We start from the raw sequence: 72,089 nt of genomic DNA, 5'->3' as shown, positions 1-72,089 counted from the left end.
AAGTGGATCTTCCCATAACTATTGGACCTCAGACGTTCAAAATCACTTTCCAAGTCATGGATATTCCAGCACAATATAGTTGTTTGCTAGGTCGCCCGTGGATTCATGAGGCTGGGGCAATTACTTCAACACTTCATCAGAAACTGAAGTTCATAAGAAATGACAAATTGGTAACCATATGTGGAGAACGACTCTGATCGTCAGCAGCCTGTCATCATTCTCCGACATAGAACCAAAAGAAGTTGTTGGAACTAAATTCCAAACACTTTCCTTGGACAAAGGAAAGGAGAAAGCAGCGTCTATTTCTTCCTACAGAGATGCAATCCAAGTTGTAAAGGATGACACTACCAGTGGTTGGGGGCACATTAATATTCCTACCAACAACAAGAACAGAACAGGAATTGGATTCTTTCCGACATCATCAAAGACTATTCCAGGAATTGAGGTAGTTCTTCCAATTCATGAAACTTTCCGCAGCGGAGGTTTTCTTCAACCTGTTCAACAAACAGTCAATACCATCGGTACGGAAAACACCGATGAAGAGGAATGGCTATACTATCTTAACAAAGCTGGATACATAGCCCTATCAGAGTCTGAATCACCTTGCTGTTATCCGACTAAAGGATCTGAAAGTAAGACTCAACCAAGCAGTGATGAAGTTACTAACAGCTTCGCCACCAGAAGTCATGGTTCATCAAAAGAAGTTCCTCCTATCCCCGAAGAGACTTGGGATACATTAGGAGAACCAAGCGGAAAATTCGACTACATGGTGAAATACTCCGCTCCTGAAAGCTCAAAAACCTCTTTGGAAGATATTGTTCCAACTGGATGGAACAGTGATTTCGAGTACCTTACTCAGCCAAAAGAGATATATAACCCCTGCTATTCATCATCATCGACTGGTGAAATCATCATTGAGGATTATATCCCCAAGTCACCTTCCGAGGCTACGGATCTAGAGTTCACATATCTAGTCAATGCCATCTTGGGAGAAGAGAAAGACCAAAATACAGAAGAGGATGATCTCGAAAGTGTCTCCGACAACGAGTCTCTCCATTCAGAAGATTGGAAGTTTCCTCAAAAGAAAGTTCGACATACTCCACTTGGAAATGGGTATGCTCACACCGCTCAGTCTGCTGAAGTAGAAGAAGATCGTCTGAGTGTTGCAAAGACAGTGGTTGGTAAATCAAGACCTACCATAGGCCAGCTTAAGCCTAAGGTTCCAGATTACCTAGTGCACAATGGGGTTCGCCACTATTGGACAGCTGTTGAAGTTACAACTGTTGTTCGCACTCCTAAGTAGGAACTTTCACCGTTACTTTGTCCTCTCACCATAGCCCAGGGTAAAGAGATGTTTCATAGGGCTTTGCATTTTACTATTTCTTAGGAAAATGTCCCTCTTTGCTTCGCCTAAAGCAATAGAGTTTTGTTTAATAGGGTCTTTGTTTCAAGAAATGACTGTCAATAAATAAAAATGTCATTTTGTTCCGTCGTTAGTTTTTCCTTTTCTTTTTTCGGAAATTGGTAATCCTAAAAAACACCCTTAAAAAACATCAAATATTCCATTAACTGCATACACCGAGTCTTCCCTCGTTGTCTAAATAAAATTTATCACACATATGCAGATTAATCATAAAATACCCCGTTGAAACGTGCGACCGTATGACTTCTCCAAGCTTTGAGTTTCCTGTATTCGAGGCAGAGGAAGAAGAAGACGAAGAAATATCAAAGGAAATTTCACGATTACTTCAACAAAAGGAAGAGGCCATTCAGCCATACAATGAGCCTCTAGAGATCATTAACCTTGGTTCCGATGGAAACAGAAAAGAGGTTAAGATTGGAGCTTCGCTCAATTCAGAGATCAGAGAGAGTTTGATACAGCTGCTCAGAGATTTCTCAGATGTCTTCGCTTGGTCTTATCAAGATATGCCAGGGTTGGATACCAGTATAGTGGAGCATCACTTGCCATTAAAAGCAGAATGCCCTCCGGTCAAGCAAAAATTGAGAAGAACTCATCCGGAGATGGCCATGAAAATCAAAGAGGAAGTTCAAAAGCAGATCAATGCAGGTTTCCTCGTCACTTCAGAATACCCTCAGTGGTTAGCTAACATTGTTCCCGTTCCTAAGAAAGACGGAAAAGTCCGCATGTGCGTCGACTACAGAGATTTGAACAAAGCTAGCCCTAAGGACGATTTTCCTTTACCACATATTGATATGTTGGTAGACAGTACAGCAAAATCCAAAGTTTTCTCATTCATGGACGGATTTTCAGGATACAACCAAATCAAAATGGCACCTGAAGACATGGAGAAAACAACTTTCATCACCCCCTGGGGCACGTTCTGCTATCGTGTTATGCCTTTTGGACCAAAGAACGCAGGGGCAACTTATCAAAGAGCCATGACTACGCTTTTCCACGACATGATGCATAAAGAAGTGGAAGTCTATGTGGACGACATGATTGCTAAATCAGAAAATGAAGAAGATCACATACAAAATCTGACAAAGTTATTTCAACGCTTACGGAAGTTTCAGCTTCGCCTGAACCCCAACAAGTGTACCTTTGGTGTCTACTCAGGAAAACTACTTGGTTTCATCGTCAGCAAACGAGGAATTGAAGTAGATCCAGACAAAGTCAGGGCAATTCAAGAAATGCCTTCACCCAGAACCGAGAAACAAGTTAGAGGATTTCTTGGACGTCTGAATTACATCTCGAGATTCATATATCTCATGACTGCAACTTGTGCTCCTATTTTCAAACTTCTACAGAAAAATCAAAGTTGCGTCTGGACAGACGATTGTCAGAAAGCGTTCGACAACATTAAAGAATATCTGCTCGAACCACCCATTTTGTCTCCTCCAGTGGAAGGAAGACCTTTGATAATGTACTTAACCGTCTTAGAAGATTCCATGGGTTGTGTCCTTGGACAGCAAGACGAGACGAGAAGAAAAGAGCATGCCATTTACTACCTAAGCAAGAAATTCACTGACTGTGAATCCCGCTACTCCATGCTCGAGAAGACGTGTTGTGCTTTGGCCTGGGCTGCCAAGCGTCTCCGCCAGTACATGATTCGACATACTACTTGTTTGATCTCTCATATGGATCCAATCAAGTACATCTTTGAGAAGCCTGCCTTAACTGGGAGAATTGCCCGTTGGCAGATGTTGCTATCAGAATATGACATTGAGTATCACGCACAGAAAGCCGTGAAAGGAAGCATTCTAGCTGAGCACCTGGCTCACCATCCACTTAATGGTCATGAATCAACCAGTTTCGACTTTCCGGACGAGGACGTCATGTACCTCAAGATGAAAGATTGCGACGAGCCACTACCAGACGAAGGACCTGAGATAGGATCCCAGTGGGGCTTAATCTTTGACGGAGCTGTCAATGCTTATGGACGAGGAATTGGGGCAATCATTGTTACACCTCAGGGTACCCATATTCCATTTACTGCCAGATTAACTTTCAAGTGCACAAACAATGAGGCCGAATATGAAGCTTGCATCATGGGTCTCGAAGAAGCCGTGGATCTAAGAATTAAACATTTGGATGTATACGGGGATTCTGCTTTGGTCATCAATCAAATCAAAGGAGAATGGGAAACACGCCATCCAGGGCTAATTCCTTACAAAGACTACGCGAGGAGATTGTTACCATTCTTCGACAGGGTAGATTTTCATCACATTCCTCGTGAAGAAAATAACTTGGCTGATGCATTAGCCACACTCTTTTCCATGATTAGGATAAATCATTGGAATGACATTCCTTAGATCGATGTTATGCGCCTGGATAGGCCCGCTCATGTTTTCACAGTAGAAGCAATCATCAACGACAAACCGTGGTATCACGACATCAAGAACTTTCTTCAAAAGCAAGAGTACCCTCTTGGGGCGTCAAAGAAAGATAGAAAGACTTTGAGAAGGTTAGCTTGTAGATTCTTCCTGAATGAAGATGTTCTGTACAAAACTTCGACATGGTTCTGCTCAGATGCGTTGACAGAAAAGAAGCAGAAGTACTCATGAGAGAAATACATGAAGGTTCCTTTGGTACTCACACCAATGGACATACCATGACAAGGAAAATACAGAGAGCAGGATATTATTGACTGACGATGGAGTCAGATTGCTACCAATACGCAAAGAGGTGTCACAAATGTCTGATCTACGCCGATAGAATTCATGTGCCACCATCTCTTCTCAACATACTCTCTTCCCCTTGGCCTTTCTCCATGTGGGGAATCGACATGATTGGAATGATCGAGCCAAAAGCGTCCAACGGACATCGCTTCATCTTGGTAGCTATAGACTATTTCACCAAATGGGTTGAAGCAGCTTCATATGCAAACATTACAAGACAAGTTGTCGTCAGGTTTATCAAGAATCACATCATCTGTCGCTACGGCATTCCTAGCAAGATAATCACTGACAATGGGTCAAATTTGAATAACAAAATGATGAAGGAGCTTTGTGAAGAATTCAAGATTGAACATCACAACTCATATCCTTGCAGACCAAAGATGAATGGAGCTGTAGAAGCAGCTAACAAAAACATCAAGAAAATCGTTCAGAAGATGGTCATCACTTACAAAGATTGGCATGAAATGCTCCCGTATGCTCTTCATGGTTACCGTACATCAGTACGTACTTCCACTGGAGCAACTCCTTTCTCCCTTGTATATGGCATGGAGGCAGTCCTACCTATAGAGGTTGAGATTCCATCAATGAGAATCTTGATGGAGGCAAAATTAACAGAAGCCGAGTGGTGTCAAAGCAGATTCGATGAATTGAACTTGATCGAAGAAAAGCGCATGACAGCTTTATGCCACGATCAGCTATATCAACAAAGAATGAAGAAAGCTTTCGACAAAAAGGTTCGACCTCGCACAATCAAAGAAGGCGACCTTGTACTAAAAAAGATTCAATCTTTTCTCACAGATTCAAGAGGGAAATGGACTCCCAATTATGACGGTCCCTACGTGGTCAAGAGAGCTTTCTCAGGAGGAGCCTTAATACTCACAACTATGGATGGAGAAGAATTCACCCGTCCTGTGAACGTCGACGCAGTCAAGAAATACTTCGCCTAAATAAAAACAAAAGAACAGCTCGCTAAGTTGAAAACTCGCAAAGAGCATCTTAGGCAAAAAAGGGCGTCTCGGTGAATCGAAAACCCGAAAGGGCGATTCAGGCAAAAGTTAGAGACATAAAAAATAAATAATCAATCCCGGTAGACTTAAAACCCGAAAGGGGTAGTTTACGCAAAAGTTAAGGATATATGGCAAGTAACTGTGTTCAGGACAAACTTGATCATTCAAAAATCCATAGCGGAGTATTCATCAGCAGTAGGTCATCTTCTACGAAGCACGAATACAGCGCAACTCGGAGTGGAAGGGAAAGATAACGGTCGTCACGTTTCATCGTAGCCCTTTTCCCGAAAAATTACCAATTTCCAACTTTGTAAATACTCCATGGAATCAAGCATTTGGCTGATTACCATTCCATATATAATAATTTGAGCCTTGTGCCTTTCTTTGCAAATCGAGTCTTATTCAGTTTCTTGAAATGCATTTTAAGTTTAAACAGTCATTTTCTTGAAACAAATGTTTTCATAAAATAAAATGAATTTACTTGCAAAATATAGAGGTGAAATTTTCTTTCTAAGGTTTACAAACAATAGGAAGAATGCAAACAGCTACTCCGAGAACGGTTGAGACTCCGGGGACCAAGATTTCCCCATGAGGTCGCTTTGCGAACATCTCCCGATAACGGATCTTTACTTCAATTCATATTACTCACTTCGGACAGCGGACAACTGATAACCAGGCATTCCCAACAGAGTTCGAACTACAAGAAGAGGACATCTTCTGATCAACCAGATTCGAGTCATAGGATTTTACATCCACGACAATTCTATTCACATTCACTTTGCATTTCATAATCATCGTAATATTCATGCATTTCGTCTCACACCATATTTGCATAATGAGAGAGTCGAGCCAGGTTTTGATCATGTTAATACCCAAATTACTTGGGCATATACTCGAGATTCCCCTGCAAAGTTGCAAAAGGGTTTTCTTCTTCATGAAGAAGGTTCGTACACCCAAATTCCCCAAGCAAGTCAACAAATGGTAGTCTCCCTCAAAGAGATAGTTTGTTCACTTTTGGAGTTTCCTCAGCCGAGATCCTCCCGCAGAGCGACACTCGACAGTCTTCTTCAGATGAGATAGTCTATTTCGCATTTTGGAATTCCCCACAGGGTCGATGAGAGGTTCTCTTCTCCAAGAAGTATGGATTCCCCGACATAATTAACAAGTGGTAGTTTTTCCTCCTGGAAAACAGTTTGGTATTTCCCCAGCAGGGTCAAGAGATGCCACTCTTCGTCAAAGAAAACAATTTGGTATTTCCCCAGCAAGGTCAAGAGATGCCACTTTTCGTCAAAGAAAATAATTTGGAATCTCCCCCAGTAGATCGACAAATGATCCCCAGCGGAGTCAGTGAATGGCAGTCTCTTTCGGCAAAAGACAGTTCACTCACTTTTTCGGACAAAAAATAACGAATGGCAGCCTTCTTCATGAAGACAGTTCGTTTCGCTTAAAGATTCCTCAACAAAGTCAGCAAATGGCAGTCTCTTTCGACAGAAGACAGTTTGCTCACTTTCTTTCACGGCAGGGTCAACAAATGGCAGTCTCTCCCAGTAGAAGACAGTTTGTTCCCCTAGCAATTGGCAAATGGCAGTCTTTCCCCAAGGAAAGACAGTTTGTCTGTTAAACATTCAAGAGATCGTGAAATGGCAGTTTCTTTAAACAGTTTGTCTGTTTCTGGGATGTTTCATTCCCTTCAGAGTCGACAAATGGCGGTTCTCCTCTTAGGAAAACAGTTTGTTGGTTCCCTGGCACAAGTCGATGAATGTTGGTTTTCACCCAGAAAACAGTTCGTCTGCTTTCAAGCAAAGTCATTAGCCCCTCAAAAGATCATGAGGCCATATGACATTCTTTCAAGACGTCAAGTCAAAAGGGAAGATGGTAAAGTTTCTTTATTACCATCAAATGGCGTCTCATCTCCAAGTGCTGATGAGAAGTTTGATGAGGAAACAAACCTTTGAAGTTTCTTTATTACCATCAAATGGCGTCTCACCTCCAAGTGCTGGTAAGAAGTTTGATGAGGAAACAAACCTTTGAAGTTTCTTTATTACCATCAAATGGCGTCTCATCTCCAAGTGCTGATGAGAAGTTTGATGAGGAAACAAACCTTTGAAGTTTCTTTATTACCATCAAATGGTATCTTACCTCCAAGTGCTGGTAAGAAGTTTGATGAGGAAACAAACCTTTGAAGTTTCTTTATTACCATCAAATGGCGTCTCATCTCCAAGTGCTGATGAGAAGTTTGATGAGGAAACAAACCTTTGAAGTTTCTTTATTACCATCAAATGGCGTCTCATCTCCAAGTGCTGATGAGAAGTTTGATGAGGAAACAAACCTTTGAAGTTTCTTTATTACCATCAAATGGCGTCTCATCTCCAAGTGCTGATAAGAAGTTTGATGAGGAAACAAACCTTTGAAGTTTCTTTATTTACCGTCAAATGGTATCTTACCTCCAAGTGCTGATAAGAAGTTTGATGAGGAAACAAACCTTTGAAGTTTCTTTATTACCATCAAATGGTATCTCATCTCCAAGTGCCGATGAGAAGTTTGATGAGGAAACAAATCTTTGGAGAATTTCTCTTTATCTGAGATATTGTCCAAAATCACAACTTAGACCAGTTTCGAGATGCAGACATCCGAAACAAGGGGAGGTTGCTTGCCTTTTTCTAAGTGTCAACACTTAGTTAAAGAAGATAGATTGCGCATCCTACATTGCCATCCATCCACCAGAATCCACATGAAGTATTTCTACAGGAGTTTGTCTCCTCATCCCCCGCCAAGTGCAACAACAAGATCAGTTCATGTAAAGATTTTATCAATTACAACATCTCAGGAGCGCCCAAATTCGGGCATTCTTTGATATTTAAGTCTCTTTCACGCAGGAGAGATCGAGATATCAATCTCTCCCCCTCCGAATAAAAGAAACTTAAATAGGGGCATCTGTCATACTCTAATTTTTGACCCCCCTGAGATGACATATCTTCAGGATTTTCATCAGGTCAAAACAAGTACCCAGAGCAGTCATTTCTTCATCTGGCATTCAATCAAGGATGTTCAAAGACAAGAAGACTCAGGCAAAGGATCAATCAATAGAAGGATTAGTCTCTAACACAATCATAGGACTCAAAAGCTTCATTTTTATATTCACCTATGATTGATTAGACACCCAGTCATCTGAGTACAGGTTTACTCAGGTCACCAGACTAGGGTTTTTGAGCCTATCAAGGACTGAAATCAGGGATCACCTTTGGGAAACCCTAAAAAGCCCCAGGGGATCATTCAAAGACATCAATCATATTCAAATAGCTCATATGACAAGATCCACTGGACATCACACCTCAATTCAAGATCCACAGTCACCAATTTCATCTGGTCGACAATTAGGGTTTTTAACCTAATTCACCAGGATAGTTGACTTTTAATCAGGGCATGGATCCAAAACTCAAGACATGATTCAAGAACCTCTACTACCTCAATATAACCCATTTACATCACTCATTTGAGGAGAAGATCTTAATTCCATACAAAAGTCCAAAATCTCACTTTATCTAGAAAAAGTCAACTGTATGGGATCACCTTTGACTTTTAAGATTTTTGGTCAAACCATGACTTTCAAAGATCAATATCATCAATATATGGATATTAAAGTCATTTGACCAAAGAAATTCAAGAAGAATCATCAAGGAGCAAAAAGTCGGGAATTAGGGTTTTTGAGGGCATTGTGGAAACTCAAAATTTCACCTACACAACTCAAAAAACTTCCAACATGAAAGTTGTAGATCTTGCAAAATAAAACAACATCTTACATAGGAACTTTTTTCAAAAGATCAACCATTTAAGAGATTTGGAATTTTGAAGCTTTAGGTTATAAAAACTTAGAAATTTTTCTAAGTGTTTTAACCTAGTTTTCATCCAACTTTGAGCTCATTTTTCACAATTTTCCCAAATGATTCTGAAGAAACCCCAAACTAATGATTTGAAGTAAATGTTTAGGGCTTTCCAAATTGTGCTCAACCTTCTCCAAATTCATTTTGAGCTAGGAGTTATGCTTGTTCAAAGTTGGCCTCATGAAGTGAAATTATAGGTCATGCCTCATTTTTGAACTTTGAAATTTTGTGCACATGACCTCACTTATGGATGCTACACGACCCATAACACATCTGAAAACATGCCATACATTCATTTCCACCATGACATGAGAATTGTGGAAGATTCCCAAAACAAGAACATGTGATTATGTAATGATTACATTTGGGAATTTATGGCAAATTGATGAATCACCCAAGGAATCTTCTCACCAACCAATTAGAGCTCACTCTGCAACAGAAATGTTCCCTAAGATCATATAGGATCAATGGATGGGGGGCTGGCTCAAAATTGCAATGATCACTCTTGGATATTCCTTGAAATTTCTTCATGGCTAAGAAACCAAACTCACTTCACTAAGCAAGCTCACTCTCTCAATCAGTACTGAACCATTTGCCTATAAATAGAGAGCTCTTTCTAATTCAGAAACACACCAAAGCAACCATATTCCTTGCTTTCTCTTTCTCTCCTCTTGCTTATTGGTTTTTCAAAGTTCTTTGGCAAGAAGAATCGTTTTCTTCAAACCAGAGCTTATCTTTGGAAAGTAAGCATTCTAACATCTCAAAGGGGTTCATTTGAGGTGATCCAAGCACCTGGATCACTTCTGTAAGTGGAGGAACACCATTGTTGCTTTCACTTTGGAGCACTTGCAGTTGGAGGACCATAGAGCAATTCAAGAGGTTCCAAGCAAGGTCAAGCATCCAGGCACATTCCTTAGGGTGTAGTGAAGCTATTCAGATGGTCGCAGCTCATCTGTAACTGCAGATTCATCATCCTCCATGTTCACTTGAAGCTCAAATCGAGGGAGGTCCATAGAACAATTCAGGAGAATTGAAGTTACAATAAGCATTCAGTTAGCATCACTGAGTTCCAAGGAAGCTTTTGGGATCATTCATACGAGCCCAGGTGCTCTTTATCATCCTCACGACCTCCATTTTCAGAGGTAAGTATCTGAACTCTATCTCTTTAATTTAAGTACTCTTTGTGATAAAGCTCGATTCTATCTTGTTCAGCATCATCAGAGGATTGAAAACCCTCTATCATCAATCATTTATTCATCCAAAGTTTAAAAGAATAAAACCCCTGGGAAGGGTTAGCTTCCAAAAATCATTCTTTTTAAAAGATAAACTCACCAGCTGAGTCAAAATCCCTGGAAAGGGTTAGCTTCCAAAAAAACATCAGTCTTTTAGTAAATAAATTCTCCAGTAGAGTCAAAACCCAACAAAAACAGTTAGCCTCAACCTTGAGCTTCATAAAAGGCACCAAAACAATAAAACTCCCCTGTTAATAGTCATCCTCAACCTTGGGCATTGTGCAAGGCAGATAATAGAGTCTCCCCAGTGAGTCCTTCATTGTTCAGTAGCCACAACCTTGGGCTTTGTACAAGGCAGATAAACCATATGTTGTGTGTCAAAGATTCCTAACATCTAGGATCTTTTCGCATAGAGTCATCCATACTCAGTTTATTTAAGAGTCCGCCACAACCTTGGGCTTCATACAAGGCAGAAAATAATATTTCCCCTAGTTAGAGTCAGCCTCAATTATGGGCTTTGTACAGAACACAAATAAAACCCATCAAAATAGATTTTCCCTAAGTAGAGTCAGCCTCAATTCTGGGCTTTGTACAGAACATCAAAAATCCCTTGTAAATTAATCCCCAGTGGAGTTTTCTCCCAGAGTCATAATAATAATCAATCAATCAAAAAGCCTCAAGCTTGGGCCTCATACAAGCCAGCTAAAAATCAAATCTTTTATACAGTAGATAGACATAGCTTATCTCTATAGAGAGATCTTTCTTCTATCTCACCACATTCAAACAAACAAACATTACATCATTTCATCATTTTAATCAAGTCTCCCATTTAGGATTTTGAAAGGCATGAGCTGGCAGTAAAACCCAGACATGTGGTAACTTTCCCTAATTTGGATGAGCATTTTTCTTTCATTTAAGAGGCATTTGACTGGTATACTTGCACATACACAAGTAAGGTCCCCCTCTTGAATGAAATGAATTCAGTTATTCTGTCACTCTTTTAATGTTTGTGGTGGAATAGTAGAAATACCTCTCTGTAAAGATAAATTCATGTCTCTTTACCATAAACAGAGATTTAATTCAAGCTTCAACCTTGAGCTTCAAGCAAGGCACCAAAAATAATTAATAATTAATTAGTTCCCCGAACTACATTAAGCTCTGACTTCCATTAGGGATATGTAGGCATGAGGTTCACAAGGAATCTCAGCGAGCTAATAAAATACCAAAAATAGTCAGTCTGTCTGTCTTTCTTTTATTCCATTCAATTCCTTCTCCTAATACAAAGGAGAAACTTTCCCAATAATCATTAGCAGCACAAACACATTTAGACACAGAGAAGGTTCCTGTAGAGTACTACAGATATGTAGGGTGTTTAAACACTTCCCTATGTATAACCGACCCCCCGGACTCCAGAATTTCTAGTCTAGGTGAAATCCCCACACTTAGCAAACTCCTAGGGTTTAGTTGAGATCTTTTTTTCCCTTTCCTACACGTAGGACAATAAGAAAGTTCGTGTGATATCGTAGGAAGAACTGAAATAAAATTCCTCCCACCACGGGCGCATTCTCCTTCCAAATTTCGCGTGAAGGGTCTAGCGTGCCGTCCTCCCAAGTGAAACGAGGAGGTAAAAAAACGACAACCACACCCATCTATCCCAACACTGTGAATTTTTTTTGGCTTTACGCATCTGTTAGAAGTGGTGGTAGTCACATCACTTCGAATATCTATGGCATTCCTTTTATGATCACTCAATCCTCTACTGCTAAAGCTATGGAGTGTCCATCTGAACCTGACTTGATGATCATAGGAGTTTTTATCACATGGTTGTCACTATTGTTCTAAACTACTTCAGTACCTTTAGGCGAGCTCTAAACAATCCAGAGAATCTAAAACCTCTTGCTATAATATGGTTTCAGTCCATTCTTACAAACCTTCACCCTAGAGGAGATTGTCTCAATGTTTTATCCTCAAGGGATAAGTTTCTTATCCTCTGCCTTAAAAAAGGATTTCCAATCAATCTTCCAGTCATTATATTCAATCATCTGAAAGAATCCATTTTGGCCTCCAGACACTCTCAACAGTCCTTCATCCCTTATGGACGTGTCATATCTGCTTTATTTGAAGAAGCTGAAGTCATCCGAATTCTTCAACTAGCTAAACTCACAAATGGAAATGTGTTGTTTGATAAAAGTTGTGATGTCTTTGAAGTCTAGTTTATGTTTGCGTATTTTTATTTGCTTGCTATGTTAGTTTGTACTCCTTTTCAATCAATGAAGTTTTTCTTTTGTTATTGTTCTTGTTCTTACTTTATATGCTTTATGCTTTCACATATAATTAACTTTTTGATCATGAGAAAAAGGGGGAGAAGATATGATTTTGATTATATACCTAATAAATCATTTTGATATACCTAATAAATAAATCATTGCTTATAAAAGGCTAAGAATATGTTTGTTGAGAACGACTGTAGGTACCCTTTGACAAAGCAACTATGATAAGTATATTACAGATGTTTTGTTCAGCTTCTACGGATACTATTCTCCTTCGAAGGACATCATAAGTCTTAGACTCAGGGGTACTTTTCATCATAGGGGGAGTATTGTTTCTAACATATATATTACTTTAGATATTACACTTTGAAATTGTTTCATCAAAATACATGGTTTTGTCATCATCAAAAAGGGGGAGATTGTGAGCACAAAATTTAGTTCTATAATAAGTCTCTAAGTTTTGACGATAACAACGCATATATTTTGTATGTAACAATTTAGTATCTAATAGTTTCTTGAGTGTGTATATATTATGTTCTAAGATATTCTTTATTGTTGTCAGTGAAAAATCATTAGAAACAAGCAAGGCGCCTCAGAAACATCATTTGCACTTGATTCTAAAGAAAAGTAGAAGCTCTGAAGAATACTGAATGTTCATCAGAAAGTGAAGTTACAATTTTCTTTTCAAATAAGTTGTTGCTTCAGAAGTCTCAAGTAATCCGCGAGCAAGTTTTCACATCAAGATCAGAAGTTAAGATTTGTTAATCAGAAAAGTTGTTGCTTCTAACTCTCAAGAAAAAGTCAAGATTCTGAATACATCAAGGGTCAAGCCTTAAAAGATCATAAGTGTTTTCAAACAATGAAAGGAAGTGCTCTCAGATGCTCACATATCTGATAATAGTTTTCTAACTCTTAAAGGATTCTGAATTAAAGTATGAAGAAACCATTCTAAAGACCAAGTGTTGAATACTATGAAGACATGGTTCTGAAGAATCTGAAAACTTAAAATTCCAAAGACTCAAGTTTCTGAAGACAAATGGTTCTGAAGACCAAGTGCTAAAGACTCTGAAGATGTGGTTTTGAAGACTTTAAAGACTTGGAGCTCTGAAAATCCAAAGCTTATTTTCTTTTCTTCCAACTCATGATGTGAGCCTTTTAAGTTCAAGAAGAATAGAAGATAACAATATGAAGTACAAAGTACAAGGTACATACGAATACTTTGCTCCACTACTAAGAAAGGACGGACGTTGCATACTATCTTGTCTCCCACTATGATCAAGTAGTTGGAAATCAAAAGGACCTTCTTTCCCTCAAACGTCTCTTTTGAGAAATTATAAAAAGAAGATCAGTTTATCCAACAATGTTGACGATAAAAAAAAAGGTTGTTGTTGCCATGATCACAACATTGATATTCATACTGCTATAACGACTGTTGTCATTGCAATTTTTATCTATTTCTTGGTTTAAATATAAATCAATCAACATTGATAAGAAGACTAAAAAAAGAATGCAAAAAAAGAACAAACATTCAGAAGCCGATGATTAAGAAATATTTGTCAAAAGAAAAGTTGAAGCTCATGCCAATTCAAAATTCTACTAGGCCAATTAGTTTATGTTAATGCCTAAGTTGATATGCAGAAGCCAATATGAATACAGAGAATGAAGAATGAAGATTCTACAAGATGTTATTCAACTCTAATCACATGCATCTTGATAGAGATCACAAGAAGCAAGAAGTTGTTACTTGTAACTTGCTCAACAAAGAAAATGAAGAATGAAGAACACTACAAGATGTTATCCAATACATAATCATATATATCTTTGTAGAATAATGTAATGAACACAAGATTTATTGCTCAGGTTGTATTTTAAGTTCTAGGATTCTTCATGCAAATTGTTTTACCATAAGAATTGTTGCTCATAATTATGTTAAACAATATGTACTTAAATTAAATGTGTAATTTTCTTAAGAGAAGAAATAATATTAACACAAATCTTATCAACTGTATGTTGATGGTACCTTAAGAGATCGAGTGAAGATCAGAAGCTCAAGAAGATAATGGCAGTGAGTCATTGTAGAAATCCTCTTAGAAGATCGAGTGAAGGTCAGGACTCTAATGGGGTAAATGAACGTTATATCAGTCAATATCACTGAACGGTTTATTTCATTATAGTTAGTCACTTGCGGTTATCTTGTGCAGAGTTAGTCACTTGCGGGTAACTTGTGCAGGGTTAGTCACTTGCGGGTTGCTTGTGTAGGGTTATTCACTTACGGGTAGCTTGTGCATTGTATTGTGAGTCACCGGCAATTGCTTGTGCAAAATTAGTCATCGGCGGTTGCCCATGCAATTGTGATCAGTTTGGTTATATTGAATTAAGACCTTTAACTCGAGGTGAAATCACCTTGGAAGGGTGGACTGGACTAGCTTGAGAATTTCTCAAGTGAACCAGGATATATCGTGTGTTGTTTACTTCTTTTTATATAATTCAGATAGTCACTTAGTCAGAAGCTATAACAAGACTTTGGTTTTTTGAAGAAATTTTAACCCCTCTGAAGAACATTAAGCTTTTAATAAATCATAACTCAAAGCTTCTGATAAATATTAGTTACCCATGCTTCCGCGCAAGAGTTTTAAGGAATGGAAAATTATTAAAAACTCAACTCAACCCCCCCCCCCCTTTCTTGTGTTTTTCTCTACCTTCAGATACACGTGGGCATGTCTTTGCTACTGCCTCATTGGATTTGTTTTGATCCTTAGAGGTCACCCTTTGCTTTGTTAAGTTCTTGATACATGATTCCTTAATGATTTGATATCATAACTTGTATGACAAGTCTTCTTGTTTTCATGTTTTTTGTTTATGGTCCACAACTTCTCATATGATTGAGCTTTTTTTGTGAGATAACTTATTATATAAGTTACTTCTCCCTCTTTAAGTCTTGACCTAAATTTGGTTCTTAAACCTTTTCCTTCTCTACTTGTTTAAGTACTGAGTTTGTTTTCTCTTTAAGATGTTTATCTTTAAGAAGTGTTCACTTCCTTGTCTTTTCTACTTGTTCAAGTAGAATATCTTTCCTTTTGAGATGGTTATCCCACGTTCTTGAAGTAATTACTTCTTGTTTGTGTTTATTTTCTTTTGAGATGGCTATCTCATGTTCTTGAAGTGGTTACTTCTTTAATTTGCTTATTTCATGCCCCCTTAGGGTATGATTCTACCTTGATTAAGGTAAATCATATAAACATTAGGATTGATATCCAGGCATGATAACTTTAGGTAGACTTCCTTTTCATCCCAATCTTAGGTACACCATTGCATGACAACTTTAGGACTATGTAGTCTCCCCTTTTGATTAGTCTTCCCCTTTTACATCCTTTTCGTTTCAACATTCCAAACATCTCATAAAGGATGATATGAATCATACTACCACGAGCCTTAAGCAATGGAAAAGAATGAGTGGGTGCATTCCCTAAACTTGTTCTTCTTTCATTCATAGTCTTTTGTGTGGTTCATATATCAAACTTTTCCCCATAAAAATCACACAACAAGACACATAAAACACTTAATAAATATTAATGAGAATCATGCTAACACGGGCCTTAAGAAAATGGAAAAGAATGAGCGGGTGCATTCCCTAAACTTGTTCTTCTTTCATTCATAGTCTTTTTTGTGGTTCGAATCTCAAATCCTGAAAAAGTAGAGAAAGGTGAGCATTCTTGCATTGGGATTAGTTCACTATTATCTACACCAAAAAAACACCAACCAAATATCTTTTGTTTTTTAGCTTTGTCTGGTTAGGTAAGAACATGTTAAATTCTTTCTATGATAACTGCGTAAGTCATCAAAGATCGAGCGGAAGTAAAATGTGAAGTTAACATTGTTCAATTAAAAAACACAAAAAGAAACTTTTGAGCCGACCTATAGCGCTCTAATCACTTGAAATGGATACGTAGGCATTTGGTCACGGGGACTAACCGAGCATAACTTTGTAAATACTTTCTTCTTTTCCCCGTATTTTCTTTTGCGTGCATTCCCCTTTAGCATTAAGCTTTATACTGTTAGTTTTACACCCTTAGATTAGAACGAATAAGAGTGGATCCCGTCGAGTACGACGGGCGTGAGGGTTGCTAATTCCTTCCCCTTGCGTAACTGACTCCCTTACCCTTTCTTTTGGTCGTAAGACCTTGTTATGTTTTATAAGTTTTCTTAAGTGTTTTCCTTTGCCTTCTCATGGAATAAATAAATACTCGATGGCGACTTCATTATTTTGATGTTTTACGAGTTGCTTCAGCTCTACCATCCAAAAACTAATAGAAATTGATCAAATGCGTAACACGTACAGGTTGTAATATCTTTGTTTACCTTGGTATTCCTTGCAGTCATCAAGCGGATTTGGCATACTTTAGTGGATCTCTTTTGATGTCTTCTTTGGGCCTCGTTCTTAGGACAATCTCTTATCATGTGATCTAGTTTGCTATAATGATTGCATATAACTTGTCCATCCATGCACTCTATAGTGAAATTACTTACAATTGCTGCATTTGGTAGTCAGACTAGGTCTAACATCCTGATTCAACTTCGTCTTTGCTGAAGAACACTTCAAATTTAGTTTATGGTTGGATATCTCACGGTCCCTCCATTAAATTCCTATAATTTCCCCCTTTTAACTACATTTGTTGCACCATCTGCCTCATGATATATTTCTTTTGATACTGCATTTGTCGGTGTAGTTATTGTTGTTGCAATTACAACTGGTATTGTTGTTGTTGAATTTGCAACTAATGCAGGATATGGTGGTACATCATTAGTGTCCAACGGTCCTCATCATTTCCTTCTATTTGATCGGCTTCAACATTATGAGCACAAGCTCCTCTCGTCCTTTCGGGTCCTTGTGGTAGCTCAGCCAAAATCTTGCCTATAACATATAAAAATATTAAGTTGACCAAGATCAATAAATAAATACTATGACAGTATAAATCAGACAGGCAACACACACATATAAGAAAAAATATTTAACTATTGATGTTTCATGACTGGGTTGAGGATCAACCTACTCAGATACCAATTGTATCCCCTGAATGAGGTAATGCTAGAATTACCATATTCAAAATGTTAAACATTTGGTACTGATATATTCAATAATGTCTAGATGACATAAATATATAGAAAGTACATTGTTTTTCACATAGTTCATACATTTATATAACATGTCTCATAAAACACTAAGAACAAAATAAACATCGAAAATCAACATAAGTAACAAGGTCTTTAGTGTTCCTCAACCTTTTCTGCATTTTCCTTTTCCCGAGACCTACTTTACTGAAAAGATACCAATAACATGGGGTGAGATATTGCTATCTCAGTGGAGCCCTACTAATCCATTAGACCATCTCCAATGGTAGTTCCTTCTAATAAGTTCTCCACCTAGACATGCCACATCATAGTACCATTGCATTGCAATGCAACTATGAAAAAAGTGTGGTACCCAATCAAATTAGTTTATGAGGTAAAGTTGTGGGCCCAATAATAACTTTTTAGAATTATACAATTAAAATAAAAATTATAAAAATTATTTTAAGATGATGTGGCTAGTGGGACCCATAAAGAACCCAAAAATGGATTGCACCATTGGAGATGCTCTTAGTACTCTCGGTCGGTCAAGGGTTCTAATACTATTATAATTCTATTAGTATAACACTAGTTTGTCAGCTAAATAAAAAGGAATGAGGCTATCTAGCCTCATACAATATGTGAATGTCAATACACTCGTTATGTATACCGTGTTGAACTGAACATACGCTTAGCTTCGAGGAACGTCCACTGCCTACTTTTACTCCTTTCCACTAAGGCTGGATTTACAATGCGACTTACCAACTTTGCTTGGATTACCTTAAAATACATCTATGTAAGCGATTTCTCCCTTCCTAGAATGCATCTATGTATTAGAGGTTTCACCACTATGTTCCTCCTAAGTTACCCTAAAATTTCTAACATTCCTTACTCCAATTTTATTTAATCATCACATAACATCACAACAACCAAGGAGTCTTTAGTTTTATTTTTCATATTGTACGCCCTAATTTTCCCTACAAAGTTTACTCTACCTTACCATTATTCATTACTCGCGTACAACAAGCATACCTACAATTATTATAGAACATCACCATAAGATAGAACTTTGAATTAACTTTCCAAAGCAAGTGATCGCTTCAAAATCAGAGTTTTGAAACTTAATTTATGGTGGTTTCAAAGTTTGTAATCGGTTACCAAAATGAGGTAATCGCTTAGGAGAAGCTACTAGCTCATTTCCAGAAAATTTTCTGTAGCTAAAACTTAATGTAATCACATTCTATCACTAAAAAATGTCAGAAAGTGAAATAAAACATAGCATGCAACCAACTACTTAGACCTTCATGATCAAACAAGTGAACATGTCATGAAATCAAAAAGACAATCATTTTCAACATGAGTTTTAACCTAAACCCCAGCATGCAAGAATCCTTAATGGATATCCTCAATTTAAAATCCTAAGAACCTCACCTCTATTTGAAATCTAAAATGGAAGGAGATGAGATGAGGATGATGATGATTCACTCAATTCATTTTAGATTCTTCTTCAAGGATTCAAGAACTTCACTGATGCAAGCATCCCTTTGTCAATTGATCAATTCTTCCTGTTCCTATCACCATACTTTCGCCCTCTCCCTCTATGCTCTCTTTCTCTCTAAAAATTCATATTGCTTACTTAGTTACACATCTCATTAATCATCATTAATTCTATTAGCCATACTTAAGGTAAAATGAGGGATATTACAAATTTGTTAGTTTTTTTTTTTGGGGGTAAGCAACAAATGTAGAGACTAAAATATCCGACATATTTAATTTTGATGACCAATTTAATTATTTACCAATAGTTGTGACAAAAAAAAATCATTATCAACAGAGATGCTAATAATTATTTATAATTGCTATATAAAATTGATAATAGTTAAGGGTGCAAAATATCCGATTTTGATGTCCAAATCTATAACTAAATCTAAACTACTTTTAAATATTCAGATATAATTGAATGGTTATTAACCGGTTTAGTTATTAATGGTTTGGTTATCCATTCATATAATCCCCGGATATAATTAAATGATTATTAACCGGTTAAATTATTTTGGATTCGGTTATAATTCGGTTATTATCCAAATCCAAATATTTTAATGTCAAAATATTAATTTTTTTTTGAAAAAAAATATTTTCGGAAAAAATAATTTTCAAAACTGGATTTTTTTAAAAAACCGGTTATATAATCATAACTAAATTTATAACCGATTTTATAACCAAATTTGATTAAAATGTGATTATGGTTATAAATCTAAACTATTTAAATGCTTTTAAAATGGTTATGATTTGATTTTTGAAAATAACCAACCATGTACACCCCTAATAATAGTGATGCTAATAATTATATATATTGATAGAAATAAACCGTAGATTTGAAGCATAAGAATTTACTCCTGTGATCTAGTTATATACATAATTATGACTTAATGGATGGGAATCAAAAGCATGCATTTTTACTGATAATCATTTAACAAGTTCTTCCTCTTTCTTTGCTGCTTCTTCAAGTTCTCTCAACCCTCCAACTTTTTGTTCTATTTCCTCAATCAACTCCTCTCGCCATAGAGCTTCTCTTGCCTCTGCTTCCATAATCTCTTGCTGCATAATTCAACATCAAATGTTTTTCTGTCATAACTCACTGGATATTTTTGTTGCCAATAAGTTCAACATTTTTTTTTTTAATTTGCATAACCACTATAAACTTATACATACAAAATTGTGAGAGTCAGAGTTTGAATCCTAATATTATATGGGTGATAGGAAGTTAATCCTATCAAAACTATAATCTAGGGTTTGTAGTAGAAAAGGGGAAGAACACTAAAATTAAAGGACTTAAAATAAAAGATAAAGATAAACTTGTTTTCTTTGATTGATTCTCAATGTCTCTATGAGACTACATTATATAACATTCTAAATGGATACTAATAATATAAAAGCCCAAACACTACTAAATGCCCAATAACCATACTAATAATATAAGTTCTATTATTACCCTTCTAACAATAACAATACTACTAATAATTCATAAATTACCCTTCTATCATTGCCGCGGGGTTCACTTGAACCTTGTCCTCAAGGTTCCAAAATTACTCCCGGATCCCATTGCTTAAACTGAAAAACCGTAACTATCCAAGCTTCCATGGCTGGTTGTAATAAGGTCTTCCATGGTAATCTTCCATGTTTCACCCATGATGCATGAAGGTCGGCCAACTCACCAGAAACTTCGACTGACAAGGCACCAAAGACCTTTGCCTCGGGATTGCTCTGATACATACTCTGTGCAGCAACAATAGGAGCAATTTCTCTCATATCAAAAGCTTCTGCATTAGAGCTAGAAGATGATTTCACAACCATGAAAGAACCACCTCCTATGTCACTTGAAGCCTGAAAAATAACACCAGCGCGTAACGTAGCAGCCACTTCAGCATGGACAACATGCCCACCAAGCCTAAGCATTGAAACACCAACAGCCGAACACTGAGTATCATCAGCTGCAACAACTCCAATTTCCGATTCAACGTGTCCCTTATTTTCTGTTCGTCCCTCATCATATCTTTCAGCTCCTTTCAACATTCCGAAGTTTACGTCGCCACTAACTGTTATTCCAATAACTGTATTGTAAACGCTCGGAAGTGGTGAATCAGGTGGTTTACGTGGAATCGCAAGATCAGCAACATCATGAAACACGCCATGGTTGAATCGAACAGTAGTAGCTTTTCCATGCAATTTTTCATCAATGTGATTCTTGTAGCTTTGAAAATCATTTAGACCATCTTCAGCTTGAACTAGAGAAGCACTAAGCAGAGCCAAAATAACAAAATGTATCTTTCTCAGTGCGTTTGTGTTCATCATAAAATTTGGCCATGCTGATATCAGTGATTCTATAACTATTTCTATTGCCGCAGAATCAAAATTCATAATTTCGGTTTTGTTGTTAGTCGTAGAACCGGTAGGGTCGTGCAACTCCAAAGAGATTGCGTGTGGATGATCATTTGTTTCCACGCCACAATTCTGAACCTCAAGATATTCCTCGCCTTCTTCTATTTCTGTTTGTGAATTGATCTGACTCGGGGGTTCAAAACTTGATTCTACTGCTGGTGAAGGTGTGAATTCTTGAGAAGTCAAAGGGACTTTTGGTGATAATGTTGCAGAAAAATCACAACATATCGATTCTGTCTCGGCGCTAATATATGAGCCTACTGAGGCATTCAACTCAACTAGAGGTTCAGGAGGTCGTGGAGGTTTCGCTATGATTTTCAAAGTGAAACCTTGCTGCAACTCCAAATCTGACTCCCCTTGGAACGGTGGTTGTTGGGAACGGTGCTGCCTCACGCTGTCACTAAAACCCTCATAATCAATTGAACTAGCAGTAGAGTATCCATCACAATCTACTCTAATTTGAAGACCTTGTCCATCCACAATCTTTTCCTCGTCATTCTCAGCTTCAATAGAAACAATGGAACCACTATCTTCCAACGCAAGCTCATCAGAAACATGGAGAGGTATTTTATCAAACACCTTATATGCAAATTCTTCCAGAAGTGCACCATTTAGTCTACCCAGTGCTGATTCTGAAGCTAAAAGAGGATTAGCCAAGGCACCAGAAAAACCAGCAGAATGAATTGCTTCCAATAGCAAGTCATGAGGGTTTTTGGAAGCTTCACCAATCTCAACCTTCACTTTCAGAAGCTGCTCATTGACCTCCCAATCAAGAAACGCAGGGTTCCTCACAATATCAACAAGCAACTCCACCATTTCAGGAACATAAGTCTTCAAAGCATCAAAAGTGTAACCCATTTGCTCTCTAGAAGCCGAAGCCTGCACATTGCCACCAATCGCCTCTACTTCACGAACCACTCGAAAGTGACTCCTGTTTACAGTACTCTTGAAAGCCATCCGTTCAAGCAGGTGTGTAGCCCCAAAAGTTAACGGGGTCTCATAGATTGAACCAGAATCCACATATAACCCTATCGAAGCAACAGGAGACGGTGATGTTTCAGACGCGACTTTAGCTCCATTCGGGAGTGTAGTAATAATCGTTTTCCCAGGCGCAACATGATCGGGCAAAGGAGACGGAAGTACAACACCAGGAAGCCGGAAATCGAGCGGCACAAAAGAAGATTGTTTTGCCGCAACAGAACTCGAACTCGCAAATCTAGGACTAGAAGGCACCTTATTGCACGAACTAGCCCTAATGGTTCTGAGGCGCGAAGAAACGTTCCTGTACATGGAGAATGAATCTGAAGGCGGAACGGAAAAGAGAAGAGAGTAAGCGAAGTTTTTGTTTACTTGATTCCTATTCCCAACATCATGTTCCAAATAGTTGCCGAACTGGACTTTTTGAGAGGTTTTTTTTTTTCTTTTCTTAAAACAAGGATGAGACACTTGTAAATGCTTCTCAAAATCTTTTTTAAATGTGTGATAAGTTTTTGTTGGTTGCAGTGGTTGATGATGATTATTGTAGTAGAATGGATAATGAGATGATGAATATGGGTTAGGTGGTGGTGGATATGAGGTAGGTGTATGAGGTGAATATCCATGATTTAGATAAAATTTTGGTGATGAAGATCCATGAGTGTAGTAAGGTGTGAAGAGTTCCCATGGGAATGATGGAAATGAAGGTGTTGGTGTGGGTGTGGAATAGGTTGGAGGAATGCTCCATTGATGAGATGAAGGTGTATGATAAGCATAATCCATAGGAGGATTTGAGTACATGGATGAAAGCACCAATTGATAGGAAGTTAATCCTATCAAAACTATAATCTAGGGTTTGTAGTAGAAAAGGGGAAGAACACTAAAATTAAAGGACTTAAAATAAAAGATAAAGATAAACTTGTTTTCTTTGATTGATTCTCAATGTCTCTATGAGACTACATTATATAACATTCTAAATGGATACTAATAATATAAAAGCCCAAACACTACTAAATGCCCAATAACCATACTAATAATATAAGTTCTATTATTACCCTTCTAACAATAACAATACTACTAATAATTCATAAATTACCCTTCTATCAATGGGCCGCATATCTGTTGGGGCATTACTATTGATAGGATTGGAAATGAGTCGAGTCCAACTCGACTCGACTCGTTAAGAATTAGTTCAGCTCAATTATCGGCTCAAGATCATCACAAATTTTTTTTCCAAATCAAACTCGACTTGTTAAAAGTTTATGAATTTCTCGGTTCAATTTGTTAGGTTCATCTCATTAGGTTCAACTCGCTTGGTTTATGGACTTGAGTCAATTTTTAAAGTCAATTTTTTTTATATATTTAACATTTTAAATTAATACTTTTTTAAATAAAATAAAATTTATAAGATTGAAATTTATACGATGTTAATTTTATTTATATAATTATTTATAGAAATATTTTGCTCACTTAAAAATATAAATTATCAATTAAAATTATCAAATTAAAAGAAAATATAGCATTTAGATTTGGAGTAAATCTTTAAATCTACTTTTAAAGATAATATAATTTATTTCATATATAACCGAGTTGACTTATAAACCTAACAAATCAAATTATGTATAGTTCAAATTCAGTTTATTTAATTAACAAACTTAATTTTTAGTTCATATTCTGCATTCATAAATTTAATTCAACGATTTAATTATTAATCTACATTCTAACTATTTCTGAATTGGTTGGGTTCATTGCTAACTCTAACCATTGGTATTCAAATGTGTTAATAACATTATGCACGCAGGTTTCGATTTGTGCTCCCCTGTTTGAGGCTTTTGCGCAGCAATAATATAGTCATAAGAAAAATAAATACCTTCTCATAGATCCAATTTCCAGTGCCATCTCCACCATCTCCTCTATAACCCTCACCATCATAAAATGGATCCTATAAATCATACAAAACATCTTCACACTTCGTTTTTCACCAAAATATAATGACATCAAACAAATGAAAAGTGATTTACCTTCATAGAACCAAAAAATAAGACTCCCCAAACAGTGAACATTATGTACCAAGCGTCTGCAAAGAATTAATAATTACCAATAATAAATAAAATGTAAACTCCTAACATAAAAACAAAACATTAATATAATATACTACTTCCGTCTCTAATTATAAAACCCTCTTGAGTTCTTTTCTTGTCCTTTTTTATAAGATCCTCATCAACTTTTAAAGTATATTAATTATTTTTTTTCCAAAAACGTAGTCTTAATAATATTATATATTTTTTTTGCAATTTGTAATAAATAAAGTTACATACCCATTAATTATTTCTCTCTCCAGAGAATAAATTTGTAAAATTATACAAAATAGTCAATAAATTTATTACTCTAACAAATTTTCTTAATTTTCACAATTTAATGCGGTCTTATATTTAGGGACGGAGGTGGAGGTAGTATATAATAAGACACTTACAAACATTTTTTATTTGTTGATCACTAAGATGCCAAATTGTTTTCTCGGTTATAAGATCCCTCTGCCCTTCCAACTGTTCTACTAGAATTGCCATCAATGGAATGTCTGGTAATCCATTTACTTTACACAAAGATGCTCTTTTTGTCTTGCCATCTAACACCTTATTTACATATACAAAGAGTCATTAAAATATATGAAACACGGACACAGACTGAACACGACACCGACACCAACACTGATAATAATGAATGTTAAATACTTACCTGCCGTGACTTATGAAAAGGTGTAGAATTTGAAGGGAGCTTAGGCTGCAAAAGAAAAACATATATACACCTTGAATTTTCATCTGTTAAACTAAACTAGCTAGGGAATCACAAGAGATGAAATATAATGATAATTATAAGGACTACTTTACCAATCTCGAAGATGAATTGACTACAAATCTTTTTGTTTGAAGACATGAGGTATGAATATGTGAGTTGAAACTAATGATAGCTTCAGCCATGGTTTTGAAAAAAAGTGGTTAAATGAAAAGGGTGTTGTTATATGTTGGTCCTTACATATATGGGATAGAGTGGATAAGAGTTGAATGAAGAACAACCCTTCAAGTGTCTGCTTGTTTCCAATAAATTGGGTCGTGCGATATTCTATAAAATGATTCCTCAAAATGACCCATGAGTCCTCATTTACAAATATACTCGTTCAACATTTTCTTCAAAATGACCCATGTGACACTTACAAACATTTTGTTCAACATTTTCTTAACAATTCACTTTACCTTAATTTAAAGGGAAGTTATACTCTCTTCGTCGCAAATTAAGTGTTATATTTAACACTTTCATATTGATTAAAAATATATAATTAATGAAAGAGATAATTGTGATTTTATTAAATTATTCTTATTTGTTGGTGTTTTAGAATTAACATCAATATAAAGTGAGAAAACAATACATTAAGACTATTAATTAGAGAGTATAACTGAAAAATGAAAATTAGAATTGCATTGATAATCTAATATGATAAGTATTTTGGGACAAATAATTATTTTAAATGTGTCACTTATTTTAGGATGGAGTCGGTACTTGATTTCATCTTATAAATTTTGTATAGGTTCTCTGGACTCTTTTTTTTATCACTAGACCCTTGATTTTAAGTTTAATAGAAAATGAATGAAAATGTCTTAAGATAAAAATGACTTTATAGTGAGTGGGTGGCAAATCGGACCATCCACTCTGTTTCGCTTTATGTCCGTCAAGTAAAATTGGGCATAAAAATTTAGCGCAGTTTTTATAATATATCTTTCATTTTTTAATAAATTAATAGTTTTTTTTTAACTTATCAATTGAATTTTTCACTTATTTTTTTAGAACAATTTTTTATCAAACATCTTTTAACAAATTTTACTTAAAATAAATTACATATGTTCACAAAATATAAAATAAAACTATCAAAAATTGAAATTACTAAAATTAACTAAAAATGGTAGGCTTAAGGCGAGACTGGCTAAACGAATAGGGGATGCGGGCTTTGGCTGACGGTGGGATTTTGCAGGGCAGGTTGTGGTGGGTGGCGAGCCCAAAATCCCATCTCAACCCGTCATTTTTGGCCGGTGCGCGGGCTTGTCTGACGGGCCACGACCCGTTTTACCACCCCCTAGTGAGGTGGAATGAATTTAAAGATTGGATTTTAATTACCAAAATTTATTTTAAGTGAATACTTCGATACCTTTGAATTTAGTTGATTATTGATAATTTCCCCGATCAAATACTTTTTAATGTCACGTCATTCATTATTTTATTTTATTTTAAAATAAATTAGAACTTTAAAACAATTTACACTTGATATCAATATTTTTTTAAACTTGAAAATTCATTAAAAGTAAAAAAGGAAAGATAACAGATTACACAAGGGGGATCAAACCAAGACCCCTTAGATATAGAGCCTAAGCCTAGGGGTACCAGCCTTCTCTAAAAGGTAATCTTTAACTAAAACAGAAGGAACAAAAGGAAACCAACAATAAGACCGGGAAGAATATCTGATATTCACAAGGTAATCAACACAAAAATTGGCTTCTCTAAAAACATGAGATATCATGAAATCAATATTGTGCACAAACTCAAGACAACAAGGGCAACAAGATCTGATCTTCTAAGGAATAATATCGGGATTGGAGAATACAAAAGCTGCAAAACTCAGCAATTTTTTCATATTCAACTAGTAAAAAACATGTGCATACCATATCATATTCACACCATATCCCCTCACCCTTTCCTCGAAGCTATTTAATTTCTAGATTCATAGAGCTGGATATGCTAATGTTTATTACAAATATGGAATTACCCTGGTATTACCATGTTTTTCACGTGGTTACCCAGAAAAAGGTGATTGTTTTAGGACTAAATTTGTGTGGCCCGGGAGAATTTTTACCAGGTTCCCACAGACGGCGCCAATGTTCTTATGTAAAAACTAGATTAGGTAGAGCTTGCACTCGGAAGTGAGGGAAGCCAGGAAACTTGATGTGATTGTGATCGACTTTGGGGATTCTGGTGCTACCATAGTAATAGGTATTAACCCAAGATAGTGTCTGGCTTATCCCTATTGTGGGAGCCCCTTTGTAGGTCTTTATCAAGTGATATAAGGAGCTTCTCCTGCTTATGTTGTAGAGACAAGATGTGAGAGAGTGAGAGAATGATCCAGAGATCATGTCATGGATCCCTCCTCTTTACTTCGATATGAGGGTCCTATTTATAGTGAAGGCCTTATCTCATATGAATAGTCATAGTTAAGTGGGTCTTAATGGCCATAATACTTGTAACCACCCATTTAGTGTTTGTAACGTTCATAACCGCCCATAATGGCATGTAACATTTGTAACTGCCTCATAATGGTTGTAACATCCCAGTTTTCGGTCTAGTGCCCGACTTTTGCCTACATGCAGTTCTCGGACGACTTAGATGTTTACCGGGTAGGGCATAATACTCGGCCGTACGCGTATTCCATGTTATAAGTTGCGTCCTTATAAATATCCCGTGTCCAAAACATATGGTTATTGGTATTCCGAGTCTTGAGATGTCTGACAAACTCTATGAAGGATATCTAGTCAGAAAGCAATCAAGAAATTCTTTCGTTTCGACTATTCTAATGAGGTCATCCTGCATACTTGAAATGGTACATTCAGATGTATGTGGACCATTCAAAGAACATACTATTGGTGGAAACAAATATTTTGTTTCGTTTGTTGATGAGTTTAGTCAAAAGTTGTGGATTTATGTGATCAAACGAAAGGATGAGGTATTCGAAACCTTTAAGAGGTTCAAGATACTTGTCGAAAACCAGAGTGAGAAGAAGATAAAAGTTCTGCGAACTGATGGAGGTGGCGAATACACATCTAAGGTGTTTGAAAATTTCTGTGCAGAACATGGTGTTGATCATGAGGTAACTACTCCTTATACGCCTCAACACAATGGAATTGCAAAAAGAAGAAATAGAACCATACTGGATATGGCAAGATGCATGCTAAAGCAGAATAATTTACCAAACTCATTATGGGGTGTAACTGTTTCGACTGCAGTTTATATCTTGAACGGGTGCCCTACCAAGATGCTGAAGAATAAGGTTCCTGAAGAAGTGTGGAGTGGAAAACGACCATCAGTAAGTCATCTGAAGGTGTTTGGCTCTATGTGTTACAATCATGTTCCTGATGCAAGAAGAAGGAAGCTTGATGACAAGAGCGAACCTATGATTCTGGTAGGATATCACAAGTTTGGTGCATACAGGTTATTCAATCCAATAGATGAGAATATTATGTTAAGTTGAGATATTGTGATTAATGAAAATTCTACCTGGAATTGGAATTCTAGTAATTCAGTTAGCAAGCCATTATTGAGCTCTGACGTCGATGAAAAAATAGTTGAAGTCGAAGTCGAAGGAATTGCTAAAAATCGAGTTAAAGACGCAATTGAGGTCGAAGTAGTTGCTAACATTCCAGACACAGTCGAAGTTGAAGAGGATGTAGTTGGCACAAGCCAAAGACCTCAAAGAACTAGAGTTCGTCCAACAAGTCTTTATGATTATGAAGTGATGGGTGATGATGAAGTCACACCAGATGAAGAATTAGTTCATTTTGCTTTACTTGCAGGTGCTGAACCAATCAATTATAGTGAAGCTTTGAAGATTAATCAGTGGAAGTTAGCTATGATTGAATAATTATAGGCAATCTAAATAAACAACACATGGGAGTTAGTCGAATTACCAACACATACAAAGGCTATCAATGTGAAGTGGGTGTTCAAATTGAAACACAATGTTGATGGGTCGATAGCAAGATATAAAGCAAGGCTAGTAGCTCGAGGGTTTATTCAAAGAGAAGGACTCAACTATTCTGAAGTATTTTTCTCCAGTAGAAAGACTAGAGATTGTTCGACTAGTGGTAGCATTGGCATGCAACCAACGCTGGTCGATATTTCATTTAGATGTGAAATCAGCATTTCTGAATGGTCCCTTAGATGAAGAGGTCTATGTCAAACAACCTTCAAGGTTTGTGATTCAGAAGGAAGCAAGTAAAGTATATAAGTTGCACAAAGCGCTCTATGGCCTCAAGCAGGCACCTAGAGCATGGAACAAGAAGATCGATTCATACTTAGTCAAATTGGGGTTTGTAAAATGCAAATTTGAGTATGGTGTCTATGTTGAGGTGGTAGCACAAGATATAACAATCATCTTATTATATGTTGATGACTTGTTAGTAACTAGAAATAGCTTGAAGAACTTGTCGAAGTTCAAAGAGCTGATGATGAAAGAATTTGAAATGTCAGATCTAGGAAAATTATCTTATTTCCTAGGTATAGAATTTCAAGTGTCGAAGCAAGGTATGGTGCTACATCAAAGGAAGTATATCAAAGAGATTCAGAATGGAAGATTCAAATCCTGCCTCTTCACCCGTCGAACCAAATGTGAAGTTGGAGAAGCATGGAGAGGAAGACAAAGTTGATGCAACTTTGTTCAAACAAATTATTGGATCTCTGAGGTATGTGTGCAATAGTCGACTTGATATAGGTTTCACTATCGGATTAGTAAGAAGATATATAAGTGAACCATGGGTGTCACATATGAAGGATGCAAGAAGAATCCTGAGATATTTAAAAGGATCAATAAACTGTGGAATACTATTTCGACAAGAATCTGAAGGAAAAGAAGCAATAGTAAATTGATTTTCAGATGCTGATTGGTGTGGAGATAAGGAAGATCGAAGAAGCACAACTGGATATTTCTTTCAAGTATTTGGTGTCCTAATCTCATGGTGTTTAAAGAAGAAACTTGTGGTGGAATTGTCTTCATGTGAAGTTGAATATATAATAGGATCCTATACTGCATATCAAGCAATTTGGATCAGAACTTTACTTGAAGAAATGGAAGTCGAAGTGAATAAATCATTTGTGTTGTAAATCGATAATAAGTCCGCCATAAATCTGGCGAAGAATCCAATTCTGCATGGAAGGAGTAAGCATATCGAAGCTAGATTTCACTTCTTAAGGGAGAAGGTGAATCGAGGTGAATTTGAATTTAGGCATTGCTCAAGTGAAGCACAGTTGGCCAATATTTTCACCAAAGGATTGAAGATCGACAGATTCCTGAATTTGAGAAAGAAGTTATGAATAGTTCAGTTCGACTATGACTAGAGTTGTTCGACAACTTGGATTATAGGGGGTGTGTTGAGATATTATTAGATTTGTTGAGAAATTAGTGGGATTGATATTATTAATATAATATCAAATATAATCTAATGTAAAAATATCAAATATAATCCAAATTGTGTAAGCCCAAACCCAATTAGGGTTATATATAAATAGTCATAGGTTGTATCCTTATTTGTACAACTAGTGTGATACCCGTGCGTCCGCACGGGTACCCGTTGTGGTCTTGTTATTTTGTTCAATATTGATATTATTGCAAAGGTAAATGTCATAAAAATAGTTATGTAAAATATATATTTTTTTTTTCAATAGGTTGAGCCAAAGTTTGAGATATTTTGATCAATAAACATTATTTTCACGTTAATATTCAATATTTCAATCAGTAACTTCATGTTCCCGTTAATATTTCATATTTCGATCCGTAATTCATGTTCTCATTAATATTGAATATTTTATTCAGTAACTTCATGTTCCCGTTAATATTCAATATTTTGATCAATAACTTCATGTTCTTGCTAATATTCATTATTTTGTTCAGTAACTTCGTATTTTCGTTAATATTTCAAATTTGTTCATGTTAATGTTCAATATTTTAATCAGTAACTTCATGTTCCCGTTAATATTCAATATTTTGATGAGTAACTCCGTGTTCCCGTTAATATTCCAAATTTGTTTCAGTTAATATTCAAAAAAATTATGTGTAACTTAATGTTTCTGTTAATATTCAAAAAAATTATCAGTAACTTCGTGTTTCCTTTAATATTCAATATTTTATCAATAACTATGTGTTCCTGTTAATATTTATTATTTGGATCAGTAACTTAATATTTTCGATAATATTCAAAATTTTGATCTGTAATTTCGTGCTCCCGTTAATATTCAATATTTTAATCAATAACTTCGTGCTCCCGTTAATATTTAATATTTTGATCAGTAACTCCATGTTCCCAGTAATATTCATTATTTTGATCAATAAACTTCATTTTCCTCTTAATATTCAATATTTTGACCAGTAATTTTATATTCTCGTTAATATTAAATATTTTGATAAGTAACTTTATGTTCTCGTTGATATTCAATATTTTGTTCAGTAACTTCATGTTCTCGTTAATATTAAATATTTTGATCAATAATTTCATGTTCCCGTTAATATTCAAAATTTATATTCGTAACTTCATGTTTCCGTTAGTATTAAATATTTTGATCGTATTTTTAAAAGAAAGAGATATTTTTTAAATAAAAATAAATAAATTTAACCAAAATAGTTTTACATCAATAATATATATTTAGATTTTTCATAAATTATCTTGAAAATGTCCATATCTTAAATTATAAATAATTTTAAAATGAAAATATTTGATATATAAATAATTAAAAAAATATCTGCATACCATATTATTCTATATTTAAATTTATATTTGTTTTCCATATTGAGAATACAATATATAAATATATTTAGTTCATATGTTATTATAGTAGTTACAAATATAACCATATTTGTTTTCCATATTGAGAACCTTATCATAAATATATTTGATTCATCATTACAAAATATTGAGAATACAATATCATAAATTTATTTGGTTCATTATCACAAAGCAATGTGTAATTATGAGCAAATGAAACTAAGAGCACATTGCTATCAATATAGATGGTACCCATTGGGCTACTCTCAATGAAAAAACTAACAATTACAGGATGAAACAGTAATGAAATTGTGGATACTTTGTAAAACAAATTTGACGCAGTGAAGAAACAACACCGTTCACACTTCCTTCTGCAACTCAATCATCTTACATGCAGTGACAATATTGAACTTAGGATAAAAAAACATCACCATGTTGCTTTCCTTAGTGTGATTTTTTTGACAATGCTTAGAGATAGCAGATTACACTTGCATTGCATAAATGGTCTGTTATGTATGACTAATATTAAAAGCAGCAAACATAAAATGGAACTTCTCGACAAATTGTGGCTCCGGTTCCACGAAAATAACCTTTAAGACCATCTTGCTGCCAAGTCCCAAAAGTTAGATTTGGGGACAACTTGACATTTGGATAAACGGGCACTGAGATTTAGGCGCTCGAAGTGGAGCGTTTGAAATTGTTGAAACTCCAATAATAGGCAGAATTTTCTATGCATGCAATTGCGGTTGCGAGGGGTGGAATTCGCAAATGTTTTTGTGTAGGTTACAAACAGTTTTTCCTTAAAAGTTCAATGCGAAAACTGTTCTATCGCAAGCAAGTTTTATCGTGAAACCAAAAGATAAACATTTGAGCAGTTGGTTAGTAAGTTAGAGGGTTATAAAGTGTGCCTCTTGAAATTATGAATGTGACAAAGGTGGTCAAGCTGGTGCTGCAGCGTGAAGTCAGTAGGGATCGAGTGTCTTCGAGGTCGTTTCTTACGCACATGCAGCCATTATTACAGAAATTCTTCAATATCATTGTTGTTCTAACAAATGTCGCTGTCACGTTGATTATAAATTTGAACCAAGAGACGGCCTATTGAGAAAGTTATACGCACTTGAAGTTAGCTTCGTGAACCTAAGTCACATCGAATTGGCATGATGTTTTAAACCGAGCTCGGCAGCAAAAAGAACTCAAGCCAATTTCAAACCTACATTACATCTAAACCAATACATCACCATATATGTCTAACATTCAGGCTCGCGACCATAACATTGATTCGCCATTGCGTACCCTGATAAAACATCTGAAACATGCATCACAAAACAAATAACCCTTAACACTTTCACCAATTAACTTCTTCAAATAGTTACAAGCATCCTAACATTTACTAATTGAATCATAACTAACAGTTAACAATTTCTCTAACTGTCAAATAACAACCTAACAATTTAGACTAAAACATTTCTTTGACTAACATAACAGTTCCATGTTCAGCCCTGCACATTCATACAAATGAACTCAGCCCCTATCAGTTTCTAAGCATCCAAAACAAAATGGCATAACTTTTTTGACCCAGCCTCTAAACCAGAAAAGCCAACAGTCCCGAACCCTCTTCTACTAATCATAAACTCACTAACAACTTTCGATTTCTAAAATCTAATTGCAACTAACTTTCATTAACATCACTAACTGAATCCACCATTTCACAATCAACTGTCAACAAAATCTAACATCATATAACTAAATGACTTCCCCAATAATGCCTGAATTTTTCCTTGAATGACTTCCCCAATAATTCACACCTGAAATTAAATCATAGTTTACAGTATCATGACATAAATTTATGAAATGAACATCAAAATACTATATTTGAGCTATATATAAATACATCGTCTAATTGTTTTTACCAATTTCCTCGCATTCCTGCAAGCAATGTGTCCATTTTAAGGGCTCTACGGTCCAATCGATTGTATGGATTTTCGCAATGACTGTTGAAGTCACCAATGTTGCATACGTATAGAGTTGCTCATCATCAAAATCAAGAAAGTGTTCTTGTAAGAAAAGAAAAAATACCAATTGAATTACTTTTCGATGCAAAAAATGATCGCAAATGGAGCCAAGTTATGCAATAGATGAAAAGAATTTGACTTACTTTTAGCATGTCACATACTGCATTATGCTCTTTGATAAACAAAGCCTGCAAAAGGGAATAACCTGCCCATGTATCCATATTACTGTTATCAGCAAGATACAAAATTAGTAAAGAATCTCACATACAATTCAGCTCAAACCAATAGCAAAATCCTGAACCCAACCCTGTATTCTTACCAAACATCTCACAACTGAATAACCCGTTGCACAATTCGAAATCCCTGCACTTCGAAATGCCGACAAAAGTTGTCAAACCTGCACTACATCAGTGCATCCATCAAAACTGCATGTCATTTGGCCAAAATGAAAGAGAAAAAAATGTAATGTCAAGTTCAAACATAACAAAATCTAACAGTTTCAAACAACCATTCAGCTACCTAACATACATTCATACATATCAAACCATAAGCAGAAATTAAACAGTTATACATTCCACTTCACTTTGCTGGAAAGATTCAAGCCTGCAGCACTTAACACATATAGCCCATAGCTGTCCAAGCCAGTTAACATCACAAACTCAATCTGACCCTGCATAATCCATAAAATCAGCATCCAAAACCAAGAACAACAGAAAATCAAATGAAACTAACCCTTAGAAGGATAACTCAATCTCACCCTGCATAATCCATAAAATCAGCATGCCAATTTAACCATCATCACATGAACAGAACTGCAGCCCTGCATAAAGCTCAACCGAAACGAATAACAAACTGGTTCCCGTAGAAACCGAGCCAGTTCAGACCTGCAAAAATGCCATGAGGGTTTATCATTGATATCCAATATGCATAAAAGGAAGGACGGACAAATCATGCAGGATAAATCAATATGTTAATTTGAATTACATGTTCAGAGTCAGCTCCCTTTGACCTCCCTCTCCCTTTGTTTCCTTTAATATCGAACAATCCGTTTTCCTTCAAATCATTAATCAAAGCTGCATGATAGAAACCAAATTGCCATCAATGACTCACCCATAACACCTCAATTTCCTACTTGAAACTCAATCCAGAATTCAATCTACCATATTTACATTCAAATCAACATTCAAAATAGTTTACATTACCATTCAAGCCATACAATAAATCTGCATCAGTTCAAAATATAAGAGAGAAATTAAGAGTCTATGCACCTTCAACTTGTTATAACAGGCTGCATCACCGACTTAAACCGCCACTTTCCACAAAATTCTGCTAACCAATCCGCATAACCACCACAAAAAGTTCATGCAGAAACAAAACCAAACAGAAACCAAAAGTCGATTCAGCCAAACTAAAGAGTCTTTGTACCAAGATTCATAACACAACAATCTAACAATGAATATTATAGAACAACAAAATATTGGTAGGAACTTGAAACATACCTTATTGGAAAAGAACTTGCGTCCGAGATCTCCTGAAACCCTAATCCCATAAAAGGGTCGGATCTGGAAAAAAGTCCTGTTAAGGAGAAATGACAATGGATAAGGTTAAAAATCATCAAGTAAACAACCGCAGAGCAAAAACAACCAAAACCCTAGTTCATCATTTTCCCAATTTTACAAACCCTTCAGAAATTATCAAAAGAACATTGTTCATCAAACATCAAAAACTCAAACACATATAAATCCCAACACTCATAAAAAAAACCTAAACAATTTGTTCATCATTTTCCTTAAAATCAAAACCCTTCAAAATCGTGAAAGAGGAGGAGAGATCAAGAACAAAAACCAGAAAGACCTCACCCGTGATTCAGAATCGTTGATGTCCTTAATATTTTCCATGGACGAGCCATGCAGAGGTTGAAGATAGAAGATGGAGAGGTTGAAGATGTATGAAGATGGAAGCTGGCGCAGATTTCAAATCGCTCGTGAGTTGGAGAAAGAGGAAAAAGATTGAGGTAGATAGAAAGAGAGTAACAAAACCTAATGAAAAGACTTTGAGAAAGAGTTTGAGTATGGCAGAGGTTATAATTGTGCTTACCAAGAAACATAGCAAAATAAAATTATTATTATTATATTCAAAAAATTTGAAAAGGTTTTCTTTGGCTTGTTTTGAAATCAGACTCGGTGGTTTAGAAAAGGAGAGCAAGTAAGGTGTCCATGTGGCAGCTTGGAGAAGCAAAGGGGCAGAAATGTACTTTCCAGATCAGTTAACTTTCTTATATTGTAGATTCATGTGAAAAAAATAATCCTTATTTCCTTTATTATTATTATCTCTTTCTCTCCTTACTAAAAGTGTCTCACGCACTAACAATTCTATGGTGTTAACCTTCTTATTTTACTATTTATTTCTCTATTTTATTTAGGTGATAAACTAGTGTGTCTGTCTCGCTAAAAATTGGGACAAATAAAATAAAAGAAGCAAACACAAAATTTGGATTTGGCTCGCTAAAAAAATGGGATGAGGCTAAGCAAGGGGAATCCAACGAATCCTACTACCTTTAAAGTTTAAACCTTAAAAAATCATGCTCAACATAAATTATTTCTTTTTAAAAAACATGATAATTGCTATATATGAAAATAAGAACTTAATAAGTTATTCAATTATTCTTACTCCATACATTAAATATTCATATGTTTTGTTAAGGAACCATAAATGTATGTTAAAATGATGGAATATAGTTTAGATACAATTGATCAATCTTCTAGTTTGGTGGATTGGATTTTTGATGCGGGGAATAGGGGTTGATTTGTAAGGTTAGCACTCCAATACTTTAGTTAGTGACTAAGTGAAATATATTTTGACAAAGGGAATGAATTGATTACCTAAAATGATGCGATATGGTTGTTATATAGTATGGGCAGTTAAAATTGTCTATGTGTGATTCGACGCCTAAAGTAGGTTTTCTTTCAATTAGATCCAACAGTGAGAAATGTGATGGAGGGCATGATCGCGTGTCCTCGACAAGGATGAGAGTCCATCTGTTTTGTGTGCATTCTTCTTTGACATTTTTTATTGGGCCTTCTTCATTTACTTTATAGGCAGCCCAGAACAAATAACGCTAAGTCCTAGTTTCTACGTCGTTGAACGAGGTCTTTGCCAGGTAGATCTTCGGTTCAGCCTATAGTAAAATAAAATAGACGAGCTTGATAAGATCACGATGTCTTTGGGAATGGATGCATTAAATATCTCCTTTGTGATTAGTAACGCTTCCCACACACATCTAAACATATGCCCTTATGTCTTGTAATATTGATTCCTTTTAGTACTATGGTATGTGAATATTATTTAAAATTGTGCGATGAGATCTCAACCGTTGGTGGTGAGGTCTGTGCTTCCCAATGTTGAGGATCGCACGTTTCATCTTCCTTGAGGGATATATATAAGGAGTTCTCGGGTTATCATGTTCACATTTTCGCCACTTTTGAATCTTTAAGAGTTACTCTCCATGTCTACAATATCCTTTATCTTCCCCGATCTCTTTCCATCGGCCATTAATTGCAACATATTTGCACCTTATCTTATAGAAGAGTATGAATATCCTTTATCTTCCCCGGTATCTTTAAACTATGTACATGATGATGTTCATGTTTTTTTTCTCCAATTTTTAGTCTCGTGATATGTATATGATGGTATTTATGTTTTTTTCTTTAGATTTTAGTCTTATGTTATGTCTATGATGATGTGCATCAGTAAGATTATATATAATGGCTAGTTTGAATAACAACTAGTTTAACTAACGACTAGTTTGAATAACAACTAGTTTGACTAACGGCTAGTTTGACTAACGGCTAGTTTGATTAACGACTAATTTGAATAACGGCTAGTTTGAATAACAACTAATTTGACTAACAACTAATTTGAATAACGACTATTTTGAATAACAACATAATATTTATTATAAATTAAAGCAGTACTAGTGATCATTTCTCATAGGGGTTGATACATAACGATTAATACATAATAGTTACTTTTCTACTTAACTAATATCCATATTTTTATTTCAGCTTTTTACAATGTTTTTCATGAATATCACATTGACGATCATTCATCGTAAAAATGTCTTTCATGATGAGTTTCATTGCTTTAAACTCCATCTCCTCCTCCTTACATTGAGCTAGTCTTTCCACTATTGCTACCCTTTTATTCCATGTATCTTTCACAACATTAGAATGAGATTCAGATGCATTTGCATTTTAAGGGTCATTACGAATAATCGTTCGCCACAAGACTGTCCCATGCCATAAAGAGGGCAGGTAGTCTAAGGGAAGGATATAATAGTCATTTAACCTTTAGGCAACAGGCGAGGATACCTTAGCAATTGGGACAATCATCACATTTTACCGAGGCAGCTTTGAAGGAGTTTCAATAACTTTAAGGCAACATTTGCTTTAGGTATCCTCGGAGTCGAGGGACTTGACTATTTAGTATACTTAGAGGCAACAAGGCAACAGTAATAAGGCAACAAGGGAGGTTACCCTAAAGGTGCGTGTGTGGCACAATCAAGTGGTTAATTCAGATATTTTTATCTTGTAAAAATTAGTGATTCTATGTTAATTTGCAGGCTTGCACTCCCTAAGATTACTAACCATAGCAGAAAAATAAAACAGTTTAATGGTCCTACGCTATTACAATAAACAGTTGTGGGCAGAAAAATAAAGGCGGAAATATAAATCTAAATTATTACAATAAACACCTGCAGGGAAAATAGAGGCAAAATATAGAAGGAATACAATGATATTGCAAGAATTAAACAGGAAAGGAAATGACATAAGGCAAACCCAAATGGGGCAAATACAAAATTATGACTAAAAGACGAGGCAAGGCAAAAAGGCAAATAGCACACATAAATAAATAAATAAAAGCAAATACCAATCGTTAGTTGGTCCAGTGGTGATTGGCGCTGGACTTGGTAGGGAGAACCACGGTTCAATCCCCCGCAACTGCGATCGGGAGGGGGCTTGACCCACTTGATGCCAGAGCTGATCCCCCGAACCGGACTATACCGGTGGTGATAAACCAAAAAAATAAATAAATAAATTTAAACCAAAAAAATAAATAAATAAATTTGATTACAAAAGGCAAACCTATACCCACTGTTAATGAGCAACACCTACCAATAATAAACCAATAATTAAAAAAATGAATTAAAGAAAAACCAGGATTTGATCTGATATGGTGTGGCTGGAGGTCCATTAATAATGAAGATAATTATAATAATGATTATAATAATAATAATAATAATAATAATAATAATAATAATAATAATAATAATAATAATAATAATAATAACACAAGAAAAGAATTGGGGTTTAGAAAATTAAATTATGGACAAAATTACAGATAACTTGATTTGCCCAAATACCAAAAGGTTTTTTTGCCAAATACAAATAACCTTGATTTGGCCAAAAGCCAAAAGGCTTTTGGCCAAATATGAATAACCTCCTTGAGGTCAAGGGATAAAGCTCCTTCCAGTTGGCCAATCCATAGGAAACTTGTTCAAAAACCATGCAATGTTACGGTTATGAAAACAAATGGAAAAATAAAAAAGTGATCAAAATAAAATCAAAAAAATATAAAAACCTGATCATAAATCAAATAAAATAAGAAAACGAAGCTATAAATTTTTTGAGAATTTTTTGAAAATATGAAAATAGAAATTAAATCAAATAAAATAGAAAAACGAGGAATTTGCGATTTTGAGAATTCGGCTAATAGGCTAGAAAATTTATCACTCTGCTGCAACCGGAATTGAAACCCTGAAGGAGAAGTAGGAGAACATATTTTTTGTATTTGTGAGAAGAGAGAGAGAGAGAGAGAGAGAGAGAGAGAGAGAGAGAGAGAGAGAGAGAGAGAGAGAGAGAGAGAGAGAGAGAGAGAGAGAGAATAAGGGTTAGAATTGTTTGTTTTTAATGTACAAAAAGTATTAGTATTTATAAGAAAAATATTAGGTTAAAAAACAATGGGCTTGGACTCTAAAAAAGATTTAATTAGTAATAAAAGTAAAATTCTAATAACTTTTAATTATAATACTAAATAATAATAATAGCTAACTAACTATAATATAATTAGAAATAAAAATATAAAACTAATAATAACTGAATTAAAACTATAATAATAATAATAATAAAACATCTATCTGATATAATATTTCTAAATCTTTAATATAATACTAATAACTAATAAAAAAAGTAACTTCTAAAAACAATATATGTATTTTTTTGTAATTTTTTAATATATTTTATTAAAAGGAGTATAAAAATTAAGATTTAAAGAAAAAAGATGTTTTAAACTTCCTAATATAAAAGAAGAAAATTATAACTAAAGAAGTTAAAAAAATAATAAAAAATGGAAAAAAAGTTAGAAAATAAAATAAAGGTTAGAAGTGAGATTCGAATCCGGGACCTTTCGGTCGTGCGTCTTTTGCCCTCAAATTCTTACCGATTGCGCTACGTCAATTATTTGAAATAAAATGACATAGACAATTATAAGAGAGCAAATTTTGGGGTATGACACATACAATGGAGAAGAATATGATTCACACGATAAATTTGATAAATTGCTTGGATTAAAAGGTCTACGGTCCTTTCTTTCCTTGTCATTGCCATATTCATTTAAAAAATTGCCTTCTGAAACAAGCAAGCTTTACAATTTGCAGACGGTTGTTGTTGGCAAACAGTATGAAACTCATTGAATTACCAAAAGACATATGGAAATTGGTGAAACTACGCCACCTCGACATTACAAACACCCCATTGAAGAAAATGCATGTTCAACTGTCTAGACTAGAGAATTTACAGACCTTGTCGGACTTTATTGTCAGTGTTAAAGAAATTGACAATTTGGTCTAAGGTTGTCTTAAATTGCTCCTTCAAACTCATAAATACAAAGTATTGTATTGGAACAGCTGCGCTCGTCGACATATTTGAAGGGTCTGATCATCGTCAGATATGGTAGATACAAATTACCAAATTGATTGTGAGATTCTTTATATGAAATCTCGGTGGGATTGAGCATCTCAAAGTTTAAAAATTGTTCATGGACGCCATTACTCAGACAACTAGGTAATTTAAAAAAAAAATCTTTATTAGTAAGATGCAATTTGTAAAGAGTGTTGGTGTTGTGTTCTATGGAAGTGGTTCTTCTTCATTTCAACCATTTTCCTCTTTAGAGAATCTATGCTTTGAAAATATGCCAGATTAGGAGGGAATGGAATTTGAAAATATGCCAGAGTGGGAGGAATGGAAGTTGGTGGGAGGTTCATCTATGGAGTTTCTCAGTCTTTTGAAGAGATGTACTTCCAAATCAATGATAACTGTCGGCCTTCCAAATTTGCAATTGTTTCCCATGGATGATTTGCCTATCAGTTTACAGAAAATGTCGATTGGCAATGTTGGAGGGATTTTGTGGAATAGAACTTGGGAACATCTCACTTCTATTTCAAATCTGAATATTTTGGGTGATGATATTGTGAAGCCCCCTAATGGAAACGAAAGTTCCATTTCTTCCCACTAATCTGGTTAGCTTACTGATCTTTAAGCTTAAAGATATAGAATGCTTGTATGGGAAGTGGCTTCAAGATTTCACCTCCCTCTATACAATTACGATTTCTGACTCACCCAAGCTCAAGTCGTGGCTAAAAGAGATGGAAGCAAAATTGTGTAGGAAGCATGGGAAAGAATGGCGTAAGATTTCTCACATTCTCTTCATATTTATAAACAGAAAAATCATTGAGTGAGTACTACATCAAGGTGTGTCACCAAAATACTTCTTTCTTGATAGAGTGGTGGGTGTGATAAAAACATACGTATGATGTTTGGATATGTATCATCATGAAATCAAGTTAAATATGCACTGGAATGCGAGAACTCAAGTCTAATCTCAAAACCAAACAGGAACTAAGTCTAAGTGAAATGTTATTCTTTGGATACATTTATAATTGCAATACATTTCAGGTATGACCCATTATCCTATGTAGAAAAGATGAAGCTATCTACCAAAAAATTATACTTCATCTGGTCCTATTTATAAGAAAAAATTCATTTTTCAAATACATTAAATAACTGATATATTTGGACCTAAAAAGTAAATTTCTTACTATAAATAAGACCAGAGGTAATATAGCTTTTGCCTCAATTTTAATCATGGGAACTATGTAGTTCATAGATTCAAGATGTTAAAAACCAAAAAGAACCAATGATTATTTGTTCTCCATAAATTGATTAATTAGTAAGTATCATGTTATATAGAATGTGGGTTCTAAGATCATGGAGATTCTAAGAGCAAATTGCAAAGCTAGAAACAAACTAATTGTATATGTTTTTTCAATCTGTTTTGCATTATCTCTTTCTTTTTCTGTTCTCTACCATTTACAAATAATCTCCTATTATGAACTTGGACTAATATGAGCTCACAAATAAACAGGATTGCAAGAAAATGTTTGTATCCCCCTATGAGACATTTAAATAAATAAAGCACTCTCCAAGGCTACATAGCAGTGAATATTTTTAAGAAGATATATCTTGGTTTTCTACATACCATGTGTCTTTTAAATTCATGTGCATTAATTTATTAGTTAAAATCTGTTAGATTACACACATAAACACAAAATCTTGTTAATTGAATTACCTCTTTTGTTTTTTCTGATGTGTCTTAACAAATACAACTGTTGGGCACAGTCATGGAGAAATATGGTGGAATTGCAAAACTACGCGTGAATCAACTGGACCTCACAAACCAAGAAGATAATAGAAAAATCTATGTATATGTTGGAATATTTGGAATGATGATAATTTGGAGGAGGAGTTGGAATGATTTATTAACATTAAATGAGCAATAAATGAGCACAAGTAAGAACTAATATGGAGATGAATTTTGAAAAGATTCATTTTAAGTCCCACATTGGAGGGAACACAAATATTAGTAGTGTATATATATTCCAACTTGGACAATTGTTGTTGGGCTCAAGGGCACCTACAATTTTGTAAAGGAGTAAGGACACAACAATGTGCCAAGGAGACACACACGCGCGTGCTCCGCTGTCCGTCCGGCTCGGCTCGGTTCGGTTCTATTCGATCTACATGAATTAATTTTTTGGAACCCGAATTAGTGGAAATTAATTATCATTGATTAATTAATTAATTCGGTGAAAAATTAAATACTATTAATTACGAATTGGTGACGTGTCCTAAGACCAAGTCTTAACCTAAATTTTGACTAGGTTTGCTTGCCCTCCAAGAGTCATTCGTGACTTGCTGACCGCGAAACATCTTAAAGAAAGCGTACCGATTCGCAACTCAGCCGATAATTTCCTCTGGGGCATTATTTTCTAAAACCGAAAAACAATAATTTTAAGATGTTTTCTGTAACTGCCATGTCGACTGAGGAAACTATCGGTAATAGTGCGGCCGCTTTTGTAAATGACAAACCATTCAAGTTTGAGGGATCTAATTTCAAATGTTGGCAATCAAAGATGAAGTTTTTCTTAACTCTGAAAAAGGTTGCCCACGTTCTGACTGAGGATATCCCTGTTGTTCCTTCTAGATCAATCAAATAACTAATGGTAAGTCAACTGCTGAATCAGGCAGAACCTCCAAAAAGGATGGAGTTTCCAAAACGTCTGATGTAGACTCTGCTGCAAAAGAAAAAACCGCAGCAGATAACTTACAGCTCCGAAAAGAACTTGCCATATGGCAAGAAAATGATTACCTATGCAAACATCATATTCTGAACAATCTTGCTGATGACCTGTATGATTACTACAGTAATAACAAGACTGCTAAACAGGTTTGGGAAGCTCTCCAAAAGAAGTATGACACTAAAGAAGCTGGTGCAAAAAAATATGATATGAGCCGCTACTTGAACTACAAGATGGTGGATGAAAAGTCTGTGGAAGCACAAAGCCACGAGCTTCAAAAAATTGCTCATGAAATCACTACTGAAGGTATGCCCCTCAATGAACAATTTTAAATTGCTGTAATCATTGACAAACTGCCCCCGATTGGAAAGATTTCAAAAATGTGCTTCACCACAAAACAAAAGAATTTTCAATCGAGAGTCTGATTACCCGCCTCCGAATTAAAGAGGAAGCTCGGAGACAAGATCATAAAGATGAAGTCTTAGTTATTTCTAACAACAAAAAGAGATTCGGTGCGGTTCTGAAGCCTACTGGCAAACCATTAAAGAATCAGAACCGCAATGCTGTGAACTGAATTAATAATGGGAATCCCTCTAGGGGCCCCATCTGCTCCATTTGCTAGGCAGCAACCACCACCTCAGAGAAATGACGCTCCGCTTTTCACTTGCTATAATTATGGGAAATCGGGTCATATGGCAAAAAAATGTAAGAGCAGGCCTAAACCTATTGCTGGCTCAAATGCTCAGATTAACATGACTGATGAGCCATTTGTTGCTATGATCACTAAAATCAACACGGTTGGTGGAAGTGATGGTTGGTGGATAGACACTGGTGCCTCTCGCCATGTCTCCTATGATCGTGCTATGTTCAAGACTAGGGGTGGCAAAATGGGTGGTGGCCCGTTGGGTCGGCCCACGCACCCGCCTAAAAATGGCAGGTTGGGTTGGAATTTTGGGCCCACCGCCCACCAAAGTTCGCCCCTCTAAAACCCGATGTTCGCCTAAGCTCGCCCCGCTAAAGCCCGCCGCCCGCATCACCTATTTGTTAAGCTCGTTTCACCTTAAGTCTGTCATTTTTTAGTTAATTCTAGTAATTCAAATTCTTGATGATTTTATTTTATGCATTTATTTGTAAATATATGCAATATTTGTTTAGGTAAATTTTATTTAAAAGATGTTTTATAAAAAATTGTTATAAAAAATAAGTGAAAAATTTAATTGAAAGGTAAAAAAAAAGACTATTAATCTATTAAAAAAATGAAAGAAAAATAAATTAAAAAATAGGCGGGCAAGCCCGCCAACCTCCAACCCGCCACCTTGGCGAAGCAGGCATAATTTTTATGCCCATTTTACTTGGCGGGCTTGCCCGCCCCGCTCGCTTTTTGCGGGCATTAGGCGGGGAGAGCGCGGGGCGGGGCGGGCGGCCCATTTTGCCACCCTTATTCAAGACATACACTATTGCTGAAGATAAGAAAGTGCTGTTGGAAGATGCTCACACCACTAATGTTGTTGGAATTTGAGATGTTGAGCTGAAATTCAACTCAGGAAAGACTTTGATCTTGAAGGACGTCATGCACGTTCCTGAAATTAGGAAGAAACTTGTTTCTGGTTTTCTTTTAAATAAGGCAGGGTTTAGTCAAACTATAGGGGCAGATTTGTACACCATCACTAAGAATGGTATTTTTGTTGGGAAAGGGTACGCCGTTGATTGCATGTTTAATTTGAATGTTGATTTTAATAAAGTTTCTCCTTTCGTTCACTCTTTGTGTGATTTTAATATCTGGCATGCTAGACTTTGTCACGTTAATAAGCGAGTCATTTCTAATGCAAGTGACTTAGGCTTAATTCCTAAATTAAATGTGAATGATTCAAATAAATGTGAATATTGTATTCAAGCCAAAATAAATAAGACTTCGCATAAATCAATTATTAAAGAATCTAATCCCCTAGATCTTATACATTCTGATATATGTGAATTAGATGGAACTTTTACTAGAAATAGTAAACGTTATTTTATCACTTTTATTGACGATTGCTCTGATTGTACTTATGTATACTTAATGAAAAATAAAAGTGAAGCGCTTGATATGTTTAAGATGTATGTGACTGAAATTGAGAATCAATTTAGTAAGAAGATTAAGAGACTTCGTAGTGACAGGGGAACTGAATACGATTCTGGGCTATTCAATGAATTTTATACTAAACATGGAATTGTAGATGAAACGACTGCTCTATATTCTCCTAAAATGAATAATAAAGCAGAAAGAAAGAATAGAACTTTTACTGATCTTGTTGTTGTAATTATGATGAATTCAGGTGCTGCACCTCACTGGTGGGGGGAAATTTTATTGACTGTTTGCTATGTCCTAAATAGAATACCCAAGTCAAAAATTAAGATCTCACCTTATGAGATATTAAAGAAAAGACAACCAAAATTGTCTTATTTGAGAACTTGGGGATGTCTGGCTTATGTCAGAATTCTGGATCCGAAACGAGTTAAACTCGCTAAGCATACAAATGTGTTTTCATTGGGTATGCAGCAAACAGTAAGGCATATAGGTTTTATGAACTAAATGAAAAAGTGATCATAGAATCAACTGATGTTGATTTCTATGAAGACAAATTTCCCTTCAAATCGAGAAATAGTGGGGGCACTCAATCGAGTCACATTCCTGTGATAAGAAGCACAGAAAGCAACAACAATGTAGAAACAGAACTTCGACGAAGTAAAAGAGTAAGAGTCTCTAAAGACTATGGGCTTGACTATGCGGCTTATAATGTAGAAGAAGATCCAATAAATCTTCAAGAAGCTTTGTCATCTCTAGATGCCGACTTATGGAAAGAAGCTATTAATGATGAGATAGATTCTCTGGAGTCTAACAAGACCTGGAACTTAGTAGACTTGCCTCCTGGATGCAAACCAATCGGTTGTAAATGGGTTTTGAAAAAGAAACTAAAACCTGATGGAACTATTGATAAATACAAGGCTCGTCTTGTAGCCAAGGGTTTTAGACAAAGAGAAAATGTAGATTTCTTCGACACCTACTCTCTAGTCACTAGAATTACATCCATTAGGGTACTTATCTCAATTGCTGCTATTTATAATTTGATAGTACACCAAATGGATGTAAAAACAACTTTCTTAAACGGTGACTTAGAAGAAGCAATCTATATCGAACAACCAGAAGGTTTTGTGATCCATGGTCAAGAAAATAAGGTCTGTAAGTTAGATAAGTCCTTGTATGGATTAAAATAAGCTCCTAAACTATGGAATGAAAAGTTTGATAACTTAATGATATCGAATGGGTACAAAGTGAATGAAAGTGACAAATGCGTTTATTACAAATATGAGAATCGCATTTGCATTATCCTATGTCTATACGTAGACGATCTACTCATATTTTGATCAAACATTCGCGCCGTTAATGCTATGAAATCATTGTTGGGAAACAACTTTGATATGAAATACCTCGGAGAAGAGAGTGTGATTCTTGGCATCAAGATCACAAAATCTGAACGAGGAATTTCTTTGGAACAATCACATTACGTGGAAAAGATCTTAAAGAAATATAATTATTTTGAATGTAAACCATCGAGCACACCATACGATCCAAGCATGAAACTGTTTAAGAACACTAGTGAAAGTGTCAGACAGGGAGAATATGCAAGCATCATTGGCAGTCTTAGGTATTCCACTGATTGTACTAGACCGGACATTGCATATGTCGTAGGAGTGTTGTGTAGGTTTACGAGTAGACCGAGTAATGAGCATTGGCGATCTATTGAGCGATTCATGCGGTACCTTAAAAAGACAATGAACCTCGATATACATTATTAGAGATTTCCTGCAGTACTTGAAGGATACAGTGATGCATATTGGAATACCTTATCAAATGATTCCAAAGCTACTAGTGGCTGTGTATTTAACATAGCCGGAGGAGCTGTATCTTGGAAATCAAAGAAACAGACTATCTTGGCTCAGTCCACGATGGAGTCTGAAATGATAGCATTAGCAAATGCTAGTGAAGAAGCAAGTTCGTTAAGATGCTTTCTAGCTGAGATTCCTTTGTGGGAAAAACCTATGTCAGTTGTGTTGATCCATTGTGATAGTACCGCGACTATTGCAAAAATAGAGAGCCGTTATTATAATGGTAAAAGACGTCAAATTAGAAGAAAGCACAACACTGTTAGAGACTGTATCTCTAAAGGAGCTATAAGAGTGGATCATGTACGCACTAATGAAAATTTAGCAGATCCTTTGACAAAAGGATTAGCTAGAGAGAAAGTCTATAATACATCATATAAGATGGGACTACTGCCTATAGGAATGAGTTACTCATGATGGTAACCCGACCTAAATGACTGGAGATCCCAAGAAATAGGTTCAATGGGTAATAACAAGTTGTGAGTGATATGAGACAATCATGCTAAAATAAATAAAAGAAGCATGAATCCTGAAGTGATAAGAGGATGAGATAATAGAAACTCTTAATGAGATCTATACTCTATATGAAGGGGTACCTAGGCTACAGAAATACTCTTGAAAGACTCACCTATGTGATTGTAGAATTGAGGTCGGTTCCTATGGAATTTTGAGGCAGAATTCCTAGAGCCTTCACTAAACTGGGATACACGTGCAGGGCCATTAAGAGCACGGGCTATTAAGAATACACCTTAATAAAAGGTTGTGTGCGGGTCTAAAGTCTGAGATAGAGTTCAAGACAATAGTGTCACTCTTGTTGAATCAGAATCCTACTTGCTACGCAAAGGTTCAAGTCATATACACCTTTTCTTATGCACAATCTTAGAAACGTTTAACTTACTTCTAAAAATCACCTTTTAAATTCAAGTGGGGGATTGTTGGAATACTTGGATTGATGATAATTTGGAGGAGGAGTTGGAATGATTTACTGACATTAAATGAGTAATAAATGAGCACAAGTAAGAACTAATATGGAGATGAATTTGAAAAGATTCATTTTAAGTCCCACATTGGAGGGAACACAAATATTAGTAGTGTATATATATATTCCAACTTGGATAATTGTTGTTGGGCCCAAGGGCACCTACAATTTTGTAAAGGAGTGAGGACACACTAATGTGCCAAAAAGACACACATGCGCACGTGCGCCGCCGTCGTCCGTCCGGCCGGCTTGGTCAACATGAATTAATTTTTTGGAACCCGAATTAATGGAAATTAATTATCATTGATTAATTAATTAATTCGGTGAAAAATTAAATACTATTATTTAATAGTAGGAAATTAATTAATATTTAATATTAATTAATTAATTACGAATTGGTGACGTGTCCTAAGACCAAGTCTTAACCTAAATTTTAACTAGGTTTGCTTGCCCTCCAAGAGTCATTCGTGACTTGCTGACCAAGTGAGTAACGGCTACCTTGTTTGGGCCAGTGCCGCTCTCCCACTATATTTTGGCCCACGATTTGGTCCACTCAGTTGGATCTTTCTTTGCCTATAAATATATTGTCTTCATTCATTTTTTCGGCACTCCAGAATTCATATTCGAATTCTCTCGTCTCTCCCTTGTTCTACTTCATCTTACAAAAATATTCTTTTCTGTTTTCGACTGGATTTATTCCAGATACTATGACTGGTTCTTAAACCATCTTTTAAGGTGTATCACTTAGACCGATTCATCACACGTGCAAGTGTAAATCGTATTTCTTGAAACGAGCTATTTTATCATGGATGCGTCGTGGGTATTTAAGAGCTGCTTTGCATAAATCTGACAGTAGTGTGAAACGTCTTAAAGAAAGCGTACCGATCCGCGACTCAGCTGATAATTTCCTCTGTGACATTATTTTCTAAATCTGAAAAACAACAGTATATATGGTAATGATTTAGTTGCAGGTTTGACATTGTTATATCGCCAAAGAAACATTTAACCAAATGATGCTTCATGGTTGAGTATTTGTTAATAATATATGAACTTCCATTTATGGTGAACATATTAATCTTAGTGTTTTTGAATGCCAAGATCTTTTTCTGGTTAATTTTATAAATGCAAAAACAATGTGTAGTTTCTTAGTATAGAAGACATGTTTTCAGCCGAGTTTCTGAATGCCAAGATTATTTTCTGGTTAATTATTGAATAGTTTGCTTGAGTTCTCAGCTGATCTGTTAAATTGTAACTTGTAAAATATAAGTTTGATTAATACAACGGCACTACAGCCGTAAAACATAAGTGGCTGAAAATATGGATGAAGAAATGGCAAAGGTGTGTTTATCAATGCATTTATCTTGTGAATACTGATAAGCTTAATCCGTCCATGGTCATATGGTATATGGTATGTCTTCCAAGAACTTATAAATTCTCACAAGAAGGGAAGTTGTTCATAATATATGGTTAATTGGTAAAAAAAATTAGAAATTGGAAACCTTTCTTCTTAAGCTGAAATGGAAACTTTGTCTACTTAGTGCTTACTACATTCCTTTTATAGTCTTACCTTTTTTTTTTAAACAAGTATGGGTTTTTAAATGTAAAATTAGTTAAATAAGAGTTTTTTTTTACTAAAAATAACGATATTCATTCATTCAAATTAATAGAGTACATCGTTGTAATATAAATTCAAAATCTTGTCAAAAATAAAAAGGATAAATCTGCGAACAAACTCACAATATTCATGTTAATAGCATTAAACGACAAATTGCCTAAACCGACGAATATGATATGTATTGAAATGTCCGAAATATTCATGTTTTCAGATCTGTAGCGTTAATGACACCAAAGTCATAGATTGTGTATGCATTAAACTGAAACCTGAAATAAATGAACACCGCACAAAGACATAAAAACAAAATACACCACACAAACACGAGAAATCAAAATAGATCAAAATCGATTCTAAATCACCCCCTCATGAAGAAGAAGAAAAGTGACGACTGATTGTAAATAAGATACACCCTCCGCACACATTTATAAACAAATTTACTTTATTTTGGTTCATTTAACTGTTAATATATCTAGTCCATTTATGAATTAGATACATTGACAGCCAAATGAACCAAAAAAGATAAATTTACTTATAAACGTGTCTATAAGACCATTTACAATGGTTTCAACACTCAACACCCACTTTTTCAACTCCCAACACTCTACATCATTTTCTCTCTCTTCCACCTAATAACTCAACACTCATTCAACTTTTACCTTCTTCAATGGTTTTTCACTCAACACCCTACCCCACCACTTTTTATTTTCATATTCTTATTTAAATTTTATTTTTATAATTACATAAAATTACAATTATCGATTAAAATTAAATTAAAATAATAAATACTTAACAATTTATTTTTTAATTTTTTTAATAAAAACAAAATTTATTTAAATAATTGGATACGATACAAATCATATTAAATTAAATTAAAATACAACACACAAGTAACGTAAACACTAATAGAAAGATAATAATAAGATTAAGATAGTGAAAAACTTGGTTTTTTTTCTGTGTCCAAATCAAATGAACCAAGTCTCTATTTATAGAGAAAAAAATCATGAATTTTGGTAAAAAATAAAAAATAAAAAAAATAAATTTGCAACGAAATAATTGAGTTCAAAGTATTAAATGGATAAAAATCTGGCCAGCCAATCAAAAGCTGCCACATGCCCCCTGCGTCAGCCTCAATTGTGTTGAGTTTTCTCAACACCTCTCTCTTCCACCTCACACTCAACACTACTCTAAACACCCATTGGAAGAGATTTTGCATGTTGAGTTCAACTAAACACACCCATTACACATGGTCTAAGGTGTACTTGTATTTAATATTATAGACAAATGGCCAAAATGACTTGAAACATGAAGTAAATTGTCTTTTACAAAATCTCGTAACTGTTACTGTATTTTACACACGGAATCTTTTAAAACTAGGGGTGGCAAAACGGGCAGCCCGCCCCGCCCTGCCCCGTGCCCGCCTAAAGCCCGCCAAAAAGCGAGCGGGGCGAGCAAGCCCGCCAAGTAAAATGGGCATGAAAATCATGCCCGCCCCGCCAAGGTGGCGGGTTGGCGGGCGGCGGGCTTGCCCGCCTATTTTATTTATTTATTTTCTTTTATATTTTTAATAGATTAATAGACTTTTTTTGCCTTTCAATTAAATTTTTCACTTATTTTTTAGAACATTTTTTTTATAAAACATCTTTTAAATAAATTTTACCTAAAAAAATATTGTATATATTTACAAATAAATGTATAAAATAAAACCATTTAAAATTTGAATGCTTAGAATTAACTAAATAAGGGCGGGATTAAGGCGAAACGAACTTAACAAATAGGTGAGGCGGGCTTTAGCGGGCGGCGGGTTTTGGCGGGGCGAGCTTAGGCGGGCGGCGGGTTTTGGCGGGGCGGTCTTTGGTGGGCGGCGGGCCCAAAACCTCAACCCAACCCGCCATTTATTGGCGGGGCGCGGGTTGGCCCGGCGGGCCACCGCCCGTTTTGCCACCCCTATTTAAAACAACTCCAAAGTAGTTGACCAACACATGTTGTTAAGAGTCCCTCAAATATCACATGCCTCTTCTTCCAAACTTTGAAACACACAAAACGAGGATTCTATTCTATGAAGCAAAGCAAGTAACAACCAATAAACAATATAAATATTGAATTCATGTCAACCATTTTGAATCACACAATCAATATAAATACATAATCATATATATCCCCAATATCAAACAAAAAATCCATTCTCTTGTGACAAAAAAATGTCTCTACTAGATCTGGAAAAGCACTTTGCCTTCTACGGTGCTTATCACAGCAACCCAATAAACGTTGCAATCCACATCCTCTTTGTTTGGCCCCTCCTCTTCACTGCACTTATTTTACTTTACTTCACCCCTCCTATTTTCTCTCCTTCCCAAACACTCCTTAATGTTATCCACCCTGTCTTTGTTTTCAACATTGGTTTCATCTTCACTGTTTTCTATTCTCTCTTCTATGCTGCCTTGGATATCAAAGCTGGTTCCTTCGTAGCTGTCATCACTTTTCTTTGTTGGATTTCTTCAAGTTTCGTCGCTAATTCCCTCGGCTTCGAACTTGCTTGGAAGGTAATTTATCAATGTATTTTATTTATTATTTACTATTTTTCATTTTAAATCATATGCTTACGAGAAAAATACGATCTTATGTTAATGTACAAATTTTGAATCATAATCGGAACAACCTTTGTTAATGTCTTGCTTAACTCTTACCAAGCTTTGTATTGATTGCTTTATGATAGAACCAAAATATACTTGTAGATAAAATTAGTTTTCTGAGTTTGTTTTCATTTCTATAATAAGGTGTGTTTGTGTATAAGAATAGGTGTTATGATTCTGTCTATATATGAGATTTTTTTTAGTTTGTCACACAATTCAGTCGTAAATGTGGGGTACCAGAGCGGATCTATTTCCTAGTAAAACAAAGAGAAGTAAAGAACGAGAGCATGACCATGAGTTCACTTTGATGTGAAACTAATAATTGAAGTCATCGATTAATTAAAAATCTATAATAAAAATTAAGCTAAATTACAATTTTAGTCCTCCAATTTTGTCAAATTCACGAAATTAATCCACCTATTTTAAATTCAAACAATTTTAATTTCTTACGTTTTTTCATAAAAAATCAATGAGATTTTTTATTGTTTTACTTATTTTTTATTTACAAAGTTAATAATAAATTTATATACGATCATTTGTATTAATGTTTTACAAGTAAATTATCATTTAAAAAATAAAAATATCGTTAATTTTAAGTGGAAAAGTATGATAGGAAACAAAAATTATTAAAATTCAAAATATGAGACCAAATCTATTTAATTTAAAACATAGAGACTAATTTCGTTAATCAAGTAAAATAGAGGACCAAAATGTAACTTAGCCTAAAATTTATTTAATTTTTAAATTAATTATTAAATTTAATTAGTTAAATTAATTCAATACAAATCTTTATTACATGTGTTTATCCATTCCACTTCTCTGATTTAAAAAATTATATTCTACCTCCATATGCATTGTGGAGTAAAAGAAACACTATATATTGTTTAAAAAAACTCATTCTTCTGCAGAGAACTGTCAATCCTAACAAGTCAATTATTTTGTAATAGAAATATACCTATATCACTTGATGAATAAAACAAAGACATAAATAAAAGAAAAGAAAAGAATAAGACTTTCTATCCACTATCTTTGCAGATTTGGAAAGAACAAAAAAGGTGTGGGATCCATGCTATTAAAATCTCTTATGCTATTTCAATTATGTTCCAAAAAGCATAGGTTATTTACTCCATGCTCTTTCTCTCTCAAAAGAAACAGATTGTATATGAATTTTTGGTTTCTCATTATAGAGTGTAGGTCCTCTCTCCCTAATGGTGGATGGTGAAATGTAGCCGTATAACTGCAACATTGAACTTAAGGGTGACAATTCAATAAAATGTATACCATACACATGGAAGAATAAATAAATAAACAATAATGCTATTTGTACACCAAAGTTTACACCTACATCCTATATACGGACGGTACTGTTCATGTACGGACGGTACTATTCACCGTCCGCACATGAACAGTGCAATATTATATTAATTTTTTTTTAAATATTATTTTTTTTTTAAATATTATTTTTTTTATGTTTTTTAAAAAAATATTTGACAATACCTGCGGATTTACTTACGGATTTGATAATACCTGCGGATTTTACTTGCGGATTTACTTACGGATTTGACAATACTTGCAGATTTACTTGCGGATTTACCTACGAATTTGACAATACCTGCGGATTTACTTGCGAATTTACCTACGAATTTAGGTAAATCCGCAGGAAATTTCAAATGCAGATAAATCCGGAAGTAAATCTACAGGTATTGTCAAATATTTTTTTTAAAAATATAAAAATATATTTTTTTATAAAAAATAATATTTAAAAAAAAAATATTAATATAATATTGCACTGTTCATGTACGGACGGTGAATAGTACCGTCCGTACATGAACAGTGCCGTACGAACATACACCAATACGGTGTAGGTGTACAGTGTACACATAGCATTGCTGATAAATAAATGAATAGACAACAAATTAATGAAAAATGGGAAGTCAGAACTAAAAGCTGTCTAACGACTTAATCAGTTGGAAGGAGCAATAAGGTGACACACGTGTGCTTAATATTTTGTTCTATTTGTTTTTCTAATAATAAAGTATCATCTATCCGCGTGATTGCTTACATAAGTCTCTCGAGTTAAGAAACGATATGATTGGAAAAAAACATTTTTATTTATGTAGTACCGATATCTATGAAAAAATATGTGTCTGTGTCTGACACTGACACATATACTAACATTTGTGATTAAATTTAATTTATTATTTTTTGAGAAATTATTAATATCATTGTGTCATTGTCAGAGTCGTATTCAGAATGCCCGTATTTTATAACTTTTTATAAAAAAAATTAACATTTATGCGTTACTGATATTGAGTTCGAATTTAAAATTTTTGATATAGGAAAAGAAAAAGGAGGAGGTGATGTATTTTTTTTCTATTTTATAAAGAATTGTTGTGCTTTATTTATGAGTATAGTTTTCACTTTTCAGGTTGTGTTGGTTGTTCAGTTGATTGGGTGGATAGGACAGTTTTTGGGCCATGGTTTGTTTGAGGTAAATCATTATTTCATAACCCAAAAGCATGATTCATAAATTTCAGTTTCACAGTTTATTTAAGATTTATCATTTTTCTATCAGAAACGTGCACCAGCTTTATTGGATAACCTTGCTCAAGCTCTTATTATGGGTCCTTTCTTCGTCATTCTTGAGGTAATTGTTTGTTATTAGTGTTCTGAACTTGTTTATTTGAAAATGAAAACAAAGTTGACTATGTTAATTGGTTTTGTAGATTCTCCAAACAACAATTGGATATGAGCCATATCCTGGATTTGAGAAAAAGGTGAAGGCAAGGATAGAAGCTAATATCAAAGAATGGAAGGACAAGCAGCAAAAGAAACTTTCTTAGCTTCAAAATTAGTTTATACGTTTTAATTTTCGGTGTTTGTTTTCAATTCTATAATAAGGTGTGTTTTTGTATAAGAATTCGTGTTATGTTTGTGTCTAAACGAGAATTTTTCGTAGTTTGTCACACAATTCAGCCCTAAATGTGGGGCACTAGAGCGGATCTTGTTCCTAGTAAAACAAATAAAAGTAAAAAACGAGAGCATGACCATGAATCCACTTTCATGTGAAATTAATAATTGAAGTCGTTGACTAATTAAAAATCTATAAAAAAAATTAGGTTAAACTACAGTTTTAGCCCCTCAATTTTGTCGAATTCACGAAATTAGTCCACCTATTTTAAATACAAATAATTTTACTTTTTTTTATTTTAAATTCAAACAGTTTTAGTTCTTACGTTTTTTCATAAAAAATCAAAGAGATTTTTTATTGTTTCACTTACTTTTATTTACAAAGTTAATGATAAATTTAATCCGATGATTTGCAATGTTTTACAAGTAATTTGTCATTTAAAAAATAAAAACATTAACTTTAAATGCAAAAGTATGATAGAGAGCAAAAAATTGTTAAAATCCAAAATATGAAACCAAATCTATTTAATTTAAAACATGGGGACTAATTTCGTTAATCAAGGAAAATAGGGGACAAAATGTAACTTAGCCTAAAAATTTATTTAATTTTTAAATTAATTATTAAATTTAATTAGTTAAATTAATTCAATACAAATCTTTATTACATGTGTTTATCCATTCCACTTCTCTGATTTAAAAAATTATATTCTACCTCCATATGCATTGTGGAGTAAAAGAAACACTATATATTGTTTAAAAAAACTCATTCTTCTGCAGAGAACTGTCAATCCTAACAAGTCAATTATTTTGTAATAGAAATATACCTATATCACTTGATGAAAAAAACAAAGACATGAATGAAAGAAAAGAAAAGAATAAGACTTTCTATCCACTATCTTTGCAGATTTGGAAAGAACAAAAAAGGTGTGGGATCCATGCTATTAAAATCTCTTATGCTATTTCAATTATGTTCCAAAAAGCATAGGTTATTTACTCCATGCTCTTTCTCTCTCAAAAGAAACAGATTGTATATGAATTTTTGGTTTCTCATTATAGAGTGTAGGTCCTCTCTCCCTAATGGTGGATGGTGAAATGTAGCCGAATAACTCTAACATTGAACTTAAGGGTGACAATTCAATAAATGTATACCATACACATGGAAGAAAAATAAAAATAAATGAATAGACAGCATTTTTGAAAAATTTGAAGTGGGAACAAAAGGTGTCTAACAACTTAATCAGTTGAAAGGAGCAATGAAGGTGATACACGTGTAATTAATATTTTGTTCTATTTGTTTTTTTAATAATAAAGTATCATCTACCCGCGTGACTATATATAAGTCTCTCGAGTTAAGAAACGATATGATTGAAAAAAATATTTCATTATTTATGTAGCACCGATATCTATGAAAAAAGATGTGTCAGTGTCTGTGTCGGACATTGACACATACACTAATATTAGTGATTGCATTTAATTTATTATGTTTTAAATAATTATAAATATCATTGTGTCATTGTCAGAGTCGTATTCAGAATGCTTGTGTTTTATAACTTTTTATAAAAAACTTAATATTTATGCATTAGCGATATTGAGTTTGAATTTAAAATTTTTGATATAGGAAGAGAAAAAGGAGGAGGTGATGTATTTTTCTATTCTGTAAAGAATTGTTGTGCTTTATTTATGAGTATAGTTTTCACTTTTTAGGTTGGGTTGGCTGTTCAGTTGATTGGTTGGATAGGACAGTTTTTGGGCCATGGTCTGTTTGAGGTAAATCATTATTCCATAACCCCAAAGCATGATTCATAAATTTCACATTTTATTTAAGGTTTATCATTTTTCTGTCAGAAACGCGCACCAGCTTTATTGGATAACCTTGCTCAAGCTCTTCTTATGGGTCCTTTCTTCGTCATTCTTGAGGTAATTGTTTGTTTTTAGTGCTCTGAACTTGTTTATTTGAAAATGAAAACAAATTCGACTATGTCAATTGGTTTTGTAGATTCTCCAAACGACAATTGGATATGAACCATATCTTGGATTTGAGAAAAAGGTGAAGACGAGGATAGAAGCTAATATCAAAGAATGGAAGGACAAACAGCAAAAGAAACTTTCTTAACTTCAAAAGATTGTTTGCAAATGTTGTCATTTATAGACCTCAGCTTTGAAAATAGGAAATTAAAAATTTTCTAAAGACAACGAATTTGTTGTGTTGTCATTTACCACTGAAACTTATACCTGATTGTTTTTTATCTTTTTAGAAATTGGACATAATTAAATGTGTTGGACATAAAATAAAAATAATATATATGACTTTAACAAACGTGAACATTATTCAAGATCCATACATATTAATCTCACTTTATTAATCTCACATAATAAGGGAAGAATCACTCAAGTCAATGGATGATTGAGGTGCGTAAGTATTCCGAGTTGGCCAAAGGTTTAGCAAGATTGGTCCAACTCTAAAGACCGAACCCAAAATATTTTTTGTCAGAAGGCAGCGAACAAGAGGATCATCGCCAGAAAGTCACGCTCTGATTCAAGTCTTTGGAGTGTCATTCACTGTTAGATCCGATAAGACACTGATCAAGCAAGAATAGTTTTAACTGTTCACCATATACAAAAAGTGTCATGCTCCATAAAAAAGATATTCATTATTCTTTTTACTCTGAAAAGTTACATATATCTAACCTTATTAGACTGGACGTTGGAGTGCTAATGCAGCAGATTCATCTCGTTCCACCATATTGGAGGCTCATATCACAATGCATAAGGAGCTATTCATTACAACATAATTGATCTCTGGTTCCGCAATAGAGCAATTGTGTTGTTTATGAGAATCGACTTCTAGTTCTGACGAACTTCTACACCAAAAATGCTTTTGTTGTGGTAACAGCTATTGTGGAAAATTGCACAATACTAGGGACCATGATTGTCGGAGGCAACTCATCTAATGTGATGTACGCCAACCTTTTCATGGAGTTGGGATTACGTAAAGAGAACTTATCATCCTATGAAGGCATGGATCTCCAAAAGCTCAATGATTCCTTAACCCATCATTGCGATATTATGGAGTTACCGGTTTATTTTAGAGAAATTAGGGAGGACAAAAGGACGGTAAATGTGTGCTTCCTGCTGATCTTCTGCGAAAGCATTTATAGTTGCATCCTAAGAAGACTTTTCTCCGCAACACTTGACATGATAACTTCAACTGTCTGCTTGAAGATGAAATACCAAATTTCATCAGTGAATTGGTTACCATCTTAGTCAAACTACTTGGAGCCTTATTGATACAAAATACGCTGCTAACAGACCCGACTATAACCACCCATCCCACTAGAAAAGAGAGTGGGGAAGACCTCTATCTCTAACATCAAAATCGATGATTTTGATGCATACATGGATGAGACCATACCAAATGATGAACCCAGTTTCCCATATGAGGCAAAGATAAAGACCTTGAGACCAAGCAACATATTAATTTAGTGAGGGGTTTTATCCCTGACAAATATCCCCTGGCTAAACAAGGTTTTTCTTATAGTAACTCTCACTACAAAGAAGAGTGTAATGAACTTGAACAAGATGCTCACCACCAGCAACAAGTTCATCTCGAGATCGTCATAGCATGCACTACTGTTCTATAAGTTAATGAGGAAAGAAGTAAAGTTTGATTTAACTCTGAAATATGAGCAAGCACTCACGTCACTCAAAGAAGCCATATCCATCCCACCAATTAGTGTCGTCCTCATTTAAGATATAGGCGAAATGTAAAGCACGCCGCATTTCATATCCAAAGCAATAACACGCACATAAATGCAGTGGCAGACTTTGTAAGGAGTTAGGAGGTGCAGTGGCACCCCACAAATTTTAATATACATTTAGTGCATTTAGGCGTATTCAACAAAACACGGTAGAACAATTGACATCAATGAAGCATCGATACTTCAAAATCTCTGTCATATCATATCTGATACGCCCCGATACGTCGATAGCTCCGATACGCTGCCAATACGTATCGAAGGAGTATCCGAATTTTTTTTTTTAAAAAAAATCCGATACGGCTGCGATACGTCCCCGATACGTGATATTCAATTTTTTGCAGATTTTATTTTTTTAATGACTCTTCATTTTTTTTAATAGTCATTATTTATTTCCATATTTAATTCTTTCCTAATATTTTTATTCCAATAATTTTTTATATCAATTTTTAATATCTTATTTAATTAAATTCATCATGATTATCATTATTCATCATTAGTTGGGACTTCCAATTAGACATACTAGGCAATAGTTATACGTAATAAAAAAGTAATAGGCAATATCTATCTTAATAGCTATCTTAATAGGCAATAACTATTAATAATAACTATCCTAGACAATAGCTATCTTAATAGACCATTCTTGTACATTACTATCAATAAAGAAAACAAATAGGCAATATCTAAGTTTTCAATTCCAATAATATTGATCATTAGTGGCTATTTATATGACTAACATTTTCAAATATTCACCATCTCTCATCTCTCTCTTGCAACGTATCTCTTCTGCTATTTTTTTCTCCTTCTTCATACTTTCTCATTTCTCCCATTTTTGAAACACCAAAATGTCAACATCTTCCAAATCAAATTCAAAAATTCCAAATAAGTTTCTCTCTGAAAATATTTTACAAGATGATCACTGTCCTCTCTGGGGTTATGTCAGTATAACAAACAAGGGTACTAAAGGTTCAGAAGCAGGTGGAAATAAGGTATGGGTATGTAACTTTTCTCAAAAAGAGTTTACAAGTTCTTACTCTAGAGTCAAAAATCATTTGTTAAGAACTTAGGGAACTGAAATTTTTGTGTGTCCTAGTGTAAATGAAGAATATTTGTCTGAGCTACAATCTATTGTAGAACTAGCTAGCAATAGAGTGAAACCTAAACATGTTCCATTACCCACTGAAAAAAGGCAAGAGGGTCCTTCTTTGAAGAGGAGGAAAAATAGTCCATTAGAAAAATCTTTTAATTTAAGTGAAAGAGAGATTCTAAGAGCTCTCATAGCCAGAATGTTTTATTCTGCCAGATTGCCTTTTAACCTTGCAAGAAATCCTTATTATATGAATTCTTATTTATTTGCTGCAAATCATAATTTATCTGGTTTCCTCCCGCTGGATATAATGCATTGGGGACAACTCTCTTACAACAAGAGAAAACACATGTTGGGAGATTGCTTAAGCCCATTAAATCAACTTGGAATTCAAAAGGGGTTAGCATTGTTTCTGATGGATGGACAGATTGTCAAAGAAGACCTTTAATAAATTTTATGGCCATAAGTAAAGGGGATCCTGTATTCTTGAAAGTTGTGGATACTTCAGGTGAAATTAAGAGTAAACACTACATAAATGATAGGATAGCTGAAGTTATACAAGAAGTAGGGGAAGAAAATGTGATCCAAGTTATAACAGATAATGCTCCTGTATGCAAAGCTGCAGGAATGATCATTGAAAGTTCATGTCCGAAAGTTTTTTGGACTCCTTGTGTTGTGCACACATTAAATCTTGCATTGAAGAACATATGTGCTGCCAAAAATACTGAAAGAAATGAGGTAGTATGGACTGAATGTAATTGGATTACTCAGATTGCTGATGATGTTTCTTTTGTTAGAAATTTTATCATGAACCACTCTATGAGAAATGTCATTTTTAAACAATTCTCATCTTTCAAATTACTTGATGTTTCTGACACACGTTTTTCATCTGTCATTGTAATGTTAAGAAAGCATGTCTGGAAGGAGGTTTTAGACTGGATTGAGGTGAAGCATCAGCCGGGTCAGTGGCAAGAGGAGAAAAAGTGGATTGTTCAAAATACTAAAGGGAAAGGATTCCATCCTCACATGTTGAAAATCGCTATTGCCGAGACTGTGTATGGCATATGGATGTATCGCAACAAGAGAGTTTTTGATTCAGGTGCTAATGAAGATGCAAATAGATTAGTTCCCAAGATCATAGATTCAATTGTTTATAGAGGTTGGTTAAAAGCCAAATATAGGAAAAGAATTGGTTTGCTTATGATGTAAGGCATAGTTGTTGTCTGTGTAGTTCTTGTACATAATTCTTTGATATATATATATATATATATATATATATATATATATATATATATATATATATATATATATATATATATTCTTTTTTCTCAAAAAAAAAAATGTTAAGAAGATTTAAATTCTTGAAGCGTTGTTTGCAATCAATGGTTATTAGTGAAGAATGGAATTTTTATAGAGAGGATGACATGGGTAAGGCTCAAGCTACAAAACAATTTATTTTGAATGATTTTTGGTGGGACAAAATTGCATATATTATTGATTTTACAGAGCCTATTTATAATATGGTTAGAGTTTGTGATATCGATGAGTCCACACTTCATTTGGTATATGAGATGTGGGATTCTATGATAGAGAAGGTGAAGGCATCAATATATAGGCATGAAGGGAAAGATTTAAATGATCCATCAATATCACCATTTTATAATGTTGTTTATTCAATACTAACTAATAGGTGGACTAAGAGTTGTACCCCTCTTCACTGTTTGGCTCACTCTCTAAATCCAAGGTAAAATTAGCCAAAAATTTATTAGCTTTTTTATTATTTATTTTTTATCCTTTTGTAATCCATAAGTTGTGTATTAACATTTATTTCATTTATAGGTATTATAGTGATGAATGAATTCGTGAGGATCCAAATAGAGTTTCTCCACACGAGGATGAAGAGATATCTACACAAAGAAATAATTGTTTTCAAAAATTGTTTACAACGGTTGAGGAAAGAAAAAAGGTTAAAATTGAATATGTTAATTTCTCATCAAAATCAAATAGTTTTGATTCTTTTGACTCTATTGAAGATAGATGGGTATTAGACCCCAAATCTTGGTGGGTTATGCATGGTTCTCCCGCTCCTCTTCTTCAAAAGCTTGCCTTGAAGCTTCTTGTGCAACCTAGCTCTTCATCTTGTTGTGAAAGAAATTGGAGTACCTATTCATTCATCCACTCTTTAAAAAGAAACAAATTGAATCCTAAAAGAGCTGAAGACTTGATTTATGTGCATACAAATTTGAGGTTGTTGGGTAGGAAATGTGAAGAATACAAAGAAGGGAGTACTAAGATGTGGGACATTGGTGGAGATGCATGGGAAAGTTTTGATGGTGTTGGAACTCTTGAAGTTGCATCATTGTCTCTTGATGAGTCAAATTTGGAAGCCACTATATTCAGCGATGATGGCGAAGGAGGAGACGACATTGATATTATACCAATTTCTTAGATTAGATTTAATATTTTTTAGTAATATAGTTATGTATTGAAAGTTCTATTATGAGTTTGGTTTTGTTAAACTATAATTTAACTAAATATTTTATTTTAATTTTTATATGTGTATCTTAAATTTATCGTATCTTGTGTTATTCAATTAGTAACGTATCGCCGTATCGGATACGTATCATATTCGATACTCGTATCGTGTCCGTGCTTCATTGATTGACATAGAAGCATGGGAATGAGAGATTGAAATTTGCAGTAAAAATATATAAGATGCATTATCAATGATGGCCATATCAGATGAATTTGAGTTTGTAAAATGGAATAAAAAATAGAAAACTAAAAATAGAAAGTACGAAAAGATAGGGAGAAAGAAAAAAAAATAATTCATGGCAGCGGTTAAACTACAACAAAGCAAAAATGAAAGTTAAGGTTGCTTCTTAATTGTTATAGTGGGCTTGGGTTTTTCTATTTCACCTAATATTGTAAAAAAAATTTCAGTTCTAATTCAATAAGAAATTAACTTGTTACCCTCCTAATGATGGTTCAATTTCTGTTATGTCCCTAAAAAAAAATTTGAAATTTCTTTGTGTTTACTGGAAATTTTCGGAATTTTCTAAAATTTATCGAGTTTTTCAAAAAATCATGTAGTGCATTTCAAAAATAAAATATTTTCACACTACCGAAAATTTTAAATTTCTGATAAATCACAGGAAATTTTAGTATATTTCAAAATTTTCAGTAGATATATTATCGAAAATTTTGTTCTTGACCATCCCTAAATTTATTCATGAACATTTTTAAAATAATGAAAAATAGGGGATGCCAGATAAAAAAAAAAGGTGACATGTAAAATTCTCTTACTCAATATCTATAATTTAAGATAAAATCCTATCATCAAAAAATAAGTAATGTGTTTCCTTTAGGTGGCCCCAACTCTTTTCTTATTCAACATGTTGAAAGTATTCAACACCAATTAATCCACATCGCATTAAACACATGATTCAACACACCATTGTAGCTATTCAACTATTGAATAAATTATTCAACACCCCCATTGTAAATGGTCTAATTAAGGGTGCGGTCTAAAAAATTTGTTCATCACGCAAAAAGTGAGGCAGGACGGATTAAGTTCGCGGGTACTACACTTTTAAGTTTAAAAATACTAAAATTTATGTTTATTTTAGTGCCCATAAAAGTAGAGCTGTCAAAATGGGCTAGCCCATATGGGCCGGTCCGCCAGACCCGAAAAATCATAGGGCTTGGGCCTTAAAATTAGAGCCCATATTTTTCAGGGCTTTTTTAGCCCAGCCCTGAAAAGCCCATTACCCATTAGGGCTAGCCCATACGGGCCGTGGGTAGCCCATCAGGCCCACATAATTATAAATTTTAAAAAAATATATTAACATTTATATTATTTTATTCCAAAATAGCATATTGATTTTTCTCACTTCACTAAATTTTATCTTTATTTTATCCAATCTTTCTCTTTAAATTATTATATATTAATATAATTAACATTTTTTCATCGTATTATATTAGTTTTTTCTCTTATAATAAATATTCAAGTATTATTTTATACAATTTAGACATATATTGTATTTAGAAACACATTATAGTATTTATAAGAGATAATATAGTATTTAAAAATGTATTATGTTTAAAATAACATATTTTTTAATTTTATTTATAATAAATATTATGGAGTTTTTATTTTAATTTTTTTAAATAAAAAAGTCCATTTAGGACCGGATAGCCCGAAGTCCATCTAGGGCCGGGCTCGGGTAGTAAATCTCGAGCCTATATTATACCGGTCCTTGTTGGCCCAACCCTAAAAAACCCAAAACCCGCTAGGGCCGACCCGTTTAAGGCCGAATAATTCATATTGACAGCTCTACATAAAAGCCACATAGAAAACGGAATAGGATGGTTACATTAAAGGTTGAACGTCTAAAACCTTTGGCCCGCCTCCATGATAAAGTGCTACCAAAATAAACATGTTTAATGGGTCAGATCCATTTTGAGTTTTGACACCCTACTTCAGACTTCAAACTGTTCACCGGCTATAAGTCCAATTATATTGCGCCAAAGTTGCTTCATTCTTATTTAGACTTCCGACGTCTTCAACTATCTTTCTAGTTTATTTTTTATTTTATTTAAACATGGCCTTGGACTTGCAATTCTCAAAAAATCTGAAATAAAATAAATAAATAAATAAATAAATAAGAACAAAATTGAAGTAAAATGGACACAAAAGAGAATAAAATAAAAGATGGTAAAAATAATTTATGATTTAATTTGTGAAAGGGAAATGAATGATAGGGTAAGTGTAATAGATAAAGATTTTGAACTAGTTGCTATAGGATAGTGGACGGCGCCACCTATAGATAGAGGCCAGACTTTGTATTTATTTCCATTTACTTATTATCTTAATTAGTTATAACTATTTTTCAAATATATAGTCAATGTAAATCTTAATTTCTTTAAAATTAATAATTATTTTAATTTTATAGTTGCATTATAATGTATTTATCATCTTTTAATAGTAATAAATATCTTTTAAGAAATTTGTTGAACGTACAGTACAATTCTCTCTTGTCAACCAAATTTTTTCTATACATAAAGGGGAAGAAATTTCTTATTATTTGAATCAATTATATATTATATATTAATATTTTTTCTATACCGAAGATTAATTTTATATAAATATACTTTATTTGTATTAATTAGTTATAACCATTTCCAAATATAAAGTTGACAAAATGATACCTTCATTAAAATCAATTAAAAGGCTATTTAAGAAATCTCTGTCAAAAATAATTCCGTTCAAACTCGTGTGCAAAAGCGATTATGTGCCCAAATCAGCACAAACATTTTATCCTAAAAAAACGAAGCTTCTATATGCATCCCAATCAAACAATATATAACACAATTTGAATAAATCAAAATAATCATATTTTACCTAACAAAAAAAATGGGATTGTTAGATCTGGAAAAGCACTTTGCATTCTACGGTTCTTATCACAGCAACCCAATTAACATTGTTGTTCACATATTCTTTGTTTGGCCAATCCTCTTCACTGCTCTTCTTTTCTTCTACTTTACACCTCCCATTTTCTCTCCTCCCCAAACACTCCTTAATGTTATTCCTCCTGTCTTGATTTTCAACTTCGGTTTCTTCTTCGCCGTTTTCTACGCTCTCTTCTACGTTGCTTTGGATACTAAAGCCGGTTCCTTCGTTGGTGTTCTTACTTTACTTTGTTGGGCTTCTTCCAGTTTCGTCGCTAATTCCATCGGCTTTGATCTCGCCTGGAAGGTATGTCTGTTTGCGAGTTGGTTTTTAGACGGTTTTGAAAACAACGAGATTTTATGAAAAAAAAAATCAATTGTTGTAATGTAATTTAATTATATATGACTATGATGTTTCAGGTTGTGTTGGGTACTCAGTTGTTTTGTTGGACAGCACAGATTATTAGCCATTTTGTGTTTGAGGTAAATCATTGTTTCATACGTGAAAATCATGATGCATGTATTTTTCACAATTTATTTACGTTGTATTGTTTTTCATCCAGAAACGTGCACCAGCTCTATTGGACAACCTGGCTCAAGCTTTTCTAATGGCTCCTTTCTTTGTGGTTCTTGAGGTAGTTTTTTTGTTGTTGTTTGTCATAGTGATGGGTGTGTCTCATAGTTACTGATAAATGAAGTTAAGTTGATTGTGTTAATTTGTTTTTGTAGATTCTCCAAAAGACGATTGGATATGAACCATATTCTGGATTTGAGAAAAATGTGAAGGCAAGGATAGCTACTAATATCAAAGAATGGAAGGGCAGGCAAAGGAAGAAACATACTTAGCTTAAAAGAAATGTTTGCAAATGTTGCTATAGAATACTCCTTGGAAATAAAGAAAATTAATAATTTGAGAGACTACTAGTCAGACTAGATAAGATGAATGTTGTTGATCGATATTTGGGGATAAGGTTGGAAAATGTTTAAATGTATTTGTGGATTAGATTTTCAATTTAATTTCTTTTTGTTATTATTTAAATTATGATTATTTTTAGAAATAGCCATTGTCAATAATTTAGTTACACTTTAAAATGATTGAATCAAAATTTTAAAATCATTTTTTTTATAAATCAGTTTCACGTGTTCACTTTCTTTTCTTGAGTTCTCACGTTGTCTCATGCCTTAATTTTGTTACTAAAACTTTCTTTAGCAATAAAAAATTGAGTAGTGCTTTGAAGAAATCAATCTTTTAATTTTTTTTCTTTCTTTATAGATAAAAGACAGTAATTTGAATAGTTATGTATAACGTCACAATAAATTGAAAAACTATTTTTCATGTTGTTTTGCTTACAATTACGATGAATGCAAATTGCGCAACCATAAAAATCAATAATTTATGAGATAAGTATTAAAAATTTAAAAGTAAAGAAATAATAAAAAAAAATTAATTATTTTTTAGTAAAATATTACAACTTTTTATATATTTTATTTATTAATTACTCTTAAAGATATATGTATTATTGTTTGGATGGTAATGACATATGGTCTAAAAATTTACAGATAAAGTATTAAATCAAACTATAAATAAGTAGTAAATTATTTAAAATAATAATAATAATAATAATAATAATAATAATAATAATAATAATAATAATAAAGTAGTAAATCAAACTAAAAAAAATAAAGAAAATTTTTTCACCCACCTCCTAACCTTCTTGCCCACCCCCGGTGAATTTACCACACTACCCCTTGTTTCGGAAGTTCATTTCCGAAAAGGTACTTTTTTTGTTAAAAAATGTGTTTTCGGAAATGTATCTCCGAAAACGTGTTTTTTTTAATATAAAATATTGATTTCGGAGATGCATCTCCGAAATAAAGTTACTTTTCAGAAAATGTGGTGTTTTCGGAAGTTCATCTCCGAACACACCCCCTTGGAGGAATTCGGAAATGAACTTCCGAAATATTCCAAGACCAAATTGGTCTTGGAATGTTTCGGATATACACTTCCGAAATAATTAATAATTATTAAAAAAATTAAAATCAAGGTGAATCAATACAATTAATAGGTATAAAATCAAGGTGAATCAATAAAATGAAGGTGAATCAATAAAATCAAGGTGAATAGAAACATCCTAAACTATTTGAAAGTTAAAAATTATTTTACTAACTTATATAAATCAAAAACATTTTAATTCCATAAGTAAATTTTGAATTATATAGAATTAAATATAAAATTTATTCATTAAATAAAATTAAGACAAAATCTTTTTTTAATTTTTTTAAACTAAATAAAAAATTATCTCATTTTTAATTATGAATCAGAATAGAAATATATAAATATATGATAATAAATATTAATTTTGTAAGTGAAATATATAAATATATAATATATAAATATATAATAATTAATATATAAATATATAAATATATAATAATTATTATAAATTAAAACACTCATTTTTTAAATTTTTATAATTATTATATAAATATATAAATATATTTATAATTAATATATAATAATTATTATATAAATATATAAATATATAATAATTTTTATAAATATATAATAATAATTATAATTATTATATAAATATATAAATTAAAACACTCATTTTTTTAATTTTTTTTGTAAATACATAATAATTATTATAAATATATAAATAAAAAATTATAACTCATTTTGTAAGTGAAATTATTTTAATTTTTTTAATTAAAATTATTTTAAATTTTAAATATGAATCAGAATAAAAATGTTTAATAATTATTATTTATAACTAATAAATTATATCAAAATATATAATTATTATTATTTATTACTCATAAATTATATCAAATTTATAATATATAAATTAATTCATATCTTAAAATTAATTTTTGGAATTTTTAGATTTTTTTGTTTTCTCGGAGATGCATCTCCGAATTAATCAAAATCCCAATTTTTGGGATTTTTTCGGAAATGCACTTCCGAAGTCTGAAAAAATTTAGAAAAAAAATATTTCGGAAATGCATTTCCGAAGCAGGGGTAAAATGAGATTTTCGCTGGGGGTGACCCCCATAGGGAGGTGGGTAAAGAAAAAACCAAAATAAAACTAAAATTTGACGGGGGAGCCTGCCAACTCGTTTGTATACAGAACATATTTGACTTTTAAACTCAGACGTCTAAGTTGATCTGCCCCATTTTCAAATGGACTTAAACAGGACGGACGGACTACCCGCTTTACCACCCCTACTAAATCAAATTCTTTTCAATTGAAAACTTGTTAGTAAACACTACGCCAAATTTAAGCTGTAGCAGCACAGCTACTAAAGCGCTTTTAGCAAAAGCGCTCTCGTAGGGTTCGTTAAAAACAAAATTAATAAACAAGGGAAAATGATGCAAAAAAAGCGCTCTGGTAGGGGGGTATGAGAGCGCTTTTAAAAAGCGCTCTGGTAAGGGGGGTATGAGAGCGCTTTTAAAAAGCGCTATGGTAGGGGGGTATGAGAGCGCTTTTCAAAAGCGCTCAGGTAGGGGGGGTTATGAGAGCGCTTTTCAAAAGCGCTCTGGTAGAGGGTGGGGTACAAGAGCGCTTTACCCTTAAAAGCGCTGGTATAGCTACGTCTACTAAGGCGCTTTTCAAAAGCGCTTTCATAGCCTTTTTAAAATTAAAATTTTTAAAAACAAAATTTTACTATCGTTTCATAATCCCTAATTCCTCATTTTTCTGCCAATCACGCTAACTGCCCAGAAAAGATTTCTCCCTCAATCGTTCACGAATTCAACTTGCATTCAACCATTCACGCATTCAACCCAGAAAAGCTATCTCCCTCAACCTTCGAATCTGCAGAAACTCCCACAACTCTGGCAAAGAAGAAGTCGAGAGAAGACGAAGGAGATTTTGAAGTCGAGAGAAACCAATCTCCCACAACTCTGTATATCAAAGCTCTTCAATCTGTACATCACAAGGTTTTCCTTCTATATCTTACTTATTTTACTTTTCAATGGTGACAGTTGGACTTTGTGCATGGCTGAAGAGAAGAGAATCATTTATGTAGTGGCACTGTTATAATAGAGGTTCTTACTTGAAGTATAATAACAATTGCACAATTTTGGTCCCTATTATTTTCTCCCTGTTATCTGTATGAAATGATTCTATTTCTTTAGGCATTTTGTTTTGTGTTATGTGCATTCTTGATACTTGAATTGTCAGTGATTTTGTGTAGTTTTGGTTTTGTGGTTGGTTTATTCTAATTATGTGTGTTTATTATAAGTTATCGTGGAGAGTTTTGTTGAAATAGGTAGAAAGCAAATTGTGGACTTGTTATAAGTTGATCCTATAACCTTACTCAAAAAATGTTTATGCAAGTTGGTAAGATGAAATAAGTTATTCATAAGTCAATCCACAGTCTAAACACATTCTTAGTAAAAAAATGATTATAAGTCTCTGAAGAGATTTTGAAAAGGTTGAGGTAAAGAACCTGATTACAACTTATTCTAGTAAGGTTATTATTTAAAAGACTTGTCATTGCATGGTCTAGAAAACTCTGTAATTTTTTGTTGTTACTGAAATAGTACCTTGTAATCTATTTCGTATGGACCAAAGCTTGGAGAATATAGTATTCTGTTTCTGGGGCTGACATTTTTAGCTTGGAGAATATAGTATTCTGTTTCTGGGGTTGACATTGTTACTGCTGTTCTTTAAATTATCTTATCATGCTGAATTAGATTTTAAATCGTTTCTTTAGATAGATTTAGAACCCAATGTTAGTTGACTTTTTTTTTGATTATCTGTTTAATTCTGTTAAAAAGCTTATGTGGCAGCTTGTATAGTTAACAAATTTAATTTTCAATCTAATTTCTGCTAATTTGATTCATGAACTAAGTCTAACAAATTAATTGTTGAGTCAAGTTTGAACTATGTTGTAGTAGTTAGAATTTCCCCTAGTTTTGTTGTTTAGTTTAAAAGTTCTAAAGATCTTAAGACGGATATTTGCAAAGAAATCTAGTTGAATTTGCCATGTTAGAATTTCCCCTAGTTTTGTTGTTTAGTTTAAAAGTGCTATTATGAGAAGGTTGGTACTATTTTGTGCATGTTTTGTTTTGAGAATGTCTGTCTCCAAATGGATATTTTCCCTTCATTTTGCTCCAACAACCAAAGGTGAATAATAATGAAGAGTTAAAGCATTTCAATTTGTGTTTGCCTTTGCTATGCTAATCTACTATTGTTTCGTGTTTAGTGATGTATTTGTTAGTAGTGGTGTATTTAACTGCATCGTGTGTGTTTAATTTTACAGTTACTTTGAATCCTCTGGTTTCTACTTGTACAACGCCGATTCAAACCTACCCGTCTCCCACATCAAGTCTAACTCAGGTTACTATCCCTTTCTTCTTGCTTATAGTTTGTTGTTTTCTGCTTGTAGTTTATTGTTTATGGTTCTATTTAATTTCAATTTAGTGTCTCTCAATCCATTTTTTGGTTTGTGGACTTATATTACCTTGAAATAAGGTAATGTCTTCTTTCGGAAATCGGGTATTCTGATTAGGTATTCTATTATTCACACTTTATAGGATCTCATTAGGTATTCTGATCAAAACATAATGATTATAGTTATTTATTATCTTGATAGAATTCCTTAGTACCTGGTAGAGAAACCAAGAAGCATTTGTTTAGCTTAATTAAGACATGGATGAATTCAAACCGATTGTCGAAAGAATACGAGAAAGGGGTTAGGGAATTCGTTAAGTTTGCGGTTGCGAACTCCGAAGACCCGATTCGAATGACGTGTCCTTGCTTGCGTTGCTGTTATGGGGATAGGTTGACGGGAAACAGATGGCATCGCATTTACTATGGTTTGGAATTGATAGAAGTTATACAGTTTGGAGTTTGCATGGTGAAAAAAGTAACAGGAATGGTGAGTCGAGGCGTAATACGA

The 72,089-nt window shown here is 34.1% G+C and overlaps 4 protein-coding genes and 3 long non-coding RNA genes across 7 annotated transcripts; 4 read left to right on the top strand and 3 right to left on the bottom strand.

The window, feature by feature from the left end:
• Positions 1–19,968: 19,968 nt before the first annotated feature.
• LOC131634568 (photosynthetic NDH subunit of subcomplex B 4, chloroplastic-like) lies at positions 19,969–25,654 on the bottom strand. The gene is made up of 6 exons (XM_058905236.1): positions 25,439–25,654; positions 25,287–25,331; positions 25,024–25,183; positions 24,572–24,627; positions 24,421–24,492; positions 19,969–20,234 (listed from the first exon to the last, which is right to left on the bottom strand). Exons 1-6 carry the CDS (start codon positions 25,526–25,528, stop codon positions 20,103–20,105), a joined length of 555 nt encoding a protein of 184 aa, XP_058761219.1. The 5' UTR covers positions 25,529–25,654; the 3' UTR covers positions 19,969–20,102.
• A 7,918-nt stretch (positions 25,655–33,572) lies between these two features.
• Positions 33,573–34,362, bottom strand: LOC131634581 (uncharacterized). Its single transcript, XR_009293581.1, has 3 exons — positions 34,278–34,362; positions 34,033–34,176; positions 33,573–33,927 (listed from the first exon to the last, which is right to left on the bottom strand). It is a non-coding gene; the product is annotated as an uncharacterized LOC131634581 (long non-coding RNA).
• Positions 34,363–34,690: 328 nt separating this feature from the next.
• LOC131634572 (uncharacterized) lies at positions 34,691–35,510 on the bottom strand. Its single transcript, XR_009293570.1, has 4 exons — positions 35,403–35,510; positions 35,119–35,207; positions 34,892–35,018; positions 34,691–34,804 (listed from the first exon to the last, which is right to left on the bottom strand). It is a non-coding gene; the product is annotated as an uncharacterized LOC131634572 (long non-coding RNA).
• Positions 35,511–52,340: 16,830 nt separating this feature from the next.
• On the top strand, positions 52,341–56,054 carry LOC131634575 (2-hydroxy-palmitic acid dioxygenase mpo1-like). The gene is made up of 4 exons (XM_058905243.1): positions 52,341–52,886; positions 55,405–55,467; positions 55,552–55,623; positions 55,703–56,054. The coding sequence occupies exons 1-4, from the start codon at positions 52,545–52,547 to the stop codon at positions 55,817–55,819; spliced, it is 594 nt and encodes a 197-aa protein (XP_058761226.1). The 5' UTR covers positions 52,341–52,544; the 3' UTR covers positions 55,820–56,054.
• A 1,534-nt stretch (positions 56,055–57,588) lies between these two features.
• On the top strand, positions 57,589–58,114 carry LOC131634576 (uncharacterized). The gene is made up of 3 exons (XR_009293577.1): positions 57,589–57,653; positions 57,732–57,803; positions 57,883–58,114. It is a non-coding gene; the product is annotated as an uncharacterized LOC131634576 (long non-coding RNA).
• Positions 58,115–62,110: 3,996 nt separating this feature from the next.
• Positions 62,111–63,177, top strand: LOC131634570 (uncharacterized). The gene is made up of 2 exons (XM_058905239.1): positions 62,111–62,472; positions 62,736–63,177. Exons 1-2 carry the CDS (start codon positions 62,111–62,113, stop codon positions 63,175–63,177), a joined length of 804 nt encoding a protein of 267 aa, XP_058761222.1.
• A 2,890-nt stretch (positions 63,178–66,067) lies between these two features.
• On the top strand, positions 66,068–67,312 carry LOC131634577 (2-hydroxy-palmitic acid dioxygenase MPO1-like). Its single transcript, XM_058905244.1, has 4 exons — positions 66,068–66,486; positions 66,600–66,662; positions 66,743–66,814; positions 66,909–67,312. Exons 1-4 carry the CDS (start codon positions 66,145–66,147, stop codon positions 67,023–67,025), a joined length of 594 nt encoding a protein of 197 aa, XP_058761227.1. The 5' UTR covers positions 66,068–66,144; the 3' UTR covers positions 67,026–67,312.
• The last annotated feature ends 4,777 nt before the right edge of the window (positions 67,313–72,089 follow it).

This window comes from Vicia villosa, unplaced genomic scaffold (genome assembly GCF_029867415.1).
Source record: "Vicia villosa cultivar HV-30 ecotype Madison, WI unplaced genomic scaffold, Vvil1.0 ctg.001316F_1_1, whole genome shotgun sequence".
In the NCBI taxonomy this organism is placed as follows: Eukaryota; Viridiplantae; Streptophyta; class Magnoliopsida; order Fabales; family Fabaceae; genus Vicia; species Vicia villosa.
Note: the sequence above shows the minus strand (reverse complement) of the source record. Positions and strands in the feature narration are given on the sequence as shown.

Excerpts from the sequence above, each read along its gene's own strand:
- LOC131634568 (XM_058905236.1), bottom strand. The coding sequence starts at position 25,528 with ATGGCTGAAGCTATCATTAGTTTCAACTCACATATTCATACCTCATGT. Across the intron at positions 24,628-25,023 it reads TCAACAAATAAAAAATGTTT|ACGCTTGGTACATAATGTTC; the intron begins GTAAGTGTCTTA and ends AATTCTTTGCAG. Across the intron at positions 24,493-24,571 it reads TATTTTTTGGTTCTATGAAG|GATCCATTTTATGATGGTGA; the intron begins GTAAATCACTTT and ends TATGATTTATAG.
- LOC131634570 (XM_058905239.1), top strand. The coding sequence starts at position 62,111 with ATGGTTATTAGTGAAGAATGGAATTTTTATAGAGAGGATGACATGGGT. Across the intron at positions 62,473-62,735 it reads GCTCACTCTCTAAATCCAAG|TTTTGATTCTTTTGACTCTA; the intron begins GTAAAATTAGCC and ends AAAATCAAATAG.
- LOC131634577 (XM_058905244.1), top strand. The coding sequence starts at position 66,145 with ATGGGATTGTTAGATCTGGAAAAGCACTTTGCATTCTACGGTTCTTAT. Across the intron at positions 66,487-66,599 it reads GCTTTGATCTCGCCTGGAAG|GTTGTGTTGGGTACTCAGTT; the intron begins GTATGTCTGTTT and ends ATGATGTTTCAG. Across the intron at positions 66,663-66,742 it reads TTAGCCATTTTGTGTTTGAG|AAACGTGCACCAGCTCTATT; the intron begins GTAAATCATTGT and ends TTTTTCATCCAG.
- LOC131634575 (XM_058905243.1), top strand. The coding sequence starts at position 52,545 with ATGTCTCTACTAGATCTGGAAAAGCACTTTGCCTTCTACGGTGCTTAT. Across the intron at positions 52,887-55,404 it reads GCTTCGAACTTGCTTGGAAG|GTTGTGTTGGTTGTTCAGTT; the intron begins GTAATTTATCAA and ends TTCACTTTTCAG. Across the intron at positions 55,468-55,551 it reads TGGGCCATGGTTTGTTTGAG|AAACGTGCACCAGCTTTATT; the intron begins GTAAATCATTAT and ends TTTTTCTATCAG.